The sequence below is a fragment of the Ascidiella aspersa genome, chromosome 6, assembly GCF_963924565.1.
Source record: "Ascidiella aspersa chromosome 6, kaAscAspe10.2, whole genome shotgun sequence".
Taxonomy (NCBI): domain Eukaryota; kingdom Metazoa; phylum Chordata; class Ascidiacea; order Phlebobranchia; family Ascidiidae; genus Ascidiella; species Ascidiella aspersa.
In genome coordinates this window covers 20774779-20834453 of record NC_139452.1, presented here as the reverse complement: position 1 = coordinate 20834453, position 59675 = coordinate 20774779, and the positions used below count along the sequence as shown (strand labels likewise).

Genomic DNA, 59675 nt, shown 5'->3' with positions numbered 1-59675 from the left:
AGAAACACATAAAATTACCACCCGATCCGTTAGAAATTAGTGCATTTCTAAGCAAAAAGGTCTACGACAATTAGTGCTTCCAAAGGATCAAAACGTCTGACTTTTAGACTTTGAGGTCTCGCTCGGACAATGCACTAATTTGACGTGACAATGTGCTTCAAAAGATTAAGTTTAATAATACTTGACCTACCTAAACACAAACGCTAACCAGCACCCTAACCCAAATAATGTGCATTGAATTAATAATTACATAAACGCTTTAGGCTCCAATTCCTCAATTTGTGACGTAACAATCCTATGGTACCATAGACGACAAACTATCTTACGCCCACCCGAGTTTGGGCTTTTTCACCAGCATTCAAATAATTATTACATTAACGCGCATTATTTGGGTTAGGGTTCGCGTTAGCGTTTGGGTTAGGGTGGGTCAAGTGTTAATAATGCTATCTCACACTTTTTGTAATCTTTTGTGAATGTTCAACGAATATTTTCAATTTATCTACGCCGGGAGTTTACCTGAAGGTCCAAATTAATGCATTGCCAGGACCTCAAGGTCTAAAAGTCTAGACTTTTCTGCCATCCGATGCCCTAATTGTCGTAGACCTTTTTGCTTAGAAATGCACTAATTTCTAACGGATCGGGTGAAATTACTGTTTTTTCAGCAAAGCTATTTCATTATAAAAATTCGAAGTATTTGGGTCGCGAGACCTCGGTACTAGCAATTTTGGGTCGCGCCAAAAAGTATTTGCGGACCCCTGTTCTACACGACCCCTATAGCGGCGACAGGTCATATTGAGTGGCTGTTATACCGCTTCACACTACGAAGATAAACAATGAATTAAACAAATGCTTCCAAACTCCGCGATTTTTGTCTCAGTTGCCGATTTTTTACACCTGTTAATATTTACATTTTAATTTTTCTTCAAGGCCTAAAAAGTCGCGTGTCACAAGCAGACTTGGACAATTAGATAATTCTAGTAATTCAATGAATTAGAGCAAAATACGGCTATTTCTAAATCTATAAGAAAGATTACAGTGTAAGAAGGTTATAAATATAGAGCACCGTTCTAAATGTAAGGCTAATTCTAATACATTATAATGTATAAGGTCACACATATTTACCATTAACATTGTTATTAGGGTTACTTCTCTAAACAAATGTAATTCTAGTTCAAATTCGTTTTTTTCAAGAATTTGATAATTCCAATTATAATCTAATGTAAGAAAACTCAAAATGTTCTAATTTTAATCTAATTTGAAAAAACTGAAATGCCCTAATTCTAAAAAGCTAAAATCAATCTAGTTGTCCAAGTCTGGTCACATGTGCGTGTAAGTACCGAATTTATGCCATTTCACCTTAAAACTGTATTTTTGAAAACAACAAGTTACGTATTTTTAAACGCAACTGGTTTGGCGATTTACGTGTGTCTTTACAATTACAGTGTAAAAATAGGTCATGGTCCAATATAGGTATCATATTATTAAAAAATAGTTTCAAAACAAAAGCTTTGCCAAGTTATTACCAATTAAAACAAGTTTTCGCGCGCTTCGTGTAAAATTTGATACGACTTAATTAAGAGAAAAATGTTATCAAATGGACTGTAAATAAACAATATTTTATCAGATTTGTTCGTGATTGTGCAACCCAGTGACAAAAATAAACATTTTTTCCTTTTTTTTTTAATAGTTTAACGTTGCATTTTTGAACCTAAACCATGTGGGTAGGGTTGAGATTTAGGCCTATTTAATTGAGCGCCTACTATATTTTCTTAGATTGTCTTAATAGTGTTCTTATTATCCAAATGTTATTTTCCGGTTCGTTTTTAGCATGCAATATTATATGAGACCCAAAGTTTCGCCTCAGAGGGGAATGTTGTGGATTTTCTATGAAGTCAGCTGGCTCAGACTGGCTTGTAAATTAGTCTAATACCTTATTTTAATCCGCTAAAAACGAAATTGCATGAGCTTGACACAACCCGACAACACGTTGCGAAAACAACTAATGATATTCACTTTCTAAGTGACCTATTAGCTATACAAGAGTTATGAAAAAATAACTATGTTATGTTTCTTCTTCTGAGAAAATTCTATTCTATCCTTACATATACAATTTCAAGTTGCTGCAAAAATAATTAACTTCAAACCGATACCCAGCATACATTTTATTTCGCTGTTTCAAAATCAGGCCTTCAGCACATTGAAGGCTCAAGCACTGCTCGTCTAAAAATAGAAAATAAAGCTCAATCAGTGTGACAAATAAAATACTGAAATATCATGTATAATATATAGACTGTTCTAAGGCAGTGCTCCGCGGCCGGTATGCCGTGCGACCACGCTAGGCGTGTCGCAGGGTTCCAGGAGATATTTACTTGCATTTTCAGTATATCTCAATAATTAGTAAAAATAGAAGGAAAATGTACACCAAATTAGAATTTGACCATATGCATTAATTTAGGTGTTACTTTATGAACTTAAATGTTTTTCAAACCCAAGTTACGTTTAATCACCAAAATGAAATAACATTGTCAAATGATTAGCAATTTTGTTCTTTGTCGCTTTAGTGCGCATTTATAAATTAATCTTGTCTGCTTTTCCTAAAAATAACCAATTTAAAGCACAATTGGCAGGTTTCATTTGTGCCGCCAATTCTATTTAGCTACGTCACTATGCCACAAGTGTAAGAAGGTCACAGAGCACTGTTCTAAATATATAAATCATGGAAAGAATGTACATTTTGCAATAACAATTACCCCGCATGGTGGCGGTACGTTGGCTGCCCAATCGCAGATTTTAGTGTCTGGATGAAACACAATCCCGTCATAGCCACAAGATCTATGATACGTGGTTTCATTTCCATCTACACACTCGTAATACATTGAGCAATCTTGTGGATCCGGATAAAGTCCTGGTGCTTGGGTCTTACAGTCGAACGAGTAGCCTAAACGCAAAAAATGTAAACAGGCTGAGTACAAAAATATTTTTTTATTAAAAATTATATTTCGTTTCAAAGCGTTTCTTTCGCAACAGACCTGTTATACGAATCTCCGATTAGTATAAATCACAATGGCTTGATGTTTGTGACTAAGTATAAGCTGCTTCTTAAACGTTTTAAAACGAAACATACTAATTTTGAAAAAACACTGAAACTATACAATATGGCAATCAAAATATGGCGGTCAACCGCTCAAAACGTGCCGTCAGTAACTTTACTTATTTTACAAATGAATTATAAGATAACAGTTTTAAATATATTCCAAGACATATAAAAAAAAAGCGTAAATGAAGATTTAAGCAGGTTGTTGCAACCCATATTATTTACAGTACAAAAGTTTTCCGAAAAACTTACCAGTTATTACGAGCTGAACCGACGATCGGCAATATTCAAGTTCTTGGTTGGAAGCCGTATGCAATCCAGCAGAGCACCAGTATCTAAAAATTTAAATAAATATGAAAATATATCAGTAAACAGTTAAATATAAACCATACCGCAAGTATATTGATCGAAGTTTTAAAAGTAGAAAACAACAGTAGTTTGTCTTGCCGACAGCAGACGGTAGACTGCACCAAAAACATTTTGCAGCATTTGTGTGTCATGCCATAACAAAAGTGTCTTGTTACAGTATGCAACAAAGGTGCAAGAAATTGATTTTTTTTTCACCTATTCTAACAAGTTTATAGGCTAGTGCAGGGATGGCGAACCACTGTCCCGCACGAAGTGACCCAACACAGATTTTTAATGACCCACTTGTATCTCAAGAAATACCGAAATGTTATCAATCATTTTCATGAAAGAACGAATATACAAAAACAGTTCTTCGTTAGAAAACACTATACTGTTTAAATAAGGGCTGGAAAATCTTTTGGTCGTGCACAAGTGTTTTAGGGGTGACGAGTAGGCCTACATTAACTGCACTTTAACAAATCGGTGCAGAAAAGCAGACAACTAAAAGCATTTTGTTTATCGCTGTAAAAGTATCGGGTTGTGATCCTTTAGGAAAACTATGAGTTCGCGGACTAAAAGTTCTAAAAACCCTGGTTAAATCAATAAACCGTGCTGAAAAGCTATCTGCTGAACTCCTGTAATCCCATAAAAAATGCTGCAGCATTTGTTAACTATTTAGCTTCTTAATATTTGTGGGAATCCGAATTTGGGAATCATCCGAAAAACCTTGAATTACCAACCCAGACAATAACACTTGAAACGATGCAGCAGGGTTTCGCATAAAATTAGCAAATAATTAAATGTTTTGTGGGACCCACTTGTGCATTTTGCAAGGATTAAAGTCGTGTTTGTGACCCGAGCGATGAAAAGGTTCGCCATCACTGGGCTAGTGCGTCAATGGCTTCTTCGGGGCCCATATGCTGGACTAGTTTGTTATACTCAAGGGCTTAAAGCCTTACACATTAAAGATTTTCCAGCAGGGCAGGTGGTATGCTTCTACCTAATTTACTTTATGAGCTTATCAGAAAAAAGCCATTCAAAATATCAGAAATCATTTCCACGCTATAAAAAGTGTCTGTAATTAGTAACAATAATCATTGATCGCTGTAAACGTTGTACCGTTTTGTAACTGTAATAAACATGGCAAATGTAGATGTATATTTTGTTTAACCTTCCAGAATCCGCCAATTCAACACTTGATACAGATAAGGCTCCGTTGCTGTTGATGGAAAATGTGTCAAATCCATCCTCCATTTTGTTACCTCTACTGCAACCGTTTCCGTCACAATGATTATAATTGTAGTAGGATCCGATTTTCGTATAAATTCCAATCTGCAAATAAAATCATGATAAAATTGGATAGCTTTTTGACATTACCTTACAATGTTCATGCGATCCGCGGGTTTTATGTTGCTTGTTTTATGACGTGTTATTAACTTCATATTTAAAACTTTCATGCTATTCCCATACTTAAATATACTGTGTTGCACCATGTGGCGGGGATTCAAGAACATGGTCCAAGGGAGAGCTATAGCACAAAAAAGGTTGTGAAACACTGCATGGTTTAAAATTTTACACTATATAAAGAAATAAAACGCAATATTTTTCGCGCTTTGCGTGAAAGCTTTAACAACCTTCCTCGAAATGTATTTATTTATTTCAGGTGCATATTTGTATACACAACATCCGTCCTTGATCTGCCCCGGATATCGTTTATCAGAAAAATAAACAGATTTAATAAGGAAACATTTAAAGCTCTATCTTTACAAATGTGCACACCTCGGTATGGGTAAAGTTCTGAGTATCGGAGTTGTGGTATGGTCCCCTGTACCATGTTACTTCATCCGTTATTCCGTTTTGGGAACACGACATCGTAGCAGATTTTCCGTTTTCAACTGAGACGCTTACTGCAGTTGTCACATCAACGTAAGACTTGGAATCTAAAGTAAATTTTGTTGGTGCAAGTTGACGATATTGATAGCCTAAATCGTAGTGACATTGTTTTGAATATCAATAGATAGAAGTTCCAAATATCTGCTTGTAATTGCTCGCAAACTCTGCAAAGAGGTTGGTACGAATCACTAACTTTTGTATTTTATAACAGTCCATTAAAATTACCGAAATATGCCTAAGATATTCGTTCAGATTAGAGTGGTTTATATATTATTTACCACACGACAGTATAGAAGAATTACACATCATGATTTAGTGTTGGTTGTAAAAGAATAATATTATTTTTCCTCCTGGTGCACACAAAATACACACAAATAATTAGACTCCAGCAATAAAGTAAAATGTAGTTTACCAAGTTCGTTGTACACCATGGGTGTCAAACTATACCGAGGCTTACTAAGGACCTTACTGAGGAAGTCTTACTGATAATGGCATTACAAAATTTAAGTACGTTAAAGCTGTTTATTAATCAATTAGTTTTATTGTATCTATATGTGTGCTATTATTAATATACAGTGTATATATACAGACGTTTCAGGAAAATTTATAAATAAAAAGGTATACAGTGGCATGAACGTCATTTTTTTGATATCTTTAGGATTTAAAAACAAGAAAATAGTGTTATAAATCCACCCATTTAGTACAGTATTTAAAATATGCAAACGTGTTAAGGGTCGCAAGCACAACAAAAATTTTTCTTGTGTCGCTATGAAGCCCACAGGCCGCATGTTTAACACATTGTTTGGACCAAACATCTTCATTTTAAAAAGCCAAACTTGCCACATTTATCATAAATAAGCAGACATCTAATTAAAAGCAGCACATGAAATTGCCAATAGGGTTTAAAATGCCCAAATTCGGTTATTGGTGCGCTTCAAATTCCCAAGTTTTTCGATGTATAAATCTGAAATTAAGGCAGTTACATGTGTGTACAAAAACGTGCATAAAATTTGGGCTCTTGCTAAAAAATATTTCTATTTTGAAAAGGTTCCGCGGGCCTCACAAAATGTCCCGTGAGCCTTCTGCTTGACACTGTTCTTCGCAATAGAACTTTTATAATAAATAGTTTGTTTACTTTCCACAATTAAGGCGATCGAGTCGGCATCAGTCCCTTCTTGTTGGCGACCTGACCATTCTGCAACCATGCACCAAAATCGACCTTCATCGTTTGCATTTATGCCAGATATCTTTATAGATGGACTCTGCGCAACAGTTCACAACTGTTCGTAAAACATTTTCTTGCATTTTTTCTAGTCATGCATAGTTTGCTAGTACTTTGATAAAGTGTTTTTAATGGGTGACTTCATAGTTCATATGCGAATTTTTCGAGTTTGTCATTTATTTTTATAAAAATGTATAATCTCACTTACCTTAAGGTCAGCTACCGATGCTCGCATCTGATAATCGCCAAAAAACTCTCTGTATTCACCGTGACTCTCATTCCAATATCTGAATCCCTTGAAAACCACTTCGGCGTTGGGGTCATCTACAGATTTTCCCTGAACGATAAAATATATTCAACCGTGTTAAAAACAGTAAAATAAATATAAAAACGCATATATTCAAACGATAATGGAAAAAAGTGCAAATACATAGAAAAAAAATGACCAGATGTTGTTTAACAACACTAACTAACGAAGAGCAGTTTTACTTTAAGGGGGAATTTTAGTGGCTCTGGTGTGGTTTTTCACGTGTTGAATGATTTTAGATTGACTTATACGAACTTAAATCACTGTTTTAAGTGGCTCAATTTGACTGAAAACAATGGGGGAAACTACTTCACTTAGACTTGAGTGTTTTCATTAAACATTTATTGTGAAAAAAGTATTCATTTTCCTTAAAAATTGCAAATAAAACACTTGCTTTCTGTAGGTTTTGTTTTTGGTTGTTTGCGTACATTATTCAAATATGGCTCAGGGACGGGCCTACTAAGTAACAATTTTTTTAGTTTAACAGAACTATGTGGCTTCTTCTCTGAAAATATGTCGTCGGTACGTGACCTATTTATGGGCCACAGCGATTTGTAGCCAGTAGCCACCTAATACACCAGAAAAGTTAAAAAAAAAAAACACTAGGTGTCTACGCCTACGAATATTAATTTCATCAGTCATTTCAAAAATGGCTTTTTCGCCAAATAATAGCTGAAAAATAGTCATAATGTGCTTTAAGAAAGTGATTTCTATTAAATATATTAAAAAAACATAATGGTAAAAAGGTGTTTATTCATATTATTGTCGGCAAACAACCTTGATCCAGTAAATTATTGGTGGCATGTCTTCACTCGGCTGCATATCATAGCTACATGGCAGCGTCGCTGTGTCTCCATTTTTTATTAGAACAGCATCTTTAGAGACCGTAACTGTGGTTATAACTGCGGCATCTGTAAAAATTAAACATTTCCTAAATATTTCATTAAGGATAGATGAAAAACACATTAACGCAAACAGGAATCCAGGTAACTTGATTCAACTAGATTTATTCTTTCAATATCATAGTGCTTACAAGCTACTCCGAACAAAAGAACAAAGAAAACGGCGCTCTTCATGCTTCAAAAATGTAGTCAATACCCTCAGTTTTACTTTGAAATTGGCAACGGCGGTTTCAAGATGTCTCTTTTATACCTTTTCTGTAAACCACCCCTTATCACCAGGGGCGCCCGCAGAAAATTTTCCAGGGTGGGCAATCAGGGGCGTAACCAGAAAATTAAAAAGGAGGGTGATCAATTTTGAACTTAGGGAATTCTCCTATTTTTCGTCTGACGTTAATGAATAATGACGTCATCAAACAGTGACAGTATGACGTCATAGAATGGTGATTGCAAGACGTCATAAAAAAACTAATCAGAAACAGCCAAATACGTCCAGCAAAGCGACCACGTGCGTCGTTAACAATCCTGTCAGGCGCCAGCTGCGAAACCACAGTGTGCAATCGTTAACTTCAGGCGAAAAAATAAACCAAGATTGTGAAATATGTGTGTTTAATTGTGGTAGAATCATACATAATTCGACTATCAGCAGCACAGTTTTCAAGTTCCATGAACGGAACTAGCGCTAAATTACTAGCACGCCTTTCACCACCTGCAATACTAAACGAAGATCGGTTTTCCCGGGTGTTATCATGCCACGTTTAGCGCAACAATTGCGCCGAGTTGTGTGCCAAGTCAGCTGAATTACAAGCTGTGGTTAAGGGGAAAAAAGTTGTGTCCATTGCACACTTAGCACGTGGTCTCACAATATGCTCAAAGAGTATAATTTTGCGTTAACCATCATTACATAAAAGTGGAGACTATGAAACGCGCACGACAGTCACCATTATACCCCCTTTTAAGAATCTGCTTCAGTTAAACAAATGTCGATGTTACACCAACATCGGATATTAGCCGCACGCCGCTTCTAGCAGTTTGTTAAACCATGACAAAAAACGAACAAAAAACGATAATATCACTTACAAAAAGAGGAGGTAATAACTCCCGCTCCCCTGGATAGCCACTGGAGGTGATGGATAATGTATAATATTTTTAACCTTCATAAGTGATACATATTACACTTACAAATAATACTAATAATTGCATTTTGAAATTCCAGGGGGGGCAAGTGCCCCCCCCCTAGCCCCTCCGTGCGGGCGCCCATGCTTATCACCCGTCTACGTTAACTTAAACAAAGAACCACTTAACACCGCGACACTAATAGCAATACGACAACTGAGACAATTCCCAGGGGCAATTAACCCTATGGTACGTGCGTCAATTTTCAAGATACGCGAAAAGCAAACAAATTACCTAAGTTCTACTTTAACAATTGAAAGAAACAGCTGCTAGCGGCGCGCGAGCCCCACTCTAAAAGTTAACTATTTTATAGTGAATGTATTTGCTCCATATTACGTTTGGTGTTAATTCTGCTTTTTTCTGTCCTATATGCTTCACTTTAAAAATTGTGTTTAAGAAATGGTTCATAACTTTGCGATTGCGAGATTTTTGGCTACTAATTTTTAATAAATGTCGATTTTATTGAATAGAATGGCTTTAGTATTTTTATTGTAATTTCTAGTAATTTCTCGGTTTATCGGTTATATGTTCTCATTTTTAGAACTGATTTGGGATATGTTTTGTCAGAGCAACATGGTATAGTTCGGGGTTGTCCAAACCCAGGACCACGTCACACATGTTGCAACTTCAGTGTTAGTGGCCCGCGAAGCACTGTTTAATTATTGTAAAGCGTACCGTTGGAGAATTCAATCAAAGAAAAAGAAGTGGCCAACAAACAGTAAGCCTATTTAAATTGTTTGATTGATGTATTTACATTTTCCAGGTTACACTATTAAATAAACAGGTTTCTAACGCTTATCAAATTCGAATCCAGGAGTGTCAAGAACGCCTTATTTTTGGTATGTCTTTGACCGGTTTGAGGGAAGGCGCGGTGCGCCCTGTATGGCAATTTCTAAAGCTAGGGGTAAATAGAAAAGCGGGGCAAAACAGGCAACTATGAAAAAGTTGACAACGCCACTGTATATATTATCAGTGATTATCGTCAAAAACACGTTCGTCGCCTAAAATCAAGATGATTGGGTTTTTTAGAAACCAGAAGGGTAGAAAATGTGTTTTGCTGTATGTTGATATAAATAGAGTTATCATATTTATATTGTGGGGGCTTTACAGAGGAACGCTTCCAAACACTCCAAGCATCCATCATTTTGTGGTCATTTTCCTATGACGTCAAAAATATACGTCATAACGTGACGTCGCCAAATGTGTAACTTAAACAGGCGTTTTGTTGCCAGTTATATTTCTCGCGCGAATGTGCAATTTAATAGGACTAAATGTATTCCAGTTGTTTAGGGTGAATTAAGAAGTTAAATATTTTTGCGCAAGGTAATTTTGTTTACAGCTGATATCTCGGTTATCTTGATTAGATTAGCACTGCAACCCAGTAAGCCATATTAAGCAACAATTTCTACATTGGAATAATCTATTTAAAAGTAATATATTGCTGTTGTGAGTTTTGATCGTCACAAACCTCCTAGTAGCATACTAATACTATAACTCAGTGGTTCTCAACCTTTTATGGCTTGCGCTGCCTATCAGAAATAATAAATGGATTGCGGCACCCCTACAAGATTTTTCCGTAGGTATACCACTAGAATGTCACAATAAACGAAACTGGAACAACACACATCAACTCTGCACAACGTAGGAAGTTTTAATTGGATTTCTTCCACTCTAATCCTTCACAAAAAGTTTTAAGAGTTGAGCAAAAATCAGAGTCTTAAATATCTCTTGGCACCCTTGGTCATTTGAAAGGGCACCTCATGGTGCCGCGGAAACCCGATTGAGAACCACTTCTATAACTGAACTTCGTAAAGCACAGGCACTTAACCCAAGCACTGGACCAATTACACGCTACATGGATGTAACAAGTACATTCACATTTCGCACATCAGGTAATACTCTCATAATATAAGTTTGCAAACAGAACAATCACAGCAAACTTGTATACATGTAATGCAGGGTGGTCCAAGGTCGACAGCATCGCGGGACACAATATTTCTGCTTTTGTTGGCGGGCACAACCAGGATTGGCTGCCATTCATCCTATTTTAGGAAGTTTTGTTCTAGTTTTCGGGAAAAAAACAGTAGGATACATAAGTGTCAGGATTTCAAAAGACGACGTCACAAAGTTACGTCAAAACGTAAAGTCGGAAAATATATAAGCTCAATAAACCTTCTGTTATGTTAAAACCCTGAGCTTATAAAGTTCAAATTAAAAAGTTTTAAGGAGATGGCGGAAAGCATTCGCACAAGAGCGAAAATATTTGGGTATGAATGGCAAAACTTGTAATTTGAAAGCACACGTGGGCCTAAAGCACACGCTTTACGCAGCAGGCAACATTCTCAATAAGAATGCACAAAACACAATTTAAAAGTTTGCGGGCAAAAAAGCAAACAGTGGGTTTATCTTGTTAAAGTTTTTAGTTAGAGAAGTGTTGCTTACCATATAACGATCAAATTATAGTGTAAAAAATGTTTCCAGAAACACGATAAATTTCATCATTTATTTGATTTTAAAAAATGAAATTTGCTAGAGCCGTGATTCCTGTTAAGTTCATAATAAAAAAGAAGGAAAATATTGGAGCGCAGTTGGACAAAATGCATGTTCGCAAAACAGTCAAGTTAGAAAGTCCCATTGGATGCACTTCTTGTATTAAACCCCTTTAATAGTGCGCACACACATTGATTAAACAAATATAAAAATAAAATGTATGGTAAATATAGGCAGGCAGTGATTAACTTATTGTAATCTTACATAACAACGTAAAACCCCGTGAAAGCATCCTGCCGTATAGGCATGGTTCCATAAAATAAACGTTTTGACTTCCATGAGTTTCCAACTGTGCGAAACCTCTCTACAAAAGTGCGTTTTTCGTATTCTGACCAACGGGCCGCTCGTCGAGCCATTTTTTCAATACTTTTAAATTGAAGTTTAACTTTTTTGTTTACAAACATAATAAATAGCGTACAGTTTGTACAGCACAAATTGAATGACAAAGTACCTTTATATCATAAACCGACCACTCCATGAGACGTGCTGTAACTTATAAGAAAATGCTTTGCATTAGAATTTCGTAACGAATATAGCATTAAACTACCATATTATATATATATATATATATATAGATTGATAATATTGAACGGCAAAACAGAAGAGTACCTTTTGTTGAATATCGTGATACAGTTACGCAACAAAAATGCTTAGACACTCGCTAACTATACGTGGCCAACAAACAATGGAAACGGTTTATAAAAAAGTTTTGTTAATACAGGCAAACAGTTAGTAGAGTCTGTAATCGGTCCACGTATCTATAAATAGACGTCCCATGGAACCATGTGCGTGGTAAGCTTTTATCAAAATATGTAATTTGAAATTAGACCATATGACAAGAACATTGGATATCGTGCTACTAATACTATATCTTGGTTTTTGCCTGATTACAGCCACACAAGGTTTTGTCATAAATTAATAAACTTTTATAGAGCCAACACCAAACGCTTCTAAATGTCATTTTGTAGTCTTCAGTTCTTTTGCGACTCTTGGCGACGACCTTTTTGTAACACTAGTTTCCCATTGTATATGTTTATAGATACTTTCTCTTCTCTGTGCATATTACAGCACCGAAACCACGTTAGTATCAGATGAGTACCGATACTCTCACTTGTCACCGCCTATCGGCTTTAAAGCGATATTATCAGGCATTGCCATTACACATCAATATATAAACAGCTGTTTCGCAACAGTTAATCTGCATCATGAGTTTTTTGAGACTATATATTTAAGGCAGGCATGTGTGATAAGCATAGCGTCTTAGCTAACCCAAGATCGTTGAACCTTTGCAACCCACTTCTTAAAACATCGGAATTAATATCAACCTTTCCTTATTAGCTTGAAACGCATCTTGTGAGCTCCCGGAACCCAGGTGCTTATTATTTACACCAAAGTTATTATGGGCACAATAGTTAATAACGGTAAGCTGGAAATTACTTAAGCCCAACTTTTGATGGAGTGTATAATTTTCTATGGGATGTAGAACTCGCGAAAATTACAATTTTTGTGCTACTCTTGGAAGCCGTGGTAGCAAGTTGAAAGATTGCCCCGGGCTATTTTCACTGTATCGTCAGGAAGGTGATCTTGCTATACAAACATTTACAGAGCGTCTACATGCATTTTCTTGAGAACAGATTGCTTTATATCGTTAAGGGCATAGTTGTTAGGGCATTTTGCCGCGGTTTTAACACAAGATGGTTAGTTGTAGTGTTGCTATTATTCACGGCGAATTTCTGTAATAAACTTTTTATTTAAAAAAATGTGCAAATATTGTTTTATTATTATTAAATATACAATTCAAAGAAGTCTATTAATTGTTAATTGGCAACAAAATTTTTAATGAGTTAGAACTTCGTAAATATGTAATGTCACGTTTGACCAACATATCCGAGGTTATGAGATCAGCGACAACAACGACCCCCCTTCAAGCAGATATACAATTAACAACGTCGTTACAACAAGTCTTCTCAGGTGGTTCTAACGGCTCAACGCTAATCACATCAACAGTTTTAACTACCACAAAGTTAACCAACTCGAATTCGAGTGTACCAAACCCAGGTTAGTAAATATGTCTGGTCTACCACCAGAAATGCACTTTAGCAAACTTGAATCGTTTTTGTTTGTGTTTTCCAATTGTAGCGATAAACAATTAAGCAGTGCAATTCTGATGTAGGCTAACCACTAGTATTAATATTATATGAGCATGACAAAACGGCTTTTTAATATTAGCTGTGAAAAACATTATTACCAGGGGGGAGCCGAAACGGTCCCCCAAATTTCTCCAGCGGTTTCCCAAATTTTGGACTTGCAACTTTTTGGTATTTAAATGAAACACTTGCGGTCTCTTAAAACTACTTAGCGGTCACCCATACCAAACCTTAAAAAAAACCTGCTCTTAAGTATAGAGATTTTAAAGGCTTGACGTTATGAAGTTACGTCATATTGTAACGTAATAAAACAATATTAATATTTAAAATATCTGTAGTTCTTTGTCACGAACACAATCGTGTGCCCCCAATTTAGGAGTATAGGCTACTTCGACGCTTTTGGGCCAATACACAAAAGTCTTAACTACCAGTTTTACTTTTGTCTTTGTTTCTCCGTTGCACAAAAAACACACGTGTTTACCTCGCAACTTTTAACGTGGAATGACCAGCTTTAACGCAGTAAACATTAGCAGCACGCCAACTTTTAAGCATTGTGACGTAACAGGAACGTTTTTTGTAAATAACAACAGGTTTAACGCCGACAGGAAACAATGTTAATTAGGATTTTTTTTGCGCGGAAGAATATTCCTGAATATCTGACATGGTTGAAAATAATAGGAGGCGCATCTCGCAACAAAAACAACTTATATGAAACATTTTTCTAAAGGTGTTGGCATTTACATCGTCGCTATATTTCTCGTGGTTGTTGGCGCTCTTGTCATAGGATGGGTGGTATATCTGATCCGAAAGAGACAACAGCAAGGCAGCACACCCGACCCCACCCATTCTACAATGCGGAATCGAGACGAGGTGGAAAACTTCGACAATCCAATCAAGTTTTCAGATACCGCATATAACAGTGATGTTGTTTAACTTCATAACCATTTTGCATTAGATGTTATGTTATGTTTTGTGATGTGTACTCGCAATGCTTTGATGCGTCATTTATTTTTACTAATGAAAATGTCAATTACACCTCAATATTAGGTAAATTTAAAAGATAAAAGTCACAACAACCACTTAATAAAAGTAAATGTTTCCCTCCAGAATAGTTTTTAAGGGTGAAAATACATCTGGTGCAATTAGTAACAAAAAGTATGTATAACCGCGGCAAAACGCAAAATAAAAGCAGTGATATTGTTAAAACCTAAATTATATCAGCAATGTTCTTTAATTCTCAACCATGAGTCTGCTTTAATTCTCAAACGTGGGATTTAGCTTTTTGTATGTTTTTTATTTAAAACACCTATATAGTAACAATTTTTTGCGCGTCACGCGAATCATGTGTCTTTTTGTGGCTTTTATAGTTTGTTTGAGGAAATCAAACGAAACAAAACGAATTCAAAGATTTTTTCACTTTGAACTAGAATTATAGTTATCCAGCCCTGTACTACAAAAATGGGGACCCCTGGGGAAAACAATAAAGAGTTTACTAATCAGTAAAAACAAAATACCTTGGACTAAAGCATAACAATTTTTGTATTTACTTTAATAACGGCGAGGTTATATTGATCATTTCTATCACCTTTCGAGTTATTACTGTCGTTGTGTTAAAATTATTTGTTTTCGACGTAATTTCATGAGTTAATATTTAAGAAAATAAAGCTATATTGATGACAGAGGTTGCCGCAAAAGTCCACAACTGTATATCGTTATTGATATAGAGTTGTAGTGAATAGATAACAAGAACAACCTCATCTATACGTCACGATAAAACACAGTTCGAATAAGACCAAAATAGGATTAATACCGAATTGTCGTAGTACGCTACCGTCCAAATCGAAAAAGTCCTAAATCCGTCGGAACTATAGACCTAAATGTCCAGAGTCAGGCCTATACAACACTTTACCTATAACCCCAAACCCCTTCCCTAATTACATTACTAACCCATTTTCTAACCTTACCCAATACCCACCGATAACCCCAAACAGGTTAAAAAATCCGTTACCAATACAGCGGCGCCCTAACGGCGCCATTTAAATTAGGGTACGCAAACGGATGGCCCCGATCGTTTCATACCCTCTTTCTGCAGTTTCAGGCGTTATTCCGATGAATTTCGGTCTAATTCCGACAGGTATATACCGATTAGAAAATCAAACAAAAGAAACTTAATTTTGTTTAACAATTAAGAGTACTAACCATCTGTATAAATTTTAACAGTAATACATTAGTCAAACATAGGTACATTTTCAACAACATAAATTTGAAACGGTCGTTAAAAGTTAGAAAAGAAAGCATTCGTAAACAAGTTTCGCCGTCTAAAATAAGCCTATACCTGGAAAGCAGCGAAGCGTGAAGAAAGAAAGACGAGCCTCAGGTTGGAGACTGACTAACAGTTGAGGCACATAGTGATGCAAGGCACGCCTTAGTTTCTGCTCTTGTGAGATTTTTCATAGGGTTTTTCAAGGTTTTTATAAGCTAAGGAAAATAAGATGTCGTCTTCAGCGGGACCCTACAAGGTGTTATCCTGGCTGAAAATTCTTCTGCTCATATTTACAGTTATCTTCCTTATAACGGGCGTTATTTTCCTTGCAACTGGTATATACGCATGGGTAGGTAGCTTAATTTAATTTATTTTGTTAGACTGTATTCTGCGCATGATATCGCCTATTAAATAAGCCCTAATCGATGTTTCAAAAACATTAATGGTGATTTAGGAGAAAATATATTACCTCGTATTGTTTTTCATTGTTAGGATTTTTAGCATAATTTAGGTTTAAGGATTTGCGTAACATAAAGGATTGTTTGAAAACCGACAAACAGCACAGTGGATGCTAACGTGAGCCTAGTTGGCAGTTACATTTGTTCAAATGCGTATAATAGGCTCAGGTATTCCAGAAAGTTGTAAAGCGTATCGGATTTCGCAGCAAATACCCCGCGGACACAAACTGGCGCTTCATCAACAAACAACTTTTATAGTTAACGCTTTGCTGGCTTAAAGCGTATGGAGTGGACAAAAGTTCATCGAACCTCAATTAACATCATAACTTAATAATATTCACGAATGCGATCCTAATTCTTTTAAAAATAACAAGAAAACTATGCCCGATTAATTTTGTTTAGCAGAAATTCTACCTGTTATACGAAGGTTGTGCAAAAACATTGTAACACAAAATAGTATTTGTTGTTCATTCATTTTCATACTTCTGTATCCAATGATTTTACGCATGACTTATTACCTTTTTACTCAAGCGAATAATGTTATTTAAAAGCAGTACTTCTGAAATATTGACATACATTGTGGCCAATGAACGCGTTTTTGATAGGACACTGGTGTTTTATAGTGATGGACGCCAAAGCAGTAGCACCAGGGCCGTAACTACCACCGGTTCAACCGGTACACCGCTCAGAACAATATGATCCCCACCTCGCTGGGTTTTATTGTAAAATATGCTTGTTAAGAAGTACATGAAGCTTGGTATTATTCTTTTAAAACATAAGTTTAATATTTTGGTGTTTTTTTGGGTTTGTATATGATTTTTGTCGTTCCTCGGCCCAAGTTTCAAACACTTTTGCACATTTGGAACTTACATGTTTAATTGTAAGTCTTCGCAAATATTACTTTTTGATAATATAGTTCAAATAAAAAATAGCATATTGTTAATAACCGTAAAGCCCGTATTTTAAGATGGGAAATTATTTTAACTGGATATTGTTAAACATGGGCGCCCCATGATAGGGGCTTCACCGAGGACCCAACTACCAAAGGTATACGGCCCTGAGTCTTACGTTAGGCTAACGTTCGATTTAATATTCTACAATGTTACGTTTATAGATGGCATTAAAACATTACATCGACTTATCTCCCGACATAAGCATTCAGATGACACCCGCTGTATTGTGTGGCATTGGAGGATATGTAATTATATCGGGCCTTTTCGGATTTTTAACAGCCTTTAAAAGTAGGTATTAAACCTAAATTTTATTTCCATTTGTGTTGTGTTGCCGGCGTCCGTTTAGTATTTACCATTTTATCGACGACTGGTATAGTCTTTAGAATAACTTATTATAGTGTTTCACAAATATTTGAGTAAAATATTTCTATTGGGCATTGATGACTAATAGGCATCCCAAATGCGTTGGTCACAAGTTTTCAAATATTTGTTTCGATTCAGACAATAAGTGCATGACCAATTGCTATTGCTTTCTACTTGCAATTGTTCTCATATCGGAGTTGGCCGGAGGAATTGCGGCAATAGTTTTTGTGAACCAGATTAAGGATTCCTTCATAAAAGGCTTTACAAGTGCTATAACGTCTTATAATCCAACGTAAGTCGGAATAATGTTTTCATAATTATTTTTTGTCTAAAGAACACGTTTTTACTTAATTATGTTTATATAAACCACATGTGTGACGAAACTTTAATATTTTTAAACCTAGAAAATAAGTCGCAAACCAATAGTTTTGGATAACTAAAACAACCAAAGTTATGTTAAATATAACTAAAATGGTAAGTTTGTTTTTAAAGGTAAAATAGTATTCTACCAAGGCATTTTGGTTTTAGGTAGATTTTTATAGATTAATTTTAGCTTGATTCCTTTAATTTCGCTAAACACACGTCATGTATAACCTAGATAGGTTTTTATAATTCCAAAACATGTGTAACAAACTTTAAATTGAATTTCTTTCAGCGTGCCGAACGCAATCGACAAAGCGCAGCTGGACTTAAATTGCTGTGGAGTATTCGGCTACCAAGATTGGTTCGAAACAAATTTGCATTTGGAAACTTTCCAATGCAGTTCTCAAAAAAACTCAACAACTGTACCTTACAGCTGCTGTAAGCCGTCGTTTTCGGTTGACAAAAAAGGCTCACAAAATCTAGCTTCGCATGTTTGCTATTGTGGCTCACCAAGTGACCTTCAATACATCAACACTCAAGGCTGCATACCAGTCATTTTTGGAAGCAAAGGACAAACGCTGCATTATTTAATAGCCATCGCGTTCGGATCGGCAGCGGTACAGATAACTGGCATTATCATTTCCCTGTGTATTTATCGCAAGTTACAACAAATCAGTTTATCCAGAAGACATCTCTAAACGCTTATCATTCCGATTGTCTTATGATACGTGCCATAATTATTACGTCATACAACAGAATATTTATTGTTGTTTGTGAATTGTGTGTAAACATTAACATGTTCCCTGGGTTAAAAAAAAATTGAAGAACACCTATTTGTGTCATTTAGTATTGTAAAAAAATATGTTACATACAAAAAGTTGACTAGATGCGCTAACAGCGTATAGTATTTAATGAACGTTATACAAATAAATCCACGCTTATTATATTTTGTATATTTACTCAATGTCCGACATTAATAAATCAATTTTGCAGCCTTCGGCGCAATTAAGTTGTAAGTGTGCGCAAAATTATTTTTTATATCCAGCAAAAGTCACAGGAATATTTTTGCCTAAATGATGGGGTTCGCAATGTAAAAAGAATAGTATATATAAAGCAGCAACTTAATCCAACCTTAACTGAAATTCTGGCGGAAAGCAGGTACAAACAGTCCGGTGTCAAACGTTCAAACTAAGGCGCCCAAACGTCAAAAACGGCCAATACAAAGACAAGTGGCGCCGAACTAACCCACACTATCTTTCTACGGGTTTAGGTATCGTTTAGGGCAGTACTTCCCAACCAGTGGGTCGCGACCAAAAAGGCCGGGAAGCATTGGTTTAGGGCGATTAAGGGCTTGTTCCATTGAGTGTAGGACCCATTCCAAAAAGTTTAGGTCGTAGCTGGACCTTTGCTAAGGGGTTTATTATAGAATAAATTGTCCAAAAAAATTAGAAGGAGCTCAATAATCATGTAAAAAGTTGGCGCAAAGTGCAAAAAATTTTTTTACCAAACGTTCGCCTAGGAAAGTGAGACGCACGGGGTTCAGGGCTGAAAATAGTATTTTTTCAATTTTTATGAATAATCACCCAACAGGGCATTTTGAAAACGAGCACCCGGTCAAGGGTATTTCAGACTAATAAGTGGTCGAAAAACAATAGAAGTAAACGATATCGCACTTGATGCGGCGTCCTATACGATGACTTTAAAATTTAAGTGTTATCACCATTTAATCGATTTTATACCCGATGAACCTAAGGACAATTTAGTAGTCGTATAGGGCTTATGCAGAGTAAGACATTTTGCCTTTAAGAAAAAGTAGGCTACTCGATCCAGATCAAAAAATGAGTCATATTAGACACAAAGATGTATCTTTAAACAAACCGTCAGCCAAATTGCATCAAGGTAAGTTGAACGCGATTACAGTTCGGCGACATCACAAGGTTTAAATTCGTGAATTTTTATTTAGATAGGAGAAAGTCAAAACATTCGAAAAACTTGATAAGGAATGCTTGTTCAAGAATTGCCAAACGAAATAGAGCTGTCGGCGTCAGTGCTAATAACAGCAATCATCTAAGTTATACCAGGTAAACACTTTTTACATTTTTCATAACCTAAATTTGAAATCGTTAATAAATTATATTGATACGCCTTATAGTTTTTATTGGAGCGTTGTGGTTTCAAGGTAGTTAAGCTATTAAGACAAGCAGAACGTTTTGTTCGAGAAACTTGTCTCTTTCTAAACGACTGTTTCTAAAACTTTTTGCTGATAACCGTTAAAAGCTACGTTACAAAAACCTACAGCAACGACGACTGACATATTCAAACGATATACACAAGGACCAGAGGTTTTCAATCTTCGTAGGCCTATTAACTTTCACAGTGGTAAACTTTTAAACCTTATTGTTATTTTTTTGTGATGTTTTATGTTAAAATATTTTACGTTTTTTAATATTAATACAGAAAGCATCTAATTTTAGGAAACATCAACTCAATAAACGACAAAATTTATCCCGCTCTTTGAAATTAATTTTACGCCACTTTTTCTGTTTGACCATAGGTTAGCGCTATTGGGACTATTTTCCAAATGCAATTTTGGCAACTTAACATCTTAAATATAGACATTTAAAACAGTTTTCTTTCGAGTTGTTTGAACCTTTGCAGCTTTAATATAATATAGCTATTGTACCGTGTAGTAACACCTCACCAACTTTATGAATTGTATATGTTTTATTGCACTTAGCAGTAATTCATTGCGTGGTTCTGTGCAACCACACAGTTCGTAGTTTTATGACCGCATTCATCTTAAACATTTTGCAAAGTGCACTTGAAAAGTTACAATAAAATTAAGAAAAAAAATTAGGCGAGCCCTATTCAGCCACGTTAAATCAAATAAACGTATTCGCGTTTAGTGCAAATCTAGGGATCCATTTTCGTAGGTTGCCTGTTTTATAACAGAGGTTTCAAACCTTCTTGTTGTCGCAGTCCTTTTCTAGTTTTCAAAAACCTAGACGGCTTTTCATTTTAGTGCACATAACAAAACGATTTCAATCATATACGATTTGACAAATTGGTCACAATTGAAGACAGATGGTTTCAACATTTTTGAGATGTTCTGATTTATTACGCCAAAAGCATGCACAAATGGTTACGAGATAAGGTTTATTTGTTGACTACTTTAAATTCAAAAAGAAAAAAAATATCGTGCACTTATGAAAATTGACTTCCTGTAAAAAATAGAACTACAAACAATAAGAAAATATTTACTCATGATTTTTTTGTTTTTTTAACCTTACGTCAAAACTTGACAAAAATATTTTAAGTCAAAATCGATTATAAAAGGCATATACATCGTTGACAAATTAACAAAAACTGTAGTGAGATTATTAAAATTGTCATCAGTTTAAATTATTTTAAAACTTTTTTTTTTATTACATTTAACAACATTTTAACTGAATTTTGTCTTGATTAGTGCAATATATGGTATACGCGAGTCGTCAGAGTTAACCACGCAAGCCTAGTTTATCGTATTAGGTTCAGACCGAACTTCGTTTTTACTTAAGATAGTTGTGTATCTGAAAAATTGGTTGAACAGTATTTGCTGTATATTTTTTGAGGGTGATTGCAAGTATTCCAATTCCTATTTAGATAATATGGTGGGTCTTTGTTTATTTATTTTTTTGGTAATATGTTTGTTTAATCCTTTTGAGCTGCATTTCAACTAAACTTCTCCTTGTTTAAATTAATGTATTCCATAAGTCAAAATGCTTCAAATAAAATGTTTTTAAACGAGTCAAAAATGTGGATTTTTAGGGTCAAAAAATAACCGCCCTTCGAACGATGACATATAAACACAACTGGTTGACTGCAGCAAATGCTATTAGCACAATTTGTAATTGTTCCTGTCGGTTGGTCCGTCTACTAATAAATTTTGAGTTCTATTGCTCGTTTTTTTCCGTTTAACAATAAGCACACATCAGCGACCTTTTTTCTGCCAGACGTCCTTTTACGACCCATAGGTTGTGAACCAATGGTTTATAACATCACGCTATGGTACAATTTATTTGAAATAATTTGAATGAAGTGCAAACAATAATATTATACCCGCCCATGGAAGCTTTAAACTCTAAACGTGTCTCGTTGAATTTTAGACTCCCTGCCTTTAATCTTAAAATATTATTTTCTTCAAATTTCGACAGTAAGATATTTTTTAGTCGATCCAGTAGTGAATCAGAAGACCATGAAAGAATAGAAGAAACTGCAAACATCTCAAACTTGGGATCTGGTCCGCGTAAAGCGTTTCTAACCAAAAATAAATTTAACGACGTTACTGCACCATCAAAAGCACAACGAAGTAGGACTCACAAAAGACCTAAACTGAAAAAGAAATTTCAAAGAAGGACAACAGTAACCCCAAGTGAAAAACACATTGAGGTTTCCGAAGCAATTTCTGGTGATAAACTATGCAACGAAAACCGTTTACGTAAAGACTTTCCCATTCAACAAGAACAAAAAGACAAGTCACAACTGATTAAAAACAGCAGTCAAGTTTCCATCCAACGTCATCGGGTTACAACAAAAGGTTATTCAATTTTTCTTATATTTTCCCTAAAATGTTATTCAAAATGTTGATGTCATATGATGAACAGGAAAAATGACAGCTTGAAGAATTAATCGAACCCAAGATGTTTCGGGTCGCAAACAATTTCTGGTTCTATACCCAATTAAATGTAGCCCTACGACAAACCGCCGCAAACGAAATAGGTTTGTTCTCAGGCCTACTGAAATTATGCAAGCCTTGAAAACACATAATAGTCAGCTAAATGTTGCTTTTGTGAATTGGTTGTAAGTACTTTTCCAAAAAGGTTTTCTGCTTTGGGGGGGGGGTGGTCCAGAAAACCTCATAAAGTAACAGGGCGTGTTTAAAAATTAATTTTGAGAAACGATACGGAAAGTTAAGTCTAATCGCGCGAAATGTTGACAAAACTTTGAATTTTAAGTATCTTATTATTACAAAAAATAGCGCAATAACCAGTTTTGCTGTTATATGGGTAAAGTAGGGTATAAAACAGACAACAAAAAAATTTTAAATCCACTTCCTAAATAAATAATGAAATAATTATTTTTTACGCAGGAGCATCAGTGTTTTTGAAAAACTTGTCAAATTTATTTATTCTGTTCCCTGTGGTATTTTTAGCCATTAGCAGTTTATCCCTTGGTTTATCAGGTAGGGAAATATAAAATTAATGATTTGTTTGTAAACCTGTATTCATGTTATCCCCAAAGTTCAACAAACGCGATTTTTCAAGTTGCAGGAATTATTCAAGCAAGTAAAGCAATGCAGCAAATGAATGATCTGTCAAACCGCACATTAAGTTGCATTCGTATTTCGGATTTTCTATCAAATACCTCTAGAGACCAAACGTGGGTTTTGAAATAGAGAATATATATAATTATAACATATTTCGTAGTTTAATTTTGTGCGATTCATTATAAATAAAAAATAAAAAAACTAATCATCAGCTTATTGCAGGAATACAAGCAATCTCTTCGACAATCAAAACAGCAAGGATTTGGTTAAGAAAGATATGCTTGAACGGATCGGAATGGCATTAATCAATGCAATTACCAAAACGTCTTCTCTGGTCAAATTCAAATCGTCAATTGCACACATACTTTCTTCTCACCAAAATGTAAGTTAGGACACCTTTATATAACAACTTGCCAACTTTCTTAGGGTAATAAATAACCAAGTTTGTTACCGGTACTGTAATACTGCGGGATGGCAATATGAATGTTTTTAAATATTTAAGATCTCTTGAAAGTGGCCTGGTCGGTGGTCGCGCACTAAGGCCTCCATCACAAAACCCACAGCATATGTTGTAACCATTAGTCTAAAATTGTTAAATATTATTAGGTGCATTACCGAAGACGAGGAGTAACAGAATAATTCACAATGTGATCAAAAACGTAAAAATATTATCACATGAAGAAACTACTTCTTATGCGAAAGCGGTAGACAATAATGAAAGGGATAACACCTTGAAACCTTAGCCTACGAACAAAATAGCTTTCTTTACAGAGACTTTTGTTAAGGTTTTTATTAAGTAAAAGCGTTAATAATTTACTGTTTTACTAAAAATACAGGGGAAATTGAAATAGTAAGAGTTTGCATTTAAAAAATCAATCAAGAAATTGTAGTCACCGAAAACGTTTTCACAGCTAACTTGTGTTTACAGAATGTGGAACAGCTTTATTCAGAGTTTAAAAGTCTTGCGAAAATTCAAAAACAATTTCAAATTGACTTAACCGCATTGAAAGCAGACAAATGGCAAACTAACATGTCGCTTATCAAGCTAAGCTCGCGATATAAACGGTTAGAAGAATGGAAGAATACTACAACGCTAAACCTAACAATCAACCAGGATAATATTATGAAGCTTTTCCAAAACATTGGTGAATTAAATAATTACACAAGAGATTTCAAGAAGACAACGCAATCGTTTCGAAATCAGTCTGTTTTAGACAAAGCACAAGTAACTGAGTACCATCAAAATGTAAACCTTGTTCTTTCCGGTACCGCAAATCTTACCGAAGATATATCCACTATAAAAAGTAATATAAATAATCTGCAAGCAGAAACCAACTATAATTCAAGAGAATTACGATCAATTATTGACAAAACAGCTAAATTGAACAAAAGGCACACACGGGTCGAAAAAAGGTGCGACAATCTGCAAACAACTATTGAAAAGCATCGTGCGAAATTAAAAACATTTGGGGAATTTGTAGAATTAGCCAACACAGAATCAACACCTGCGATAAAAAGTGATCTCGAGTGCTGCTTAAAGAGGACCAATAGTCTTAACAGTTCTTTTTTCAACTTAAAGTTATTAGTTGACAGTAACAGAGCAATTTGCAAACTTGCCGACATGGAGATGAACAAAATCTTGTATAATACTGATTCAATAGACAAAATTCGTCAAACACAAATGATATTAAGCGAGGAAATTTCGAAAATGAAGTACATGACTGTAAAAGTAAACAAATCGATTGATTTAATTGGATGTGATATAAGAAAGTTATTTAAGTATAATGACAGCTTAACGGATATTATTTTCAGGACAAGAAAAAATATAACGAACCTTAAAAAAATGTTAAACAGAGCAGACAATCTAGCGCAGAATAGCTCCATTGTTCAACAAAACACTGAAAGCGATTTGAAGAATTTACAAAACTCTGTAGATGAGATTATTTCTAACATGTCATACAAGACATCTGAACTAGAAAATATCCGTAAAACAACTTTGCTGTTGAATGCTACCACCAATGATTTGAAAATGATGTCGAGCGACATGTATGATAACATCCTAATAAACAGTAGGGAAAATGCTGAAAGCGGAGATATTTTGTATAGTATAATCAACAATCTGACCAAAAGTGAAAGTGAAATACAAGAAATCCGAAATCAAGTTGTGTTATTTCTTAATCTTACGCGTAAATTAGAAGAACAATTTATTAGGTCCAAACAAATCTACAACAACAATTCTATTATTCAACAAACCACGAAAAGCGATTTAAGGACCTTGCAAAACATTGTAAATCAGATTGTGGCGGATACCTCACACAAGGCGGATATATCACAGTTATTTCAAAATAATTTGATGTCTTTTAATTTTACTGCCTCTGATTTAGAAAATAGAATAAACGATAAGTTAGAGATTGCTTCTGAAGAGAGTTTTACTCATCAACAAAACACAAAAAATGGTATAAATAACTTACAAAATACTGTAACGCATGTCATTGATAATATGACCCAACTGACAGATAAATTACAACAAATTAGACTGCATATTTCAAAGTTTAATGTAAGCAACTTTGATTTGGAAGACAAATTGACAGAAAAGTTTAACTATTTCATACGGAATAACTCCCTTTTTCAACGAAACACTGAAAGCTGTTTGAAGAATTTGACAAATACTTCAGTTGATATTGCCTTTAAAATGTCTCAAGAAGCATATAAACTAGATAAAATCCGTAATCAAATTTTGTTGTTGAATGCTACCACCAACAATTTAGAACTCAGATTGACCGATGTGTATAATCATGCACTAATAAACAGCAGGAAAAATACTAAACGCGAAGATACTATACATGATGTAATAGACACTATGACCAAAACGACAAGTGAAATACAAGAATTGCGAAATCAAATTGAGTTATGTAAAAATTCTACATATGCTTTGGAAGACAAATTTAATAACAAGTCCCAACAAATCTTGCAAGATTGTTCTGTTTCTCAACAAACTACTGGTAGCGATTTAAAGATCTTGCAAAATACTGTAGATAAAATCGTCGCTGAGGCGTTATACAAGCCGGATATTACGCAATTATTTCATAATCAAGTTTTGTTATTGAATGCGACCGCGTCTAATTTAAAAAAGAGATTTGACGATAAGTTCAACTATTTTGCTCAGGAGAACTCTATTCTTCAGCAAGAAATGAAAAACGGTTTTAAGCATTTGCAAAACAACGTTAACGAGATTGTCTCAAATATGTCACACAAAACAAACAAAACAGAAAATAATCATAAACAAATTTCGTTGTTACATGCTACTGCCTCTCATTTAGAGGACAAAATGGACAATAAGTTTAACGACTTGACACTTGACAATTTCGTTTTTCAAAAAGAAATGGAAAATAGATTTAGTAATTTGCAAAGCATAATAAATCAGACTGTCTCAAACATGACGGTCGAAACACTTGAAAAAGAAGAAATTCGTCAACAAATATTGTTGTTAAATTCTACTGCATCCAAATTGGAAAACGCATTAAACGATAAGATCAAGGATTTCGCCCGGGAGAGTTTTATTTATCAACAAAAGACCGAAAGAGGTCTAAATATCTTACGAAACAACGTTGCTTATATTAATTCCAGTATGGCCGAACAGCCAGATGAATTACAAATTTCTTCGTTTAATGTTAGCCACTCTGCATCGGAAGACAACAAAGTGAAAGAAAAGTACAACGATTTCGCCAAGGATAATTCTATTTTTCAACAAAAAACTGAAAGTAGTTTAATTAATTTACAAGCCACTTTGGATAATATTGTCTCCAACATGTCACGCAAAACATGCGAAACAGAAAAAATCCGTAAACAAATTTTATTGTTAAATGCTTCCACCAAAGATTTGAAAAATAGATGGAAGGAAATGTATAATCGCAGCCTAGTTAACAGCAAGGAAAATGTTAAAAGTCAACAAACTATGGATGATATAATAAGCAATATGAACCAAATAGAAAGTGAAATACAAGAAATTCGCAGTCTAATTACTAACACAACGCGTAAATTGGAAGACAAATATGAAGATAAGTTACAACACATCTACCAGAACTGTTCCATTTTTCAACAAAGCACTGAAAACGATTTAAAGATCTTGGGAAATACTATGAATAAAATCTTTGCTGACACGTTGCACAAGGCTGATATCTTACAATTACTTGATAATTTTGGTTTGTTATTAAACGCTACTGCCTCTGATTTAGAACATAGATTAAACGACAAATTTAACGAGGTTTCACAGAATACTTCGTTTTATCAAAAAAACAAAGAAATTGGTTTTAAGACTTTGCAAACAACTATGGGTCGTATGAATTCGAGTATTACCCAAAAGGCAGATGAATTACAACAAATTGGTGAGAAAATTTCATTGTCCGATGTCACGGAGTCTGATTTGGAAGTCAAAATGAAACAAAAGCTTGACGAATTTGCCGAGGACAGCGCCATTTTTCAACAAAAAACTGAAAGTAGTTTAATTAATTTACAAGCCACTTTGAAAAATGTTGTCTCCAACATGTCACACAAACCTTACGAAACAGAAAAAATCCGTAAACAAATTTTATTGTTAAATGCTACAACCGATGATTTGGAAATTAGGTGGAAGGAAATCTATAATCGCAGCCTAGTTAACAGCAAGGAAAATGTTAAAAGCCAACAAACTATGGATGATATAATAGGCAATATGAACCAAAAGGAAAGTGAAATACAAGAAATTCTCAGTATAATTACTAATACTTCGCGTAAATTGGAAGACAAATATGAAGATAAGTTCCAACACATCTACAAGAACTTTTCTATTTTTCAACAAAGCACCGAAAACGATTTAAAGATCTTGCGAAATACTGTGAATAAAAGCTTTGCTGACACGTTGCACAAGGATGATATCTTACAATTACTTGATCATTTTAGTTTGTTATTAAACGCTACTGCCTCTGATATAGAAAATAGAATAAACAATAAATTTAACGAGGTCTCACAGAATACTTCGTTTTATCAAAACAACACAGAAATTGGTTTTAAGACTTTGCAAACAACTATTGATCATATGAATTCGAATATTACCCAGCAGGTAGATGAATTACAACAAATTCGTACGAAAATTTCGCTGTCCGATGTTACCGAGTCCGAAATGGAAGTCAAAATGAAACATAAGCTTGACAAATTCGCCGAGGACAGCGCCATATTGCAACAAAATACCGAAAGGGCTTTAAGGAACTCACAAAACTCTGTAGATGAGATTGTCTCCAACATAACACAAGAGATATCTAATTTAAAAGAACTACATAAACTGTCGAATGCTACGGTAGATCATTTAGAAAAGAAGTACAACGAAATGTATAATCACATCCTAATTAACAGCCGTAATAACGACAAATGCCAATCTAGATTAGATGGTCTAATAGCCAATATGGCCGCAAAGAAAGATGAAATACAACAAATTCGCGATGAAATTGGATCGTTTAAATATACTGCGCAAACTTTGGAAGACAAATTTAATGAGAAGTCTCAAAACATCTCTCAGAAAAGTACTGACTTTCAACGAAACACTGAAAGTGGCTTGAAGAACTTGAAAACTACTATAGATCATATTATAGCCAATATGTCTGACGAAATGATCAAACTTGAAAATATTCGGGATGCCACCGATACACTAAATAAACACGTACTTAACGCCAACGAACATAGTGCCTTGGTTGATGGCCGCATTATGGGTGTAACTCAAAACATAACGAAACTATCAAGCATGTTAACGGATACACAACTTAAGTTAAATAAACTTCAAAGATTCGAAAACAATTCCAGGAACCCTAAAATCGAAGAAATTTATAACAGAACTGTTTTACAAGAAAGTAAGTTTGCAGATCTTTTAGGTGGCCACTTTTTATTACAATCAAGTGTCAAAAATTTGTCTAACAGCGTCTCAGAAATAAAAGATAATTTTTCTGACTTGACATCTCGCCAATTTTCAATGGAAGAAAGATTTCAAGACATATCTTACCTCACAAACAAAATTTCTGACCTTTCTTCAAGCTTAGCTCAAGTAAATAGAGGTCGGTTAAAAGATATTGAAACTATAATGAAAAATGTAACAACGGCAATCAACAAAAAAGTCAGATCAACGGAATTGCAAGCAAGTCAAGAACGAGAGCAACTTTTTGTTAGACTAAATGAAACTATGAATGAGAAGTGGACATTTATGGCGAAACGAAATACTACAAGTGCAACAACAATGAAAGAAATAGTTGCGAAATACTCGCAAGTCGAATTCAACGTTGAAAAGCTAAACTCCGCCCTACAAAGCGCGATTGTTGAAACTAAACGAGGTTCTGCATCCATGAGTTTGGTAATTAAAGAAATAAGAAACCAGATGAAAAAACAAGAGAATTCTACCAGACAATTATTGCAAAATCAAGATTTTCAACAGCTTAATAAAACTTGTGAAGTATGTCGCAGGGTTTTGCGCAAGAAGAGAATCACTTCCAACAGTTCCCACGTGAAACCCTTGAAAGATCGTACACACTTAGTTACAACGCCCTCCTCCAAACACAATACCACAACTGGTTCGGAGGAGATTTCTATCAAAACTGTCGCAAATTCGACGGTAAGTCCTACTTATGTTAAATCTGATCAGTGTTGTGAAGTCATTTGTAAAATTACTTAAAGTCAGGGCATTTTTATAAAATACCAAGCCAAGTTTCAATCTAACTTATCTTTTGACCAAGTCAATTGTAATTTATAAAATCCTTGATTTTAAAGCACATTTAGCGATTTGTCCCTCACCCAGATTTTAACACGAAATTCCCTGACACATCTGAGAAAATTCTGACACATTGCAACCCTAATTAAGATTGATATAACTATAATTACAGTTACAGACGAATAGACCTGGGGTGGTATCCGGTAAATTGTACATTTTTTTAAACTGGTAAATTGTACATTTATTACAAACTAGTAATTTATTATATAATGTCTACATAAAAATATTGTATTGTGCACACGAATAAAATGCTCACCTTTTTCGGAGAAGTTTTATGATGACAGTCGGGAAATATCTCATCTAGATCAATCAAGAGGATCAAATACCAAACGGTAGGTTAAAAAAATGTGCTATAGTGGCTATATTTAAAATATTTCTAATGTTTTAGGATGGAGTATTTCGAGAATCTTATGCAAAATGTTACAAACAGGATTGACAGAATGCAAAGCAAAATTACAAAATTTCTACATAGATCACCCAAGGTAAATTTGCTTCAATAAAATTAAAATAAATTAGACAAAAACACGTTAGAAACGCTACAGCTAGAAACATGACCGTTCAATTATATTAAGAAAATGTTGTTGTATTCCAGTGTGCTTGGGTTAACATGCTCACGTATACTGTAGTCAACAAGATACCAACCGTTTCAAAATTACAAGTCAAATTCGTTAAAATATGAAAAAAATGTTTACAAAACTAGAAAATTGTCGTTAAGTTTAAAATTTTATAAATAATTTGTTTTGAATTACATCCAACAACATTCCAACTGTATTATATCTTCATTCGCGCAATATACAGTATACGCGAGCCGCTAGAATTACACAGGCTGGTTTATCGCATTAGGTTCAGCTCTAATCTCTGTTATGAAAAATGTATTAAATGTATTAAATCTAAGTAGCCTGTTATGCAGGGGTTCCCAACCTTTTTACGATCTCATACCACTTGGACGCTCTGTACTTCAACGCGTACCACTTCTTTTAGAAAAATGGTTCTTAACCTTTTTTTCTACTGCGCCTCCCTTTGGTAATTGTCTTGTGCCTTGCGCTCCCCTTAGATATTAAACTATAATTTAAAAAAAGAAAAAAACGATACTTGTCAAATACATATCAATCAGAGACCATGAAAATAAAAAAAGTTAACTCTTCGTGGCGCGAAGCGCGAAAAAAATTGTGTTTATTTTGTTTGTATTGGCTAAACTTTAATTTAGGAGACACAAAAAAGTTGCTGGTGCGCGATATATTGGTTGACATCGAGCTGATTTTAACAGACATGCCGTGAAAAAATAAAACATTGCGGTTATCATGTTTTAAAAAGTGTGATGACACACAATGCAAAGGCTATTTACTGTAAATAACATTACAAATTGACGCAAAAAAGCATGAGTTCCCCTCAATTAGTGATGCGCAAAAAAAAGTAGTCCGTAGTTTGCGCGAAGCGCCAAATTTTTTCGTAGTTTTGTTGTTGAAATTGACAAAACACAGTTTGTGAAGAGGGTGGCATGGTGCACAACTTAGATCTTCTTCAACCATATAATACTGTTGTGACAAGTGTTTCATCTAAGGAGCTCAACTGCGCAATTGCGCAGCCACACCAGACAAATTGCGCAGTAAAAATTGCCTTTGCGCACCAAATCATTCTCATACTAAAACCAAAAATCTTCACTTTTTTGTCACAAAGTTTGAGCACTCCGCATTAACTATCTTTTCATTGACGTTTGTAGCTAAAAGCAAGTAAATAACTCAAATTCGCATTGACGATTGTGACGTAATAAATTACTTTGTAATCGTTTTTTTTCTCATCCATGGTGTGTATGTTTTTTATCTCACGTAGAATTAAATGTCTACACAGGAAAATCAAGAAAAAAATAGTTTAGAACAGAGCCCAACAAGCAGTGGAATGTTTAACAATAATTCGGGATCTTGAAACCGAAATTTATTTTCAGGACGTAAATGTTTAACACAATTACAGTTTTTACACGATTTAGGTGCAGATACAGCTGTGGGGTCAATAATGGCGCCCTCACAAATTGACAAGTCATTTTGATAAATACCAATGGGCGGATAGCTTGTTATTCTTGATTGTGCGCTAAAGGCATCACGCATTATATTTGTTTTTTTAAATTAAACATTTTGTCAATATAACCCAAATATTCGGATTTTTTTTCGCGTGACCGCATTGTTTGCCATATTCTTGTTTCATGTCGTCGCGCTTTGTGACGCCACCTTTAAAAGTTTCGAGCCTCACCCCCAATACAAAAAACATGGATCTGCCGCGCAGCCTTAAAATATTCTTGCGCACTACAAAAAATATTTGCGCAGTAGAAAATTTTCTTAGAGGGAACACTGGTTGTGACTAAACACAGCCTTAATTGGCCATAATAAGTAGCAAATATACCAAAATTCGAGAAAATATATTAAACATAAGTAGCCTCAAAGTACGCCAATCGCAAAATTATCAATCATTTTTCTTCAGTTACTTTTCTAAAAATGGGTAATTTTGATGCTATGCATAGGGCAACATACAAGCAGATTTAATAAATAACGCAGCAAGGAACTGATAAAATCATAATAAAAAGTTAAATATTTGAGTAGAGCTTGAGCCCACCTGAGAATCGCTTGGCGCTCACCTTATGGGGGCGTCACCCCCTATTAATAACCACTGAATGTAGAACAACTTTTTGATCGAATCATATTTTCATCTATTTTTAGCTTACAACTGGCATTTAATAATGCTATAATGTGGATTAAGCTATAAACAGTAGATAATATCAATCAATAGCAACAGTGTTCCCTCTAAGAAATTTTTCTACTGCGCAAACATTATTTTTAGTGCGCCCTAGAGCAACCATTTGACACAGTTAAAGGCCCGTTTACACTACAGCTGCACTGAGCTGCGCTGGGCGTAATTTGCATTTAAATTGTATTGTGGCGAGCGTTTCACGCTTTGCTAAACTCAAGCTCCGTGCAGCAGCTGCAGCTAGCTTAAAAATACGTTTTGGAGCGATTTTCACGCTTTGCTAAACTCAAGCCCCGTGTAGCTATAGAAAAACGTTACGTTTGGAGCGATTTTTACGCCCAGCGCAGCTCAGTGCAGCTGTAGTGTAAACGGGCCTTAAGAAGTGAAACAAGTAAATACGTTAAACACAACGCTTGGTATCGCCCACTGTCCCACAGCGTAGTACAGCTTTTTAAAGCAACTGTGCTTCTTGTTGACGAATGACATGACTTGTCTTAGGGATAGTTACGTAACAATGAATAGGCTTCAGGATTTTTTTTTGAAACAGCTACTCGCGTACCACCTGAAAAACTTTCGCGTACCACTAGTGGGGAAATGGGAACCCCTTCTGTTATTGAAGTGGCTAGGTTCCCAGCTGCGTCACATGCTGCTTCTGCTTTTAAGGTGTAAAACCGATCGTGGTGTCTACACGGAAAATGCAAAACCTCTAACGAATTACTTAATTATAATTAAGCAAGCACGGCGCAACAAGGTGTGAAACTGCCGTGGCAGGAATACAACGAAACGGTACTAAAGGTTTGCTTAACAATAGACTTTAAACTGTCAATAAAGCAGGAATTTAGTTTAACTAAGTCTCTTATATGGTAACCAAGAATAAATAGAAAGGCAACATATATCTCACCTAGTTAGCCACAGTTTCAAGCATTACCAGTTCGATAACATTGGCGGCCACAAATTACATACATCTTCAGTATAAAACGCCCTTGTTATATTAAACGTATATTGGTGGTTAACTTTTACGTAAACACCTTTTAACTACAAGCATTAACGTTCACCAGTCAACAACGAACCAATTAACTTGTAACGAATTTAACAGTAACAGATGACAAAATGACGGAACAGAATGAGAAAGTTTATGACGATGCGCAACCATGCATTAAATGATAAATTGAACAATAGAGCGTGGAGAAATTATTACACAGTATTTGCTGTGTCGTTTTCGGTGGTGAGTTGCAACCCTTCCATTTCCTATTTGATCATATGTCTTTTGTTCATTTTTTCAATATTTTTTTATAAATCAGCATTTTGTTTTTTCTTTGGCATTTTTATAGTTGTTGTCTTTTTTACATGCCAAAATATCAAGTATAAACATTTTCAAGAGTTGTGCATACCCCGAAAAAATAACTGATTTGTGTTTCACGGTTCGTTGTCAAGAGACCAAAACAAGTTACTAACGGCGCCAAGACACTAATAGCGTACTTAATACAACAATATAATGCGTTGCTTAAATCAGTGTATTCCTAATAGGTCAAAGTTTGTCAAAAAATGTTTTTAGGTCAAATTTTCTCATTTTTAGGTCCAAAAAATAATCACCCTGCTTCTGAAAATGGAAATTGTAATGGTCACGAGTAGTGATGCCGATAATTTTGGATCATAGCCGATGCTAAGTGACAGTGTATTGATACCCCTCCATATAGGTCGGTCATGTTCAAATGGCGGATCACGATCCGGTTCCGGATCTTTTCAGCGTTTTGTGCAGATCTTCTAATGTAGTCTTAAAAAAATAAACTTTCCACAGTATTTTCATGTGAATACCAATTGTCAGTGTTAATGAATTTTGTAAAAAATCAAGCATAAGAACGCGACTCCCAAATGCTAATCTTTGTGAGCGTTTGAGGATATCAGTAGGCGACAGAAAGCCCCAATTCAATGCTATTGTAAGACCTAAAGTCTAAAACAGGGCTCGGCAACCTACGGCCCGCGGGCCGGATGCGCCCCGCCAATGTAATTCATTAGGTCCGCCACCTCTTTGACAAACTAGATACCAGTCCATTTCAAATACTTTTTGACTATTTTAACTACGTAAGTGCGAAAAGTTTTCCCACTTCGCGCGAATCATCTTTCTACGTCCGGCTTGTTTACGTTTTGATGCGGTCTTTTGAATTAAATCAGCGCTTCGTTACCGTTAATGAAAAACGCATTCAAAAATATTGAACATATATTTTTTAACATTTTGTATTTTCGGCAATGTAATAAAATTTAAAAGAAATGCCGGTATGCCTAAAAAAAAATCGCGCTCGCTTCGCTCGCCACGTGCGCCCTAACTTCGAAAGCTTCACAAACACTAAACAAGATTACCTATTAAAGTTATCGCGTTTACATAAATAAAGCACCATAAAAATTAAAGCGTGTCCCATATTGTGTCCCATATTTTTACTATTCGTATTTGGTGGATCATTATGTTGTCAGGTTTGGCTGTGGTGGATCATGGCAGAAATCGTTTGAACACCCCTGCTATAGGTTATTTGCAGTCGATGCGACGCCAAATTTATTTGGAAATTTAAGTTATATTTTGCAATCCAATTCTACTTTCCGATACCTTAAGTTAGGCAATGAATGACTCATGAAGTAAAGGGTCAAAAACTGGAGGCAGGGTAACTAAACTTTTAAACTCGATAGCAAATCGTAGCCTAAAACTTTTTGAAAAAACACCCCATTTTCATTTCATCTATTTTGCTTGCTTTAGTGTGGCCATGACGTCATTTGGTACCGGATCGAATCGCGGTACTTTGTTTAAAATTGTGGGTATCGCAATATAAAGTATCAGACCCTGCGTGCTCCCAACAACCAAAGAAAAACTATATATATTAACCCCATTCGGCGCGTAATACGCTAATCAACCATTATATTTTTCATAAAAGCTACGTTATCAAAATTATCAGTGAAAAAATGTTAGAGCTCTCAACCTAACTGCAAAATCAGCACAAAAATTTGTTCTACAAGTTGAACGTATATTTTATAGCACTTTTGTCACGCCAAAACGATTTTGCGAGACAGGTCAACCGAAAAAAATGTTTCTTTTTCTAAGGCCGCGGATTTTTTAAAACAAACGAATCAATAAATTATGTTTGACTTATAAATTTTGTGTAAAATAGAAAAATTGCTATAATAGAGCTTAAATGCAGATCTACCAAGATCAGTGGTTTCCAAATACATGTTTATACTAAAGCAGACTAAACACCTGGCGTTTCTCATGCCAAATAAGGTACTTAGGTTGTTAATACTATATGTCGCCTGACAATTTGGTATGAGAAATGTTGCCACTTGGCTCGCATTGTCCAAGGGATTTAAAATAATTCCCGTTGCAATAAACGCGATATCTTTGCCTGGTTAACCGAGATGTTCATCCAGCTGTTTAACGTTTCGATGTACCTTTACGATGTCATATTTTGACGTAACTTTACGACTTAATGTTTGACGTAATTTTGTCACGCAATCTCTGATAAAACATCATGGCCACCTTCATCCAAAATCCTAACCCTGCGCCTGCCTGCAACCTCGGATTGTAACACCAATTCGCAACGTTACAGATATGCTGGGCTCGTTTCTTACGACTTATTACACTCTTTTTTGAAAAAAAAATACTTTAAGTGACGTTTTCGGGCATTTTGTGGAAAACATGACAGCTTATAATTGACATATATCCATGTGAACCGCTAAAAAACGTAAAACCTAAAGTTATAGCAACAATTGATAAGCGTAATATTCAAGCAAATACGTAATCCCGGTACCATACTACATAACGAAAATCTCGTTTGAAAATGAAAATTGCTTAGCGTTCAAACCGCCTAAATAAACACGATATTTTGCGCACTTGGAGAAATTTTGTTGGTTCAACATACTGCATGAAGATATAAAACATAATAGTTTTTTGGAAACATTAAAATCTCGAGCACATAGTGTGTCGTCGCCGCTCCTTTTGTCGGCGATGATTTACTCCTAAACTAATATGAACATACCGATCGACAAACGCCGCGCTAACAAAACGATCCGGCCGGCTTACCAACTAAGCCAAATATATAATAGATATGATATTGATAACGACAAGCATTTTTGAAAAACAAAGGCGTGTTTAGCTTGTGGAATTTGATTTTACTTGCTTATTTTCAGGAAAATAGTAAAGCTTTAGAAAAAAAATTCAAATCGCTGATGATAAATCATACGCGGGAGCAGGAAACAGTTGATGCTCGTCTTGCTGAACTTGAAGGATTTCTTTCATTCATTATCGAGGAAATGACTTACACTCAGCAAGATATCCAAGAGAGTATGAACGGCATTACATCCTAATACATAACGCATTTATAGTTACCAAAATAATAATCTTTTATTTATTAACATCTTAAAGTAATTATTATTCCATTTTAAAATATTGCTTTAGGATTTGTTGAATTTATCGCCCAGGCAGGGGGTGTTTTTATCCCTTTTATATAATATCATCTCTCTTCAAAAGCAGGCCGGCATCTCAAAAAAGGCGATTTTCGCGCTATGTATAAATGTATTTTCTATTTTAAATTTTAAAAAGCATTTTAAACCTTCAAATTTTGTCACTCAAAACTAGAAAAACAGTAAAACTTATCACAATATCCCAGAGTATTTTTCTCCACTTTTATGTGAGCATAGGCCAGGGATGGCGATCCACTGTCTCACTTCGTGACCCAGCACAGATTTTTAACGACCCACTTGTCTCATATACCGAAGTGTTATCAAACATTTTAAGGAAATTATAAATGTAAAAAACAATTCTTCGTTATATAGCACTATACTGTTTAAATCAGGGTTGCCCAACTGTGGGTCAAGCAAAAGTATTTTAGAGGTGACGAGTATAGGCCTACATTAAATGCACTTCAACCAATGCGTGCAGAAAAGCACAACTAACTAAAAGCATTCTGTTTATCGCTGTGAAACGTACAGGGTACGGTAGCGGAAAATTAAGAGCTCGCAAACCAAAAATTATTAATACCCTGTGACCGTGGTTAAAAGCTTTCTGCTGAACTCCTGGAATCCTATAAAAATGCTGCAGCATTTATTATCTATTTAGGTTCTTAATATTCGTGGGAATCCGAATTTAAAAATCGTGCAAAACCCTTGAATTACCAACCCAGGGCAATGAAAAGGTTCGCCATCCCTGGCATAGGCCAACGTAGCGTGTAGTCCAATTACACCGGCCGTAAGAAGCAATTCGTTTAATTTAGCGGGTCATCAGGATTACAGTCTCCTGTATGATTACTGCTAGCTAATTAAATACACTAATTATACTAAAATATATAAATTTTAAATCTTTGTCTTGCTATAAAATAATTTAAAATAAAAAAAAATAATTTAAATGAAAAAAACATTTTTAGCTAGCACTAAACTTTATCCTCTGACGCGAGTGTAACTGAAATTAAGTTTAAATCCATTCAGCATTTTTTTATATTAATATCATCGCGAGCCAATAAACAATCCTGTGGTTAGACAACGCTGGCCTACTTCATTGAAACTTGCCAAAATGTAATTTTTCTTACTGAAGGATGCATTTCTTAAGATAGGAGTATTTTAAAGTATGTATAACAAACTATACACTTTTATTTCAGCTGTTGTTGAAGTATTAAAGTTTAAGGAATCTATAAAGAATGAAACCATCGGAGAAATTTCATCGGTAAGAGTAGATATAGTAAAACCCAGGAGAAACCCAGGATATCCCGCCGATATTTTTTTTAAACAATATATTTATTCGGCATTTTCTGCAATAGTTTGACAACACATCTGCAACTTTATTGGGAAATTTTCACTAGGTCAGTATAAGCACAAGGAAAAAAACACGCGCGACTTCCTATATTTGGTTGTAACATTATACACACATTACTCTTTTCAATCTTATCTGTTTTTCTTTTTTAATCTCATCTATATTTATTGTGTGTTTGACGCGTTTAATGGAATCTATACAAACTAAGGCGCCCTCTGTACTGTAGTAGGCCTGCTTATTTAAACGAAAATTTGAATAAAGAATTCACATTTTTTTAACGTAATTTAGTTCATGCCATTTTTAGTGTGTTTCGCTCAATTATGCCGCCTTTGTAATATGGCTGTGCAAGGTTTCAGCTGATTGGTCAGTGTTTAATGCGTAACGCCCCTCTAAATTCAAAATCAAGTATGTGTTTTAACCAAATACCCACAATTTTTCTTCTAGCTTTTCTTTAAATTCGGCTTTCGTTGCACATTTGCACAGGACTCCTTGAGATCTTCTTTTGGACCCGCGGCCCGCCACAACATTTTATGTTTCTCATGCGACCCGCTGTAAAACCCTTTTAAAGAAATGTACACAGGCCCGCACTAATTCTATGTTGTAAACTGCATAGTTTCTTTATCTTTGGCTCTTTATCTTCACCAAACTTTTGTCATGGGGCAGATAACTCTAAGGCCTGGCGATTGCATACAGGTTAACTTTAAGGATTGGCCATTGTGGGCCGGATAACGGGAGAATTGATGATCACTGACTGGATAAATGTATGGCCTGGACATCGCGGGCCGGATAAAAAAATATGTGCCGATCTTTATTATCGTGAGCTTTAATAAGTTCTCGCCTCGTTTTAAACGTCGTGAAAATTTAGTTTGGTGTTGCATCCAATAACACTTTAACTGTCATATAACTTTATGAAGAAGACATACCGCAGACCTATAGAATTACACAGCGGGCCAGATCTGGCCCACGGGCCATAGTTGGTGACTCCTGGGGATTTATATCATAAAAGTTCATTCATTACAGGACTGCGAGAGTAAAATCGAGGATGCAATGACGGATATTAAAGACACTTGGAGGAGCGATAACCAGAAAAACGAACGTAGTATAATAGAACTTCAAGATCTTGTCCTAATTCTTCGAGATGCCACTACACTACTGGAAACAAAATTGAACAATGTTCAGTATAAACTTTCCACCTGTTGTTAAAAATATTTTTATTTACATAACTATCGCACGACCAACCCGCCACTGCAGTATCTCTTGTTTGTTGTGTATAGGTTTTTAACGTTTTATATAATTATTAGTTAGTTTTAAGGTTATTTATATTTGTTTAGATTGATACGAGTTCTGACGTTAGTGGTTCTGTATTATTAAAAATTGTATTATTAATTTGTGTATTGTACGACCAAAACGATGTTTTATAAAACGCGTGATAGTCATTTTTAAATGACTTAAGTTCAAGTCCAGTTTTTTTTTAAATGCTACTTAATTTCCAATCCAAGTCATCAGTTGCCAATTTAAATCATTATTATAACAAGTCATCTCCAAGTCGAATTTGTGATATAAAAAAAACGATAAATAGTCAAAATTGGTAAACTTGTCCGATTATGAGGACAATTATCCACACGTTTTGGGGCGTCTTGACAGATAAAAGTGGTCCTCTGCACTGGGACAATTTTACACGAAAATATGTCAAACTTCATCTAATTTTTCTAAATAGATTTTTGCGCTTTGATCCAAGTATTCCGCTTAAAAAACTTGAAAGAAAATTAGTATAAACGGGTGTTTTTCAACCTCAGGGTATCGATTCACATTTTGCCAACCTATTCTGGGTAACGTTGAGTGTGTCTCTCCCGATTTATACAGTCTTTTGTATCACAAGAAAAAAATCGGCATTGTCAGTTGTTCTGAGCAAAATTTTAACGTATTTTAACCCAAGGTGTTTGGGTTAACGCCCCCACCACTTGATTAATTCCAACATGTGAAGAAATGTATATATATTTTATGCACCACGTCCCTGTCTAAATCTAAATTAAAGTTTGCATTTAAAACCTATTGCGCACTCCTGTCCTATAGTCTTAAACGTGGTACGGATCGCAATAACTGTTACATATTCAATGCAACCCTTAAGGCACCCTAAACACGATTGGAAGTAAGGAATCTCCGGCAAAATTGTAAAAGATAGATTCTTGCTTTCGTAACATATGATGCGAAGACTTATAAAATCAGCTTGTCGGCCAAACTAAAAACAAGTTTTCCACACGTGGGAATGCTCATCGCCAACTTGGAAAACGTTCCGACTATTCGGCAAACAACGACCGAGCCGCGCTCTTATGGTAGCCAACTGTGCAGGTCATAGGCTACCAGTGTTTTATTATAAATCTAGCTGTTTAGGTCCGGTCGCATTCGGCTTGTGAGCCTTCGCTGTATACCAGTGACGGCCGAAATGGCCTTTTTCCAGATGCGATCACAATTAGAAAAAGACTATTTTTACAGTTTAAACCTGGTTTGAACAAGGTAATTAGTAGTACCATATAGGTAGAGGCTTTAATTAGCTTGAATACAAAAGTTGTGACAAATAGTTATAAATAATTTATACTTTCAAAAACACAGACAAAATACGTGGATGATTTTATTTAAGCCACGAGGGCGGAAGCGGTTGAACTCTCATACTTCCAGGTTGGTCCAAGGACGCCCTTGGATTTGTAGTAACGTGCCAAGCGATGGATACGACTCTCGACAAGAATCAACCGAAATTTGGAGTCTGTGTCCTGCGATAAATATATTTTTAAATACAAAATCCTACGACTTAGCCGTATTAACAGGACTGCAAAGATTAGGGAAAACTTAATTTACACAATATTAGTTAGCTAATGCTAATGAAAAGCATCTTTGACATAGGCAAAGCAAAATACCACTCAAAATTTTTCAGATTGAGGTTAATTTACACGTGAAAAACATGTTTCGATTTAAAAGAGTTAATTTATTTATTTTACATCACGAGTTATCAGTTACATAAAGTTGTAGTACGATTAGAGGATGCAGCAGTGAAATGGTTTCTTAACTTGGCCTCCTCTTAACCTGCTTGGCTCTTAGTGCGCTGAGCGGCCATATCGAAATAGCTAAGGTACGAGTTCAACCCGTACGTCAGGCTAGCTCTAGCCGTTTTGGCATACAATTAAATGTTTGTCGGCAACACCTACTTTGAGCAAAAGTGCTCTCATGAATGATGACGTTTTTAGTTAGCCTCGCCAGTGACACTTTGGAAGGCTAATCCCAGTTACTAATATGCAAATGTGTATATCGTGTTAGTTAAAAAAGGTATTTAAAAAAAGGTTGGTTTGAGTAGGACGCATTAGCATTTCAATTATAATCCATTCGCCAACAAACAAATTTGATGTTATAATATTTTTATATAAATAAAACTCATTACTTTTCGGTTTCTCTCCAGATGCTTGCGCATGGCAACAGCCTTCTTGATAAGATGGTAGAGATCTTCTGGCAAGTCTGGAGCTAGACCTTTTGCCTTAAGTATTCTCAGAATCTGATTTCCAGTGACAAATCTGACCTAAGGTTTATGCAAAAATACTGAAGTTAAATTTGGCTATTCATAAATTTTTAAACAAACCCTAAATAGTAAAGTTAGATCAGGGGTTACCTTACTATGGCAAATAGTTCAAATCTGGCATGCAGTTAATTTATGCCAATTGGCAGTAAAATACGTTTATATGGGTACTTTACTCTACAGTAAAAATAGTACCTGAGCAACACCATGTGAATCTCGGAGTATAACGCCAATCTGAGAGGGACGAAGACCCTTCTTAGCAAGTTTGTAAATTTGCTCCTTCACATCTTCACTACTCAGTTTCAACCACTAAGTAAAATTAATTATCATTTTAAAATTACAGTGATAAAAAAGTTTTTTTGTCACAATAATTCTAGACAAATAACACATATAAAATAAACGATTTAAAAACAACTATAAACACCATATGGGAAAATGGGTTTAGCAAAGCAAAAAACGACTTATTTTCAACTTGGGTACAAAATCCAATTAGTTGGTGCAACATACAAATTTTAATTTAGACATTTTAAACAAATTAGTAGGGCTGTTCAAAGTAGAATCCCAAAGGTATTTGAATCCAAATCTATCATTTTTATTAAGATGTTAAAACCGCTTTTAAAACTTGTTTAAAAATGCATTGTTGTCATAAAGGTTGCCCCTTACTAATCGCTGCATGTTTAAAATGTTTCATTGAGTTTAAGGCGGCAGTTTTTTGGGGGCAATTCTCAATCAAATCTTACATGGCTAGCGTCTAACTTGCAATACCAGTTATTCAAGTAATATTTAATAGTACAACGCAGCCTTTCACATAACACAACAGGGTTTCTTAAGGTCAGTTCTTGAGGTCAAATGCAACGATGTTATACAGAGAAATTTTTAGACAATGGTAATTATGTTTTACAGGCCTTCGTTTTCTACTAACTTTAGATTTTTTGCAACATATTCTTTAACACTTTCTCAAAATGGGACACGTGTACACCAAGGGGTATACAAAGAAAGTTTGAAAGTATGCAAGCAAGTTAATTTACTGTCAGTGACAATTTTTTATAACAGTAATTTAAAGTGATTGTTGGTAACGTTTATGTATCAAGCCAGAAAAAGTTAAAGCATCATTTAAACTAAAACCACCATGCTACACAGTTTTGACTTGCTGCTAGACATTAACAAAATACTGTTATTGGAATGCCAATATTGTAATAAACTATCATTTGACTATATCCAACATTGACACAATATTTGACCCTCGCAAGTGATCATTGTCTTGTTTTGTAACAAATTATATTTATAAAGCTTTGTGGCGTTACTGGCCACAACTACAGTAACTGTAGTAGGGCTCAGTTTATTTACTGGCATGCTGACAGTGTTTTGACTAAAAATCTATTTTTGCAAAAGTTTATTTATTTTTATTGCAATAAGACTAAAGTTTAGACTTCCAAAACTAAAAAACAGGTTTTGTTTTTCAATGCATTGTTTTTAAGGAGTGGAAATAAATCAAAAAGGTATGCTGGTAAAATAAGTTCAGGAACCTTAGTTTAACAAAGGTAAATTTCACCAGGTACACCCGATTTTTAATTTTTTTGTAATTAAAAATGATGTACAATCCAGTAAACAGTTCATTGTGTGCATGGTGTACTCACTATAATATGGGCCAAAGACTAACTTTACTCAATAACCTTTTCTTTTTTCCATTTTGCATTACGATTTATTTTATTTATATTAAACTGCCATTCTTTAAACTTATTTTTTTTCTACAATACACATATTAGCAATGCAATTTTTTTGCTTGTAATGTTTTGTAACAACAACATATTACAATTAATACCGATGACTCAGCATTCCGGATTTATTATTCTAGATTTAAAAACACTTATCTAGAATATACAGGATTACTTTACTAAGTACATACCGTTGGAACACTTCTTCTGTATGGCAATGCTGATGCCGACAGACCTTTTCTGTTAATAAAATAAATTTAATTAAAATGTCAAAAAAAGTGTTGCTAGTGCTGTAAAGACTGGGCCAATAAAAGGAATAATATTTGCAAATAAAAGGAATAATATAATAAAAGCACGCAAAGACTGCCAACTGTATAGCCAAAATATATATATATAATTACATATAAAGGCTCTTGTCTAGAATCCTACCACAACATACATTATTTAGGTTAGGGTGCAAGTTGCCATTTGGATTGGTTAAAGGTTAAAGAATATTGTTAAATATTAATACTTGTTCAACACTAACGATCACCCTAACCCAAATAATGTGTGTTGCTTTAATTTGTTTCAACACTGTGGTAGGATTCTAGACCAGCGCCATTTGTTTTACTGTAAAATATATATATTTTTTTAACCTAAACGCTAACCCTAACTCAAATCACTTTACCAATGCAATAAACTTTAAGAAAACATATTTCAGTCCTAGCTGCAGGGTTCCGGACCAACATTTATTAGACTTTAAAAATCTAGAGTTTCCCCACAAGTGTGTTTTGTATAATAACCCACTATTTGTACGAAAAAAATTATATGGGCCAAGTCTAGAATTCTACCATATTTTTGGGAGCTGGTCTAGAATCTAACCACAGCGTTCAAACAATTATTAAATCAATGCACAATGCCTGGGTTAGGGTGCAGGTTAGCGTTTGGGTAATGGGAGTGAATAGGTCAAGTATTAATAACAATATGCCTAACCCAAAGCCGCACCCTAACCCAATTCCCAAATAATGTGCGTTGTGGTAGAATTCTAGACCAGCGCCCATTTTCGTCCGTGAGTTTATATTGCTAACATTATTTATGTTAAGGTGCTAGAGTTTGGGGTAGGTTAAGTATTATTATTATATTTATTTACCAGTCTTTATTTCTTCAATGACACTTTAATTTTTACAACTCGTTTCGTTACTATAAAAAAGTGTTCGAATTCTAGACGAAGAACAGCAGCATAATTAGTTAAAACTTCTGTTAATGTAATGCTATCATGAAAGCGACAGCAAACAGCACGCTGAAATAATGTGGATAGACACAACGGCTTATTTTTTTTAAAAAACAGACAATAATAATGTAGTTCTACGACATTCTATTAGTTACAAATACCAAATAAATTACCCAGGTGCGTGCATACGACCCATGATGCTTGCTGTTGAGTAAAAGACTTCAGATTCACGCTGTTCGGCCAGCCTTAATTTATCCTGTTAACCACAGCACTTTTGTAAAAAAACGCTACATATTTTTTATTATTAAAATTTTAAGACTATAATTGAGAAATAAATAATAAAAATATTCTAAATGTCTTGCAAAATTTAAATTAACTATTATTTGTTCACCACCATACTAAGATAGGCAACAATAATCAAAATAAAAGCTTCAGCACAGGATAAAATAAAATTAATTGTAAGTGCAAAAAAATTTCCCACGATGCCATTCTCTATAACAAATTAAAATAGGTATTTAAAATAGCCTAACTAATCTGCCAGAAATAATCGGCTGGCTACCCTTGTGACCGAGTCCCGAGTTCGACTTTAGCAAAATAAATCGAAACGTTGAGTCCCGAGTCCATGTCCAACTCCATATCCCTGGTTAATGGCCGTATTACCCGCATTAGCATGATTCAAAACTGAACAACTGAAAACTTGAGGTTTGCAATCCGATCGCAATTTACCCTTTGGTCTAAATTAAGGTGTGCAATTCAGAGGCGCAGCTAAGGGGGCGATGGAGTACGTCCCCGGGCGCCAAGGTCCAGGGGCGCCAAAATGAGGCTACTTAATTCTTCGTTAAATAAAATGTTCTATTCAAATTTTAAAAAAAAATAAAATTTTTTATCAAAAATATTTTTTTTTTCGTAAAAAGTAAGGTATATTGCGTTAATGTAATAGAAAATGCAACTAAAAATTGACGACGGTGCGCCAATTTTACAATTTGCCCCCGGACGCAATCGGTTTGTTTTGCTGGAGTCGGACTCGGGACTTGAACAAGACCACGTAAAACTACTTTTGTCCCGAGTCCGACGCGCATGCGCAGTACCAAATTTCAAATCTGATGCCCGCCAACTGGAAAATTGTAAAAGTGGAATAGCATATGGTGGAAGATTTTCTAACCATGTATTGTGAGTGAATGAATTATACGACACCCCTATAAGTGTATTGCTGAATATCCACGTTACTTTAGTTACGTAAATTAGCGGAATACAGACTGTAGAGTCCGGGCCGGAGTCGGACACGGGACTCGGGAGTCGGACTCGGGTTAATATTTTTGACCGGAGTCAGACTCGGGTTATTTTTAACCTACTCCACAGCCATACCCAGGGGCGCCCACAGATTTTCCAGGGGGGGGAACCAGGGGCGTAACCAGAAAATCAAAAAGGGGGGTCCTGAATTTTCAACTTAGGAAATTCCCCTATTTTTCGTCTGACGTTAATGAATAATAACGTCATAAAACAGTGACCGTATGACGTCATAGAATGGTGATTACAAGGCGTCATAAAAAAACTAATCAGAAACAGCCAAATACGTCCACCAAAAGCGACCTCGTGCGTCGTCGACAATCCTGTCAGGCGCCATCTGCAAAATCACGGTGTGCAATCGTTAACGTCAGACAAAAAAACAAACTACGACCGTGAAATATGTGTGATTAATTGTGATAGAATCACAAATAATTCGACTATCAGCAGCGCAGTTTTCAAGTTCCATGAACGGAACGAGCGCTAAATTGCAAGCACGTCTTTCACCACCTGCAATACTAAACGAAGATCGTTTTTTCCGGGTGTTATTATGCCACGATTAGCGCAACATCTGCGCCGAGCTGTGTGCCAAGTCCGCTACATTACAAGCTGCGGTTAAGTGGAAATAAGTTGTGTCCATTGCACACTTAGCACGTGTTCTTAGAGTATGCTTAAAGAGCATAATTTTGCGCTAACCATCATTTCTTAAAAATAAAGACTTTGAAACGCGCCACCATTAGACATCCTTTTAAAAATCTGCTTCAGTTAAACAAATGTCGATGTTACACCAATAACATCGGATATTAGCGCAGAGACCGAACAGCGAGGAACATACTGCGTATAACTCGACGTTTTTGAGCAAGAAAAAAGAAAGAAGGTTTGACTAAGTGTTGTCAATTGTCGAATACACACTTGCTAATCAGTCAACCTAAACGAATAACGAAAAAGAAAAACTTCCAGCGTTTACGGTCGACCAAACAAAAGACGAAAAACGGCGTTTTGCACCCCATTACTTAAAAGCACTCCGCTTCGAACAGTTTGTTAAACCATGACAAAAACGAACAAAAAACGATAATATCACTTACAAAAAGGGGGTAAGAACTCCCGACCCCTGGAAACGCCACTGGGGGCAATGGATAATGTATAATATTTTTAACCTTCATAAGTAATACATATTAGGCTACACTTATAAATAATATTGATAATCGCATTTTGAAATTCCAGGGGGGGGGGGGGGCAAGTAAAATGCGCAATTACGCAGCGACATCAGACAATGTTCGCAGTAAATTTTGCCTATTGCGAACCTACATTTATTCCTAATTTAAAACAATTTTTCACAGGATTGTATTTTAGGGGAATTTTATAGCACAACTGCATTTAACGCCCTAAATAACAACATCTAGGAATAACTCCCAACATTTTACGGCTTACTGCAACCAAAAAAATAATACATAAATAGCTGCACCTATATAGTAGCCTAGATTTTTTGTATTTATATATTGTAATGTCAGTAAAAACGGGACTGGAACAACAAAATGAACTATCTACACATGAAGGAAAAAAATCTTTGATTTAATTTGATGTGATTGAAGAGTTCATGAAGCTTAGCAAAAGAGAAATGACATTCTTCAGATTTCTAAATAGCCTACCTCACAGTACCGCTTGAGCATTACAAATGACCCCAGTTATAAGGACAACTCATCTAGAGCCTTCTTTAGTTAAAAATGCATTCCACGGTCTTAGAAAGCATACGGATCAATGTATCCCGGCATTATAATCCACGATATTATTTTTGGAGTTAGTGGCAGACCCCTAGAAGAAACTTTGGGGTGCTCGCTTTTAATAGCTTACCATTCTTGAAAAAAAAAAGTAGTTACAGTCGTGGATTTTGTTATAAAGTTTTCGGCGAACAGAAAAAAATTGATAGGACATTAAGAAGTTTAGCTACAAGTTGAATGCCCTTGAATAACCTAGGCCTGTATTAAAATCAACTAATTCAGTCTAAAACTATTTTAAACTCTACAGTGGAAGTCCTGTTAGATTAAACAAAAATGATTTTATTTTAAGACTCTTTTATGTGCTTGCGTTACGTTTCGTTTGAAACTAATTAAGGTTTGTCGATTTTACCCAACAGAAATTTTTTATTTTGTGCACAACTTTTTGCTCAAAAACAACATTTTTTAGGATTAATTATTTATTGACGTAACTATAACATTATCTCTGAAAAACGTCAGTATTGTAACCAGGGCTGCGAAGTCGGTTAAACCAAGTCGACTCCGGCTTTTTTCGTCCAGTCCGGCCCTGAATCTACAGCCTGTATTACACCAATTCACGTAACAAGTAACAATGATATTCAGCAATCTACCTGTAGATTGTTGTATAATAATTCATTTACTCACAATACATGGTTGGAAAATATTCCATCATATGCTACCGGTATTCGACCTTTACAATTTCCAGTTGACGGCCATATCAGTTTTAAAATTTGGTACTCCGCATACGCATGTTGAACTCGGGACTTGGGTAGTTTTACGTGGTCTTACTCGAGTCCCGAGTCCGACTCTGCAGCCCTGGTTGTAACATGCCATTAAAACCAAGAGTTTACTTGGATTTGAAATAAAACAATTGTTCAATTAAACAGAATTTGTCTGCGTCTTGGGTCGCGAGATATTCACAATACTCTAATTTAGGTCGCACTGAAAAAAGTTTGAGAACCATTGTTTTATTGCAACAAACTTGGAAAAAAACACATGCTGTAGTAGATTTTTAGTATGTAGGCTAAATGGCAGATGTGTTAGAACTTTTCCATATCATGATTAATTAGTAGATCAAGACATATGCTCTTCACTATTATAACTTCGACCTGTCAATGCAACATAGTTGCAAAGAAAATAAAACAGTACTTTTTGGTTTTTAACATTATTTTATGGAGATCGGTATAGTTGTTACGAAACCGATTGGACCATCAAGGGGCATTCCCTAAATTGCGTAAGATTAACGGTAATTTTGTGAAAATATTTTGACCAAATGTTCAGTCCAACGCAGGATAAGGTTTGACGTAATGCTTAATGCATCTACTCGCAGGGATAAAAATATTTCAAATAATATTGTATATTTTTTAGTTGTCTGATGACCTAGGATAATGAATATAATAATAATACTTAACCCACCCCAACCAAAACGCTAACCCGCACCCTATAGCTGAGCTTACTAGCCTTTGGTCTGCAGTAAGCATGACGTCATAACTCATCCAGCCTAACATTTGGTCAAAGTATTTTCCTTATTTTGTATTTATCGAGAAGTGAAAGTATTAAATGCGAAAGTTAAGTTATTATATCAACGAGCATTTTGTAATAAATATTTAGAGAGAAATTTTGGCGCTGGTCTAGAATCCTACCACAACGAAACATTATTTGGGTTACGGTGCGGGTTAGCGTTTGGGTTAGGGTGGGTCAAGTATTATTATTAAATTAAGAATATAATAATACTTGACCTACCCTCACCCAAACACTAACCGACACCCTAACTCAAATTTTGTGCGTTGATTTTATAACTGTGGTAGGATTCTAGACCAGCGCCGAAATTTTGAGCATCCCTGTGAAAAGCAAACTTCTGGGCACTGGTGTAAAATCCTACCACAACCAACATAATTTGGGTTGGGGTGGCGGTTAAGCGTTTGGGTTGGGGTAGGTTAAGCAATATTATTAAATAATAATTAATACTTGACCAACCTACACCCAAACACTAACCTACACCCCAACCCAAATATTGTGCATTGCTTTAAAAAATGTTTCAACACTGTTAGTAGGATTGCTGACTAGCGCCAAACTCTGGGTCTAATCGTCTATGCGTCCAATACATGAGCTAAGAATCGCACTTTAAAATTAAACCTAAGGTTGGCGATGTGGTAAAAAACAAGTGCATTGTTCACAGTCACAATAACATGTAAGATTTATTGACAGTAAGTTAATTTTACATTGGCCTTTTGTGTTGTTGGCATCGCTTGATAGGTAAATGACAGGCCATCAAAAAGTACAATTTTAAATAACATTAAAAGTTATAATTTAGTTCATATAACACATTTAAATTTCTGATAGTAAACTAAAAATTTTCAACATAAAACCATAAAAAAAAATAAGACTAAACTGTTTGTTCATTTCTACAAAAAAATTGTTTGTTTAATAGAGTTGTGGTACACTATGAAATAAATAATAATTTAAAATAAATTAAATTTACTTTCAACCCCATGGAGCCTCACAATTCTAACACAACAATTACTGGTGTTCAAGGAAATCTTATTATTGATTCAACTATTGTGCAAGGTTAGTCCTTTATTACTGGATGAAATACCTGGCATTGCTTAGGCTAAATTGAGTATTTACTAGTTTAATTTTATTGTCATACTTTTTTTGCTGAAAATGTGTTATTGAAGATTGAGCGTAATCTAATAACCATTACAACTAAAACCTTGTTAAATATTTTTATTTCAATTAAAAATAGTATAATCGCATTTAATTAATGAATAAACATTACTAGAATGACATATCAACTTCATTCATTTTAACAACTAAACTTTAACTCCTCCCATAAAACATTGCCAAATTGAAATTTGAAGGAACTACCCACAGGTTGAGAACCATTGATCTAGTTCCTTGGCAATAGTTTTTCTTTTATTATCTTCTATACTTTTGAAATTGCCCTTTAAAAAATGAACCTAAACTGTTTCAGGTTGCAAAGAATCGCCAAGCAGAACTCCATCAACTCTTGAAAGGGTAAGACAACCAGTTTCACATTTCACTGAAACTGAGTTGTACAAAACTGCTTTGGATAAACTGAAAGCACGTGAATGCATGATTCTTCATTGTCATGGCTATCCGGGAACTGGAAAATCAGAAATAGTGAGAAAACTTGCTCACAGTTTTCCTTTTAATTTTAAATCTGAAAACAACATACATGTTAAATGGCATGTTGAGTGTGCTGACTACAAGCATGATATAAAAAATGAGCTCCAAGATCTGGTTAAAGCGCTACATACCAAATGTATTTTGCCCGATAATTGCAAATACCTGACTATAATAGATGACTTGGAAAAAAAAAGTACGTCATCACTAGTTTGTGCATTGAATAGCTGCAAGGTTCCAATTTTAATAGTGTTTGAAGGTGTTCCATCAAGTAGCAGAAATTTGCTTTGTGATTTTGTCCGAGCAATTAATAATAAGCCAACTAACATCATACATATCTATATAACAAGTCGTGCAAAATCTACATTGTTTGCATCTGAAGAGGGAAAAAATATTTGTAACTATTCCCAAGTCCATGTTAAAGGCTTTAAGAAAGAAGAAGGGTTAAAATTCTTGTTGACAGACCATGAACAAAATTCAGAAAATGCATCAGCAGAGAAAGTGTTTAACCATTTTAGCGGAAATCCATTAGGCTTGCAGTCAGCTAAAGGGTTTTGCAAAAAATCTATGATAAACTACAATGATTACATGGAATGGGTTGAACTGTCGGACCCTGATGCTTACAAGCTGGATGAAAATGTCTTGGAAAAATATGGCAATCAGGCAAAGCATCTTTTTCAGGCAATTATTTTACCTTTTCGCCCAGATGACCAATCTGACAAGCAAACATTACTTTTGTGGAAAGTTATGCAGAGTTTATCATTTCTTCACCATGGATGTGTTCCCAGATTTGTTGTGGAACGGTTTTGTGAATATTTCAGAGAGTTGCCTAAGAAATCAGTCAGGAATGTACGCCTTCATAACAAAACAGATGCTGGTCAACTAATTTCCACACTGCTTGATTATGGGACATGTTCTATAGACAATGACTTGATAAACTTCCATGCAGTAGTGCTTCATGCTTTTCAAATTGATGTTTGGCAGCGAGAAGAACAATGTAATATTTTACAGGATTCCCTGTATGCCTTGGCTGGAATTGCCACAAAAGATTTAAGAAAACAAGATGTCTTAGAGAAAATGACCACTCTATCAGTTCATGTGCAGACCCTTCTTGAAAATGCAAAAGAATTTATTTTAGAAACTAAAAATCGGGAGTTGAAATTAATTGTTGCTCACTTGTTCGAAGTTTTGGGGGCTGTCAGTACTAGCCATCCACAGCGCAGAGACAACTGCAAATTTTTTCTTCAAGAGGCTAAAAACCAGATTTGCCAAGTTGTCAATGAAAATCTTCTTAAACTTGTTACTTACCAGCACTCTAACCAAACATCATCAGCAGTTGATATAACAGCTCATGCTAAAAAAGTAATTGAACTTTGTAGAGAAGCTGGCAATGCTTTGGAAAATGATTTTATAACAAAGTATGAAGAAAAGGTCATTGTCCTTAATAATGGTGAGAAGTTAAAGTTCCTTGAGAGTCGTTCCAGCGACAAGGAATACTTTGCTGAAGTCAAACACTTTCTTACAACATCTACATCTTTTAATGTGAGCACTATAAATATCTTAAGAAAATGCAATGTTTTTCTAAAGGAGAAATCACACAGAAATGTGTTTTTTGCTGCAAGATTGGCATCTGTTTTACACAGTGAAAGCAGATTGATACTCTATGTTGATGTTTATCAAAATCAAACAGGTGGTAATGAATGTACCTGGTATTGTTCTCTGGCACACTCGATTGCTGAAGAGTGTAGAAAACAATTTAATGTTGGTTTGCTGGTGGAACATTTATCATTGGTCGGTGGTTCAATTCCTATTTTGTTGAAGAGCCAAAAAGCCAATCCTGAAGACCTAAAACCTCTTGAAGAGGGTAAGGAGATGTGCAGAAAAGTAATAGAAGGAAATATGGAAATTTCCCACAACATACCCCTCCATGAAAATGGTTTGCTACAAGAAACCAGTGGAACAACCCACATGAAAATGCTAGTTCATCGAGACATGGTAAGAATCTTCACAAGACTTGTAGCAAAAGATAGCAGTAAAAAATCAGAAGGTTGGGGATATTGTGTGAAACTACATGAATTTGCTTCAAAAAGCTCCAATTTAGCCATTTCAAACTTGTGCTTTATTTACTGTGCTAAGTTTTTCTGTGCTTGCCAAGAATATGATGAGGCAGTTCCACTGTTTAAAGAGTTTTTTTCTCGTGAGGTGAAGCCATTTAATTACTATTCATGGGGTGTTTATAATTACGGAAGATGCATTTTTAAAGGTAACCTGCATACCCACAAACAAGATGCCAATCAAAAGATCAATAGTGTTTTAAAGTCTAACCAAGTAGTAAGAGCTGGACTATTCTCCAAGTTGGAATGTCTTTTACAGAATCTGGCAAGTTAAATCTGAATGGATTCATAATATTGTGCTTAGCTTACATTTTATGTTTAAGCATAGATTTTTTGATTGTTTTTTTAATCTAATGTGATATGCATTTGCTGTTATTTTAACAGGATTGTTTTTTACTATGCCGTTTACCATGTTATTTACTATGCTGATAACTGTGCTGAATTTTAATTGTTGAATGATCACACTAGTCCACTGAAGAATCTTTTCTTGTGTTGTAAAGCCATTTATTTGCTATTCATGAGGAATTTAGAAAATTTATGGAAGATGCTTTTAAAATTGTAACATGGATTACCACAAAGAAGTGCTAATAGAACAATCACCAAGTATTTTAACTCTACTTAGTTTGTTAGATATAGACCATTCTCCCAGCTAGTTCTAAAAATTTAAAAATACTCTGTAATTTTGCATAGCTGACTTTTTACTTTTTTCCATAGTAGCATGGTTTTTGAGTGCTCTTTTTACATTTGATATTGTGGTATGCACTTCATTTTTCTTCAGAATGTAATTAAAATCTTTATCGAATTCTAAGCATTTTATTTTAAATATGCATGCCATTATGTTTATCTGCATTCCACTATTGTTTATTAATAAAGCATAGTTATATTATGAGTAATTTTGCAATTTGAGCTATATGGGCTATTCACAAACTTCATATTTTTGTCTAGTAGGTGAAACCAACCATTTGAAAATCAAAAACAATAGCATTGTGACTTTGCCTTGGCGATGTCCAAAAAACTACTTCTGGAAAAATCAACAATTCAACAATAATACACAAAACATTATTTCGTTGAAAAATGACATTTTGATTCTGAGTGGGGCAATTTAACATGTTATCTGGTGTTTAGAGATCGACCATTTTCACTTGGACCAATTTTTATGTTTATTTTAAGCGATACCAGATACGGATTAATACCTTGGATGTGGTGTTAATTTAAATTATCAAGTGACCGGCGTTTATAACTTACCGTGAAGGCTTATGAATATAAGTATCGCTTATCGACAATAAAAGCACATAGCCTTAATATTTACCAAGTCATGTGTGGCATCGTTGGAAAGTTTTTATCAAGCGCTACGCAAATTTTTTTGATCTTTTGGTGCGTAAATGATTTTTTTCTTAAAAAGTTTAGTGAAAGACCAATAGGGATTAGCAAACTTTTCAGCTCGCGAGCCGCTTGTTAAAATCAAATCAGTACCTACAGTAGGTAAATAAACAGTCCTATAGAGTGGATTTACGTTTGGATATTTTTTCCATGTCAGAGTACATGGAGTAGTCTGTTATGTTGGCCACAACACAGTGAGTGTGTAAAAACATGGTCGCAAAAGGGAAGGAATCACCAGGCCAAGGTCAACCATGTCATACTTTTTGCCTTTACCCTGTAAAAACATTTTTTCGCTTTGCGCGAATAGACTGGATTTCAGCTGCACATTTGCGAACAAGTTGGTCTGAAAATACCAGGTGTTTTCAAGACTAATTGTTTTATGAGGTCACGCTATGACGTAGCTTTGTAACGTCATCCCCAAATAATTATTATTCAACTTCAGTATGTATGCTGCCCGCGTAATTGTTTTTTACTTGTTACGGCCCTTTTACTATTTTGAGTTTTGCAGGCCTGTTTTGAAGTAGGATAGCCATACGTCAGGATTATCCCTGGCATGTCAGGGAGTTTAGTGTTGAAATCTGCGTCAAAGAGAAATGCAAGATCGGGTCATATATCCGGGATTTTACCGTACTGTTTCAAAAAAATACAACAACTATAAAAATATCAAAGTAAAACAAGAAACTGGTTATTTTAGAAAAATGTTGTGTAAATAGTTGAAATTCAAGGTAAAGATAATTAATTACAAAAAAATTACAAAATACCGTGCATTTTATCGAAATGGGAAGTGGGATAATTGCAATTCACATTAAAAGACAGCAAATACCGATCAATAAATTTGTCCAAATCAGAGATACGGAACTGTATAAAGCAAAAACAAAGTTCGAACTGAACCTAATGCAATATTCTAGACCTGGGTAGTTAAATCTGGCGGCTCGCTATACCGTAATATTGCTCCAATGTAGATATAATACAGTTAAAATGTCGTTGAATATAATTCAAAACTAAATTTTCATGATAAAATTTTAACTGAACGACAATTTTAAAAAGCTGACTAAAGTTTTTTTATATGCATTTTTAATCGATTTGACTTTGACTTGAAATAATTTTGACAAATCTCGGCCTAACGTGTAAATGTTTGACAAAAATGACAAGTCAGAAAATAATCGCCCTATACCCAACAGATATGAATTAAAAAAAAACGTTAGGAATGAGTTGTCGCCATCTTCGTTAAGTGTAGCAATCTAAATTTTGTGTCACTACGGGTGCAAGGTTTGGGCTTGCACGTAGCAACGAATGTGGTAACGTGCGAAGGGGTAATCTGTTCGAAAATCAAACGTTATAGTAACAGGGGTCTAGAACTAATAAGGGCCTCTACTAAGACAAGGAATAACTCTATAAAACCTCAGCTGTCAATGTCCGACAGTTTTTCAGCGAAGTCGACCAACATATCTTATCATTCTTTCTCACGCTCCACCCATGTTAATTGATCGCAGGTAGGTAAAAAATCAAATCAACGTTTTTTTAGCCGGTCCGACTAGTTTGGATCTCTTCAAGCCGGCTTATGATTTCACTTCTTAGGCTTTCAAGCTGAGCACCGCACACCCGTAGCTACGCCTCTGGTGCTAGGGCAACCCAGTACATAACAATCGCCTTGCTTACGTACTGTCATTGTTACTGTTTTGTTGGAGAGAAGTTGTGCCTAGCTAGTATTAGGACTGTGTTTTGTAACAAAATGTTTACTTTGCTCTGTAAACGGAAGAGTTACAGGCACCTTACATGTTCTAGGTCTAGGAAGATGTAAAACACTGACGACAACGATAAATTGCTTGGCTTGACATTGCCGGTAAAAACATGTTCAATACCGGTACTTTGTTTGTGAAGTTAAGTTTAGAAACTGTGATAAATCTGCGGCCATTTTAATTGTACCTAAGTAAATTAATTACAATGAAAACCGCGCTGCAGGAGAAGGCGCGCGTCTTTCACTCGTACTCGTCTATGTGTTCTGAAGTGTCTGGGCGGCCCTAAGCCACGGTTGTTACGCCAATATGCATCGGGAAACGTAACTCATTTTCATTGGTGTTTATCTGCTTTCACCAACTGGACCATCACTTACTAAGAAACATAACACAGCTAACAATCATTTTTGTGGCTTGTCTATATAGTTGCCCCGGTCTGGACAGAAGAAGTAGTTCCAACTGATCATCCTAACCACTTTTCACGGAGTTTCGTGTGGGGGAATCCACTGCTCGGCTTAAAGGCCTTTTTTTTTGTGCAAGAATAATGTAGCCCACAGAGATATTCGCGCAGGATACGTTCAGCGCCGACAAAGGTTGTTCCAAATTGTCCCTGTATACCAATAGGTAAACCACGACGACGTCCGATAAACAAAAATCGATTGGCGATTGTAAACTAGTTCCAAATAGACAGCGCTTGTAGTGAGGCGTGTGAATAAACATCCGTCGCGTTTGACCTGGCTTCTGCCTTGTTTCACCATTAGGGGACCAAAGTAGTCGATGCCAGTGCTTGTGAATGGTGATTCGCAGGCGTCTTCTGTCCAGGTTGGGCTTTCGTGGCGGCACGCAAGGCACGTTTCATCCATGTACTCGCACGGCGGACTGCAACACCCCCCTTAATTACCAGAACTTCTGTTGCAACAAAGTCCATGTGTGGCTAATGCCAAAGTTCAAACAACATTGTGGTGTTATTGAAATTTTAAACCAGTCAAATGAGATCGATGCGGAAGAATCGATATAGGTGTTTGAAATCGTAATTAATGTTGGCTATATCATGGCGTCCTGGCACAGTTTAAAAATCCATCGCGGACAGTCTTTTTTCTTGGCAGCGTTGACAAATAGGCCCATAGGACTTGGGTATTTTTTTTGCTCGTATGTTATTGGTGAAACTTTGGTCGCTGCTATTTCGTCGAGCGGCAATAGCAGGAGCAGATTTCTGGGGCGATCTGCCCCTATTAAATGGAGATGATAACCACTTCTAATATTCCAAGAAATGCCTAGGAAATTGTTATCGTTTTGTAGCTAAAAATACCCTGTTAATACCAGACAAGTTTGTTATCTCGTGTTTGTTGCGCCACTACGGGACCTCGTTTCGTCGAACTTGTCTTGCGATCATATGGCAACAGCGTGTGATTTACTTGCTTATTGCATGTAGTTGGTTATTTAAACATTTCTAGTAGGCCTATAGCTCTGTCCGATACTGTTCTAACCGATATCTGATGCTAAGCGGTAGTATCCGATCTCCTCGCCGATACTAGGGCGGTATCGGTGCCGATCCGATACCAACTTGATTAGGTATTTTTACTTTATTTGCGATCCTACGCAACGGTTTATACCATACATTTATTATAAAACAGCAGCTAGGTTAACAATGGCGGCAAAACAAGTCCTTAACGCTAAAGCAAAGTTTAAACTAATAGCTTGAAAACACCTTTCAACGATTCAATTTTGTTTATTTTAGCATGCTAATGTCGTCTGGTATGGGACCGGCATAGGCCTACATACATTAGACTACAACTAAAAACCCAGGAATCGGAATCGAAATAAGATGTCCAGTAATGGACATTAATAATTTCTAGCAATTATAGAGCACCTATAATCAGAAAAATAAATAAGGGGAAATATAGATCACAGGCTATAGTTTTGAATATTTACGTAAAAAAACGGAAATTAAAATCATAGGCCCACCATAAGTTTTGGAAGAAACACATGTTAGGCATACCTCTAGGGGTGTCCAAAAATATCAGATCCTTGTTGTTGTATCTTTTCTAACAACAATAATTATACGCTATCCGTAAATTTATAGACACGATTTAATTTCAATTATGTAAAAAGATTCGCACGAATATATTAGGAACAAGTTTTTCATGGTGTTAAACCAGTGTTTCCCAACCTTTTTAACAGTTGTGCCCACTTGCCCTCCATAATATTTCATATCACCCGCCTCATCTTGCTTTACAGTAAAGTGTTATATTAATCGTTGTCTAACTTCATATTGTCTGCACTTTGGATTCGATGAGCTGTCAGTGATATTTTAGGTTGAAAAAAAAAACAAAAAAAAAAACGTTTGTTCGGTTTAAAATTCGAGTCCACTCGTCGTCATCAATACTGCTAATGAAAAGTGTAATAAAACTCCTTGAGAAAACGACCACCTTAAATAATAGTTATAATCTATAGTTCAGATGTTTGTTAACCTTTTTAAGTCCGGGCGCACCTGGAGAGCGAATCGAGCGCGATTATTTTGGGGGTATGTAGGCATTTCTTTCAAATTTCCTGCTAGTTTTTATTACAATGCCGAAAGAAAAATAAAAACATGTCAAAAAATATATGTCCAATATTTTTGAATACATTTTCCGTTTGTCCGCTACGCACTTCGCAGCCTTCCACGGCAGAACGCTAAAGAAGCGCTGATATAGGTGAAAAGACAGCATCAAAACGTTAACAAACCGCACGCGGAAAGATGAATCGCGCGAAGCGCGAAAATTTGTTGCACGTACATATAGTTAAAATAGTCAAAAAGTATTTAAAATGGACTCGTATCTAGTTGTCAAAGAGGCGGCGAATCCGGCCCGCGGGACGTCGGTTAGTGAGCCTTGTTTAAATATACAAACATTTTGCCGCGCATAAAATGGTGAAACGCCACAACAACAGCCAATTGTTACGCCAAAATTTAACAATGAGCGGAATTCGCAGTACGAAAGTTGCTATTTAAGCTTAAATGTTACATACAGTGCTCTTTGTTACTATTTTTATGTGAACTTTTTACAAAATTACTTTTTGCGTTCAGCGCCCCCAAAATGAGACAAAGACCCAAAACGCCCCCTTGTAACTCGCCAACGCCCACAAG

The 59675-nt window shown here is 35.4% G+C and overlaps 5 protein-coding genes across 5 annotated transcripts; 3 read left to right on the top strand and 2 right to left on the bottom strand.

Annotated features, from left to right (window-relative positions):
- Positions 1-2205: 2205 nt before the first annotated feature.
- Positions 2206-7940, bottom strand: LOC146140700 (uncharacterized). Its single transcript, XM_083392677.1, has 9 exons — positions 7898-7940; positions 7642-7775; positions 6766-6894; positions 6471-6597; positions 5222-5382; positions 4614-4774; positions 3347-3429; positions 2751-2938; positions 2206-2220 (listed from the first exon to the last, which is right to left on the bottom strand). The coding sequence occupies exons 1-9, from the start codon at positions 7938-7940 to the stop codon at positions 2206-2208; spliced, it is 1041 nt and encodes a 346-aa protein (XP_083248803.1).
- A 5234-nt stretch (positions 7941-13174) lies between these two features.
- Positions 13175-15315, top strand: LOC146140699 (uncharacterized). The gene is made up of 2 exons (XM_083392271.1): positions 13175-13547; positions 14364-15315. Exons 1-2 carry the CDS (start codon positions 13355-13357, stop codon positions 14567-14569), a joined length of 399 nt encoding a protein of 132 aa, XP_083248397.1. The 5' UTR covers positions 13175-13354; the 3' UTR covers positions 14570-15315.
- Positions 15316-16037: 722 nt separating this feature from the next.
- LOC146140698 (tetraspanin-6-like) lies at positions 16038-18869 on the top strand. The gene is made up of 4 exons (XM_083391913.1): positions 16038-16248; positions 17472-17598; positions 17812-17965; positions 18329-18869. The coding sequence occupies exons 1-4, from the start codon at positions 16129-16131 to the stop codon at positions 18732-18734; spliced, it is 807 nt and encodes a 268-aa protein (XP_083248039.1). The 5' UTR covers positions 16038-16128; the 3' UTR covers positions 18735-18869.
- Positions 18870-41265: 22396 nt separating this feature from the next.
- LOC146140697 (small ribosomal subunit protein uS15) lies at positions 41266-45411 on the bottom strand. The gene is made up of 5 exons (XM_083391468.1): positions 45310-45411; positions 44118-44166; positions 42407-42520; positions 42080-42214; positions 41266-41417 (listed from the first exon to the last, which is right to left on the bottom strand). Exons 1-5 carry the CDS (start codon positions 45330-45332, stop codon positions 41283-41285), a joined length of 456 nt encoding a protein of 151 aa, XP_083247594.1. The 5' UTR covers positions 45333-45411; the 3' UTR covers positions 41266-41282.
- Positions 45412-50609: 5198 nt separating this feature from the next.
- On the top strand, positions 50610-54360 carry LOC146140696 (uncharacterized). The gene is made up of 2 exons (XM_083391472.1): positions 50610-50742; positions 51149-54360. The coding sequence occupies exons 1-2, from the start codon at positions 50667-50669 to the stop codon at positions 53707-53709; spliced, it is 2637 nt and encodes an 878-aa protein (XP_083247598.1). The 5' UTR covers positions 50610-50666; the 3' UTR covers positions 53710-54360.
- The last annotated feature ends 5315 nt before the right edge of the window (positions 54361-59675 follow it).

What these genes read in the sequence shown, in the direction of transcription:
- LOC146140700 (XM_083392677.1), bottom strand. Translation starts at nt 7,940, where the DNA reads ATGAAGAGCGCCGTTTTCTTTGTTCTTTTGTTCGGAGTAGCTT. An exon ending in TCTTTTGTTCGGAGTAGCTT is followed by an intron (nt 7,776 to 7,897) that starts GTAAGCACTATG and finishes TAATTTTTACAG; the next exon opens with ATGCCGCAGTTATAACCACA. An exon ending in AGAACTTTACCCATACCGAG is followed by an intron (nt 4,775 to 5,221) that starts GTGTGCACATTT and finishes TTTTATTTGCAG; the next exon opens with ATTGGAATTTATACGAAAAT.
- LOC146140699 (XM_083392271.1), top strand. Translation starts at nt 13,355, where the DNA reads ATGTCACGTTTGACCAACATATCCGAGGTTATGAGATCAGCGACAACA. An exon ending in TTCGAGTGTACCAAACCCAG is followed by an intron (nt 13,548 to 14,363) that starts GTTAGTAAATAT and finishes ATTTTTCTAAAG; the next exon opens with GTGTTGGCATTTACATCGTC.
- LOC146140698 (XM_083391913.1), top strand. Translation starts at nt 16,129, where the DNA reads ATGTCGTCTTCAGCGGGACCCTACAAGGTGTTATCCTGGCTGAAAATT. An exon ending in CAACTGGTATATACGCATGG is followed by an intron (nt 16,249 to 17,471) that starts GTAGGTAGCTTA and finishes TTACGTTTATAG; the next exon opens with ATGGCATTAAAACATTACAT. An exon ending in ATAACGTCTTATAATCCAAC is followed by an intron (nt 17,966 to 18,328) that starts GTAAGTCGGAAT and finishes AATTTCTTTCAG; the next exon opens with CGTGCCGAACGCAATCGACA.
- LOC146140697 (XM_083391468.1), bottom strand. Translation starts at nt 45,332, where the DNA reads ATGGGTCGTATGCACGCACCTGG. An exon ending in GGTCGTATGCACGCACCTGG is followed by an intron (nt 44,167 to 45,309) that starts GTAATTTATTTG and finishes TTTTATTAACAG; the next exon opens with AAAAGGTCTGTCGGCATCAG. An exon ending in ACAGAAGAAGTGTTCCAACG is followed by an intron (nt 42,521 to 44,117) that starts GTATGTACTTAG and finishes AATTTTACTTAG; the next exon opens with TGGTTGAAACTGAGTAGTGA.
- LOC146140696 (XM_083391472.1), top strand. Translation starts at nt 50,667, where the DNA reads ATGGAGCCTCACAATTCTAACACAACAATTACTGGTGTTCAAGGAAAT. An exon ending in TGATTCAACTATTGTGCAAG is followed by an intron (nt 50,743 to 51,148) that starts GTTAGTCCTTTA and finishes AAACTGTTTCAG; the next exon opens with GTTGCAAAGAATCGCCAAGC.